Here is a 60,704-nt window from a genome sequence, read left to right on the forward strand (position 1 = left end):
ACTGTTGATTCATTATCTTTGTCCACTAGATGGCAGTGTTGTTGCTTATCTGCAATCCTGACTGCTGATATATTCAAGGAGTAGCTGAAGTTTATCTTCAAATCACTGTTTGCCTTTCCCTATCTTCTTAAGTATTGGATCTCATATGATGTAGATGAGGGATTCATAAAACATCTGCTTTAAGGTCAATTACAAGTTCTGTTGCTATTGAAACGTTCATTCCAAGTCATTCCAATGAGTCTAGATGTGTTACTGGAGGATTGTGGCAATGTAGCTGTTTGAATATTTCCCCATCAGCTTCATATTTCTAGCTGAGATCTGGCCCTTGCATCCACTTGTGTAAAATCAGACACTGCAGAAACCTCAGTGTTGTGTTTTGGGGGCAGAGGGTTGTTTTGCTCTCTGACACCTAGTAACCCTAACCCCCTGGTGCTTCCCTATAGCCTGACTGCCCACGAGACAGACATAGACACAGTCTGGTACAAGATGCAAGACCTATAAAAAAATAATAGTTTAATAGTTTTTTTTGACCTGACTATCAAAAACAGGATGCATAAGTCAGCACAACAGTGAGAAAGACCCAAATAGACCACGGTGTGCTCTGAAATACAAAAGAACATTGTTTGAAGACAAAACCATGGTTTCAGACAAGTTCAAACAAAGCCTTGGGGTAATGTGTGCATGATATTCTGCACCCAGAGTGTGCAGTAGTTACGTGACGTCTGAGAGAATTGTGTTATGAAACCCAGCTTTGAAGGCTTAGGCCTAAAGACGCCTGCCTGCTGCCAGGCAGAAACAGAGGCTCAGTGCGCGGCTGATTAATGGGAGAAACAGGCGGTAAGGCCTCGTCCTCTCATACGGTGTAGGCGACGGGCACACCCCAGGCACTTTTCATGTTCATAGTCAGTAGAGTAAAGCTGGCTCTTGACTATTCATTCATGATCACACAAACCACACCTTTATAGAATGTGTAAAACATCATTTATGTCAAACATATTTCAGAGGTTCTTTAGGACAGTCCCCCTTCAAAGCTTCTGAAGATGGTCCAACACAGCATCTCATTCTCTTTAGTCTGCCTCCTGCTTTTCTTCCTTTTCATTTCTTCACTGTCCACCCGCCATCTTTGACATGCCGCTGTGGTAAACCGTCTTCACAAGGTGGAATCCTCCGTGTCCTCCACACCCTTCAATGTGTCCATCATCAGGAACATCAGTCTCCCCACCGGGTGGTGGATCTCAGGTAGTTGGAACTCCCTGGCGTCTTAGGTTAGCTGCCCTTGGTGGCATGTCTGGCTGGCTGTCTGTGCGCCATCGCCCAAGTGTTTGTGGAGGAAGAGCCAGCGGTGAGGTCATCGACGACCACCGGCCCCTCCCCCAGCCTGCGGACACATCTGTGGACGGCCGTGAGGACGTGCTGCAGCCGGCGGTCCAACGCCAGGAGGTGTGGCTCCGTCAGGACTGGGCTGACGGGGTCTCCCTGCAGGGACTCTCTCATGACGTCACTCAGCCTGTAGCGCTCCCGGGAGAGCAGCTGGAGCCGCAGCGCCGTGGAACGCTTTATACTGGCGGGGAGAGGGGGGCGAGGGAGAGGACGAGCGGGGGTTGGAGCCACAGAGAGGCGAGGGGCGAGGAAGGCGTTGGAAGGAGAGGGGGGGGTTGGCGAGAGGTTGGTGAGGGTGGCAGACAGTGGAGGGAGAAGGCAGAGATGGGAGGAGGTTGGGGAGGAAGAGGGAAGAGACGTAGGGATAGATGAGGAAGAGAGATAAAACAAGACATGAACCAAGACGAGTCATGTTTGACTGACACGGCTGAGTGCGTCACCGGATCAAAGTCAGCTGGTATATCCTCTGGTACTCACATGCAGCACTGAGACAGTGGGGCCAGGATGGTCATCTCATCATGGGAGTGCTTCCCAAACCTGAAACCCAGGATGGGATGTCATCACAAGGAAAACAAACACATCATCATTTAACGGCAATACAAGTTGCACAGGACCATCACCCACCCCCTGGCGTTGTCCAGGTGGAGAAGAAATCCGTCTCCAAACCCAGTGAAGATCTCGTAGTGATGCCTGTCCATGTTACCTGTAGAGAGCATGATTACAGAAGAGTAACCATGGCCATAGGTTAACGTTACATTGGAAAACTGGATTGTGATTGGTGGAGCAGTGGGTACCTGTGAGGAAGTCAAAGATGGCCATGTCTATGATGTTGAGGAGTCTGCTGCCTGAGTTGTAGGGAGGAATCTTCTTGATTGAATCACAGTACAACGTGTTTACCTCCCACCTGGTAGATAGACACACACACATTTGAGTTACAATGTTGCAGCTACTGGAGTTCTGGAGTCTGACTTCTCTTCTCCTTTGAAGGTATAGGGTAAGATGTGTGAGTGTGTGCGCGCGCGGATTCTCACTCCTGATGGCCAGTGTAGGTGTAGGAGCGTGACCAGGGGTTAGAGATGGAGACCCGGGGGGCCAGACTAAGACTGGGGAGGTAGGCAGACATGGAGCCCTCCAGCAGGTCCGGACCCCCACACACAGCATACTCTGTCTTACACATGTACAGACACTTGGCGAAGAAACAAGTGTTGTTCGCTGTTGGAAAGCAGAACACAGGTATATATATATATATATATATATATATATATATATATATATATATATATATAAATAAATGAGTGAAACCTTTCAATAACAATTTCAGGGTTGTCAAGGTGGCGGATGAAGTTTACCTGGCGATGTGAAGAACACGTTGCGCAGGTCCTCGTTGTGTGTGGTGAGCAGAACCTCCCCCGTCAAGTTCACCAGCCGGCCCACCACCGGCGGAACACGCCGGAAGTCAAGGATTCTACAAGACAGGACGAATCACAAAACATAAATGGACGAGTTATAAATTCCCATTTTATCTGGAACCACTGCAACACTCGGAGCCAAGATAAGATCAAATCCCAGATAAAAGCATGTAACAAGCCCCATATGAAACAGGTCTGTTTCCTCAGTCATGCTGCTTGAACATGGTTCCCAGACATTTAGCTCCAACTTTGGGATAAAAAACAAACTCGCATGAACTCAACTTCAACAATCGGGACACTCAAATCTCCCACCTCAGCACTTACACAAACAGGCAATTAAATCAAGTTAGCTGAGTTTTATCTATGAAGAACATCTAACTCTCTGCTCTGTGTAATTTGCCAGGTGCTGATGTGAAAGTATTTATCTCCCTGTGGGTCTTATCTCAGCCCCAGAACCACTGTCATCTGTAAGCAGAATGAGTGTTATTGAAGTCCTGGAAAATCCCACCTGCTGATGCAGACTAATAATGATAAGGTATTTGACAGAACACACACACACACACACACACACACACACACACACACACACACACACAGAGGCTGTACACAAACACAAATGAACCAGAGATGGACGTCCAAAAGACTAGAAACTACTTCCAAAGGTAGTGGAAGGTAGGTTGTTTGTGTCACAAAGTGGTTAGCAGCTATTCTGACTCATGCTTGTGTGGGATTCTGAAGTTGAACACTGGAACTATAATGAGGCCGCAAACTGATGACTCACTTAAGCTAACGTGCCACAAACAGGAGACAGGGTGTGTACGTGTGTGTGTATGTACATGTATGTGTACAAGTCTGCTTTATGGACAACAGTAATTATAATGGCCTGTTTGGAGGTGCTTGAGAAACGTGTTGGGGGAGGCTCAGTTTGGAAATGTGTTTATCACTGACTGACGTCTCCTGTTCCCCACTGCAGAGAATACCTATTACAGGCTTTCAGCTCTGCTAAAGGGTAACTAGATACAACAGGGAATCATTTCAGGTATGAGTATAAATGCATATCTTCTTACTTGAAGTCTATACTTCAATAGGCTTTTGTCAGATTCTTTCAGATATGCAAACCTTTCTCACTTGGTGGCTTTCTTGTAAAGCTGTGTTACAAGGTGTGTGTGTGTGTGTCCATATGTACCTGTCAAGGTGGAAGGCTGCAATCTCTGCGTTGTGTCTCTGGAGATCGACAAAGTAGAAGACATCCTCAGGAGTCTCCTGGTTCCTCTGCTGCCTGCATGGAGACACACACATGCAGACATACATGCAGACAGACAGACAGGCAGACAGACAGAATTATTAGACTGAGTGAGTAGAGCAAGTATTAAAGACCGAATATGAAGACAGCTGTGGATTAGTTCCACTCAGAAAAGAGGAATTCTTCATCAACACCAATAGCTGGAAGAGCTCACCTCATGGGTTTGTACATGGCTTTGCCAAAGTTCTGCATCTTCAGGGTCAGCTTGAGGTGGTGACCACTTGGCTTGACCACTGAGAGACAACAGAAAAGTAAACAAATGAGCGACATGAACACAGAGTTAAACCATTCCTTAAAGCTCCTTCTGAATAAACATTCCACCTGCACCCTCAGGGACAGAACCAGAGCAAAATCTAGATGCTGTGTAATCTGACCAACATACAGTATATTGCCTTTTAAATCTCTGATGTTTGTTGTGGATAGGGTGATATTTTCTCCTGTCGCCTCAGGACCTGTCCCAGATAAGATAATGAAAGGTTCTGAGCTGGAACCAACCAGAGACCCAGGGAACACCAAGCTAAGACAAGTGATTCCTCAACCTCAGCCTGGCTGTCATGCATGTGCGCACACACACACACACACACACTCAGACCACCATTCCTCCCCTGCCAATCAATCTCCTTTGACTCTTCAAGTTCTTTGAGTCGTTGTCATCTTTCAGTTCACTGCTGTGTTTTATTGGAGAGTTTGGAGCACATTTGTAGCTTTTGGGTCTTTCATGAAGCAAAAAGAAAACTATAAAAAGAAAAGTATAAAATAGTTTTTCAGTTTTGTCGTTCCTGTTGGCAGTGTGGCTGCTGTGGTCGCAGTGTGTGTGGAGAGAGAGCTAGAACCCCTGGAATGCAGGCTTTGACCAGATTGCTGCCTTTGAGTGATGGTGCGCCTGTGTGTGTTTGTGTATGTGTATTTACGTGTCCGTGTGCGTTTGAGTGTGTGCCTGGTATGATTGTGCCGTGTGTGTTTGCGTGTGGACGTCCAACTGTCTGTGGAATCACACACCAGAAGTGTGAAGATATTTGTGTAGCCTGGAAATCTGAGTGGGAAGGTTGCTCTGCTGGGTTTTAGTTCTGGGATCTACCTCCACTGTCTTCTCTGTTCTGGTGGAGGAGATAAAACACAGAGAGAGGAGAGGCTGCCTTTGAACCTACATCCATCTGCTCTCCTGTCTGGCTCCAGCTGACATGGAGACTCAGACTGAGAAATTGCAATCACGGTAATTTGTGTGATTTGGTGCCAGATGAGCAACGCTGTGTTTGTCTTTGACAATACCTCCAGAGAGGAGGAGGAGGGGGAGGAAAGGTGGAGAGAGGAGGGGGAGAAAAAGACAAAAGACACAGGAAGGAGAGAAACAAAAGGGAGAGAGACAAAACAAAATGGTGGTGGGGCTGGAGGGGGGCAGACAAAAGCAGCAGTTATGGAGAAGTGTCAGCAGTGTTAACTGACTCTCTGGCACTCTCGCTCCTGTCTCCCCGTCGCAACAATCCCTGACACAGATAACATGAGCTAGCACCCCAGCTGCCCCGGCCAGCAGGACACACAACACCCCCGAGGACAACACGGCAGGGAAGCGGGCCAGGTATGCAGGCACACACAGGACTGCTCTGAATGAGCCTCACCTTGGGAACAGTCACACGCTCCTTTGAGGGCCTTTTCGTCTTGAGTGTAGTCTGTGGAAGAAAAAAAACCCCACCCCAAAAATGATAAGAGGGACAACAGCGTTTTGTTCATCAACTTCAATGACTGGACAATGATGAGGCTTTGAATGATGAGGCTTTGGTTGATGTGCTTATGGTAAATGTGTGTGTGTAGTAGGTGGTGGGTGGATACACCAGTCATGTGAAGGTACACAGCACTCACAGCTGATCTGAGGTCCAGATGTAAGTGATTATAACAACGTGAAGTGTTCGTACCTGCGTTGATGATGGTGTGGGCTTGCATGTCCTGTAGCAGACGGGGAACAGTGGGGTCATGGCTAGGATCCGCGGGGTCGCGGCTGGGGTTGTGCCAGGGGTCGTGCCGGCGGTACAGGGCATGGCGACTGATGCCCAGGTGGAACTTCAACCAGCTGGCCTTGGGGTCAAAGGTCACCTTTTGTTCGAGAATGGTGAAGTTGGCGGCTGCTGCCACCTCTCTGTAGAACTGCATGTGACTGATGTGGAGGGAGAGAAGGAAGGGAATGAGAGAAAAAATTGGTGAGTTAAGGCGTAAAGTGCCTTGTGTCCTGGAGGTTGTATGGTGATGTCATCTCTCCTCCTCTCAGATATTCATCAGATGATTTCACAACAGAAATGTCAGAATGAGGAATAGAGAAAGGGCTTCTTATTTTCTGGTTTATTATTTGAAGTGGCAGTGTTCCAGACATATACCACATACCCCTTTCCTACCTTGCAAAGTGTAATACTTTACTGGCATCTCCTCTCTTTTCTGTTCTCCTCTACTCTATTGACCAAGGTATATTTAAACACACACATCCGCTCTCCAATCCTACATTTAAAACGTTATCAGGATTCACACAGGAAACCCAAACAAACAATCCCACCCCAATGGTGCTGACAGGGATGCAGTGCTGCTGGAGCACCTTGGAGCCCTGACCACAGAGGGAAGCTCTTCCCCTCACGTCCCCTCAAGCCTGATTACAGTGGTCAGGTACTGTAGAAGCAGTGGTCTGATTACAGTGGTCAGGTACTGTATGAGGAGCACGGTAGTTTGGGGCTGGTTGCTGGATACAGAGTCTTCCTGGCATTGTGTGAGACAGCTGGCTGATGAGATGGACCAATCACCTCGCCACAGACCAGATCCGCAGACCACAGAGAGAAGAGAACAGACCTGAGAGGCGGACGAGGAGAGATGTGGAGCTGGCCGGCGGGCCTTCGAGAGAGGGGGTGGGGCCAGGCTACTCATATCCTGTGTTACGCCTTAATCCGTCTTGTGAAACGGGACGTCTTACTAAGCCCCTCGTCTAAACTTGCGCAGCCTACGCAGACACAACTACTACAGTAGACAGTACTGCATCTAGTACACACAAACACACACAGTGCACACACTGACAAACAACTATTTAGAAAGACAGACCCACAGGGAAAAACAGATACACGACACATACACACTTCTTGTTAAGAGTGTGACTGGGGAGTTAACAGGCCGTAGCCTGAATCTCTGAGGCCCTGGGGCAGCCATTGTTCTGTGTCAGTAAAGAGCCCAGCCAGGGGAGAGATCTCCTCTTCATATTTCTTCTGTTTTTCCAACAGCGGAGCCCAACCTGGGTGTGTGGGTGTGTGTGTGTGGGGGGGAATGTGTGTGTGTATGTGCATGTCTAATTCTCTCTATCTCTTGGTTGGAACTGCTTTGGATAGAGAGATGTGAGGTCACACACGTCAGAACAGCTCCAGACAGACTGAGGAGACTGGATCAGTCTGAATGTCTTGATTGCCTTATAAAGACAGCGTTCCAGACATTGAGCTGTGAAACAATGTGTTTGGGAAGTTTCAGCTCCAGCCCACTCTATGAACTTGAATGACTAAAGAACGTTTACAAGCTTCATGTTCAAATGACATCCCGCCCCTAGAGCAAATGTTTGACATTGTTTACATGTGCTTATGTTTGAGGGGTGTGTGCGAGGCAGGGATCCACAGCCGTAATGTCAGCGACCCAGCCTCTCCACCACAGCACACTGCAACACGTGTCATCTCCTCATCCAAACCAACAAACACACCCCTCCTTGGCACATGTCGTATTCTGGCTTAAATGCGAGTTCTGATCCAAGTCCTTTCCTGCATCTTATTTTATTTTTTAACACTTTACAAAAACCATCCCTCGTGAGCTTTGATAAAAAAAAAAAAGTTGTGATCATTCATGAAAATTGTTTGCAAAGGGTAAATGATCTACAGTAGTTTGTGTTTTTCCAAAACACAAATGAAAGATGAGAAGGGCCGTGAAAGCAGTGTGGTTGTGGAGCAGCTCACCGTTCCCAGCGTGACACCTTCCTCCTGTAGTACTCCAGCAGCTCCTCCTGCTGAAGCAGCCACTCCTCTGGCCCCAGCACCCCCGGGCCCTGGGGCTCATACAGGGGGTGAGCAAACAGCCTACCCAACTTAGAGCTTCTCTCACTGGGCTCCTCGTCCAGGGGCGATGTGGAAGTCCAGTTGGAAAGCCAGGGAGCAATGATGCCGGCGTGCCCAGGGAGGGAGACGTTTCCTGGGCTGCAGAAGCAGCTGGGGTCCCCCGGGTGGGGTTGTCTGTGTCGAAGCTTGGGGAGGAGGATGAAGTAGAGGTCAGCAATGAATATGGTGCTGAGGGTCGCAGCCAGGAGCAGACGGTCTCTCCTCATCATAGCACTAGAAGAGGAGTGTATGAGAGAGAGAGAGATTAAGAGAGAGAGAGAGACTATACAGCGCTGTGTGTTGTGCATGGCATCCCAGGCAGCCTCGGTTGGGTCTCAGAGCCAGAGGTCAGGGGTGGCAGGTTAGATGTGTCAGCTCAGCTGTCAGTTCTCACTCCTTTTTTTATCCGCTTCGAGGTTTCTCTCTTCTCGCTTCGCCTCCCGCCGTCTCCACCAATCAGATCCTCTCACCGTTCTCTTGTTCTTGACTGGCAGGATGGAGATATTGAGTCAGAAAGTAGCACAAAGACTCTGGTCTCGGTTCAGGCTCCGCTCCCTCAGATATTCCAGCCCGGAGCCTGTGTCTGTCACACGGGGCGCGTGTGTCACAGGGAGTGATCCGTCTGGAGGTCTATCCAAAGGTTCTTGGCAGTGTAGAAAAAAAAGGAGATCAGCCCTTTACGAAATGTGCCGTGTATTCCAGCTGGCCGCCCCTCTCCTGTTCTTGCTTTGACAAAATATGAGTATGCGTGTGCCTGTCTGTAAGCCGTAAGTAGGTGTGGGTTTGAGTCCAGAGTGCGAGTGCGTTTTTCTGTTTGTGAGTGTGTGTACCCTGGCTGCTTGGCGTCCTCCTGAAAGCGCTTGTTTTCATCTGGATCTGGTTCTGGCAAGCTCTCTTCTCAGAGAAGAGAGAAGCTCTGTGTGTGTCTGTGTGTGTGTTAAAGAGAGGGAGAGGGGGGGGGAGAGAGAGAGAGAGAGAGAAAAAAGGAGTGTGTGAGAGAGAGAGAGAGAGAGAGAGAGAGAGAGAGAGAGAGAGAGAGAGAGAGGGGAAGAGCGAGTGTGCGGTAGGGAGGGAGAGAGACAGAGTGAGTTTATGAGTGTTTGCTGGTCCCTTTGAATGCACTGCATGAGCATGTGTATTGGTGTAGAATGAGAGAGTGTGCGTGCGTCTGTGTGAGCGTGTCAGAAATGTGAGATTGCCTCGTCTTATGTCATCTGTCGCTTGCCGCTTTCTCTGCTCCTCTCAGGGTGACTCAGCGATGTGGATGCAAAGTCCTCTTCTCCTCTCCTCTCCCTTCTCACTTTCTTCTTCTCTCCACCCCGGTCTTCTCAGCACTCCTCCTCCTCTCTGTGCACCCTCCCCCTGTCATCTCAGCTCCACTCACCTGTTCATCAGCTCCTCCCTTTCTCCTCCCTCTTTCTTTTCTCTTCATTTAAATCTCGTGCCTCTTCTCTCTCCTATCCTCTTCTCCTTTCTCTCCACTCCTCTCTGTCTGATTTCTGCTGCAGGCTGGGTTCTATCCAGCACCTTCCTTCACGCTGTGTTTCCCCGGCATAAACACACCCTCCCACACATCCTCCCACGCTCACAAAAACACACACACGTACACAGTCTGTAATCACTAAAACCTTGGTGTGATTTCTGTTGATGCGACAGACGGGCTTCCATATTCGTCGAACCTTCCTAAAGAGAGCTGGAAGCTGCTGTCCAGCCTGCTGTGAAGGTTAGTCTGGGCTCTGCATACGGCACTAAGTCTCTTCACACTCACCAAGTGGCTCCTAGCCTACATCTGGGTTGTTTTTTTATGTGGTATTTGGTATTTCGGAACATCTGTTGGGTGTAGTTGCGCGTGCGTTTGTGTGTGTGTGTGTGTGTGTGTGTGTCAGCGTGCGTTGCTCGGGTGGAATCAGGTGCCAGCCTTTCTCCAGGGTGTTTTCACTTACACCAGGGAGAACATGTCCCATTAAGATCCTCTGATTGATGCTGGACATTAGCAAAAGGCAATCCAAGCCTGTCACTCAGCTGGTGTGAGGGGAGCCAGCTCCCAGGCAGGGGCAGTGAGGAGGAGGTTCTGGATGGGAGGTGGAGGACCACAGCTATAAAAAGCTAGCTATTGTGGCCGCTATTGTTGTTCTTTCAGCCTGAATGCTTGATGTAAAAATAAGCGGTTTCCAACCGGCGACGACCACGGTTTTGCCTACAACTGAGGGAGCTTTCCATCTCATTTAACATCTGTTTGTGTATGAAGATCCTTAAAATCCCTTGGTTGCCGCATCCAAACTGCCCCAGTCCAATGTCCCTATAATTAATAGAGAATTACACCTCCCTGCCCATAAACCAGAGATGATTATACTGTATCATAAATGAATGTGCTGTATATCATAGATCTGGGGTACTCAATAGGCCGGGGGTACTCAATAGGCAGACTCCGGTCCGCATACGGACCCAGACAAGATACAATTTGGACCGAAGTCAAATTCAACCATCTAATTTAGTCATGATCCAAGCGAGTTTTCGTTGGTGCGTGATTTTGCGCCTATATATTTTTCCTACTAGATGTGGTTTCTATCTTTCGTGTCCAATCCAAAGGTCCAATCAATCAGGAGCTTTAATAACTGTAACCACCATGACAAGTCACTCACGCAACGTTGGCCGAAACCTCTGTGGGTCACGCCGCTTGTGTGTCATATCATTCGCAACAACGCAGGCTAATCGTTTTGCTAACGGTACCCGTTTCTTCCTTAGCGAAAATCATGGCGTGCTCCAAACCCGACAAAAAGCGAAAAATTGATTCCGAAAATCTCAAATTTAAGATAGAGTGGACTGACAAGTGTGCTGCCGGGGGGGAGCACAAAACCGATGTGTTTAATCAGGGGCAATGAGACGGTTGCCCTTGTCAAAGTGGTAACGTGAATATGGAAGCAAATCAGTGACATGTTTTGAATGTTAAGGCATTGAATACTTGATATTGAAATTTAAACAACACCGAATTCACATATGAATATATATTTCAATAAAAAAAAAATTCAAGGCTCGGAAATTAAAAATTCCACAAAATGTTGATCTTAAAAATTTCGAGCACAAAAAAATCGAGTAAAAAAAAATCGAGCCTATCAAATTCGAGCCGAAAAATGCAAGATTTGATCACATCGGACTCACCGAAGCATGGTTGTTTTCCCTGGTAGTCACCATGTGTTTTCTCTTCTCGATTGCTCGAGAAGGGCTCGATTGCTCTACCCAGAGCCATTTAACTGAGAAAGATACCATTTGGACCAAAGCCAAAATCAACATTCTAATTTATCATGATCCAAGCGAGCTTTCATTGGTGCGTGATTTCCCTGTCTCTACCTATTCTTGGTATCCCGGATGATGCAATCGGATTTTTTCGGATTAAATATATATTCATATGTGAATTCGCTGTTGTTTAAATTTCAATATTAAGTATTCAATGCCTTTTAAAATTCAAAACATTATGTCACTTCCATAGAAACGTCACTATGACACAAAGCATAGACAATTTGAACACAATTACCCCCAGAACTCTGAGGTAAGGGCCAGAAAAATAAACCATCACTGTTCCTGACCCTGGATTGAATGGAAATTTGGTGAGTGGACCCTTTGGGTTTCTAATTGAGTACCCCTGTCATAGATGAATGTCCTGTATATCATACACTTTATTGAGAATGAAGAGCAGTCTAAACTATCACAGCTAGCCATCACAGAGCATGACTCAGAAATCGAGAATCACCGATCAACATCATCCAAATTTCGAACCTGACTATGAAACAACCCCAACTGCTTTCGCAGACGTATTTGAATGTGCGTCATTACTTCAGGCAGAGATCTATGCACAGGGCTCGAAGGCTGCCGTTTCTGTGCAGCTCCAGCTGTGTGTCAGTTACGGTTCATCCCTGTGAAACACCCACAGCTCCACGCTGCTCTGCTTCTCCTCCGCTCCTCCTCCGCTCCTTCAGGGAGACAGTTTTGTCCCTCTTCCCCCACAAAAGCCCAAACTAATCTGAACATAACCCCCAGCTTTGAGCACAGGGCATCGTGAGGACAAACACACACCACCAACCCGGAGAAACTGAATAAGACAGAACAACAGAGCCGTGAAGAGTGTGGAACCAGATTTGTCTTACGAGAACAACAAGATTAGAGAAGCAGCGTCGAGTGGTGATAAGGACATGCTTGCAGAGTGACAGGGACGAAGATGACTCGGGAATGAAAAGGTCATGGGTGACATGCATCAGACCAGAGAGCAGCAATGCCATGCAGTGACACAGGGATGGACGGGGGACAAATGTCATCAGATCCCGTCGTTCTGTTTCACTGCCTCTGACTGCTGTCAGTCGGATAACCTGACCCCCGGCAGATACCTGCCTCGCTGTGTTGTCATGTGACACATCGATGTCATGAGAATCAGAACGAGTCAGGCAAGGTGTGAATTACAGACTGGAGAGGAGGGGGGTGGGGGAGAGAAAGAATAGGTGAGAGAGAGAAAAGGGAGACAGCTTGACTGACAAAGACAGCTTGAGTGAGAGAGAAAGAGAATCAGAGAAAGAGAGAGATTAACCCTCGTGCTGCTTTCGGGTCACATGACCCAAAGGTTCATAATGAACCATCGTTGTGTTTACCCAATTTTACCCAATACAAAAACAAATACAAATAATTTTCTTTTAACATTTGCAATGTGGGGGGTCTGAGACAGCCCAACGGTTAAAAGAAAATGCTTCACTTTGTTTTTGTATGCGGTAAAGATGTCGCAATACGACGGTGGGTCACAATGACTGATGGGTCAGAATGACCCGAAGATAACACAAGGGTTAAAGAAGACAAAAAAAGAGAGGAAGAGAAAGATGGACAGAGGGAATAAGAGATAGAAGAGACTAAGCAACACACATTTGTCCTGGGATGATCTGAGAAGGAAGAGAAGCTGCTGCCAACAGTTCAGACCAGTATAGCATTACCACCTGTCACCATGCCAACGCCACAATGGGCCAGGCTGTATCCACCCCCACCCTGGCGTCATAGCAATCGTTTACTGTAGAAAAAAAGCATGCCATTCAGACATCAAAAGTCACACTCCAACACACACACACTCATATACTTACACACGCATGCACACACTTACGAACACACACAAACACACCCACATTCACAATACAAATCGTGTATCCACAGAAAACTTGAGCTATCACTCAAACTGGACATAAGATTTAAAAAAATTACAAACACATCATCTTTATTAAATACCATGGCTGTACAGTTTACAGCACCTACATTTCTAGGCACCTTGGCATGGTGAGCTGTGTGGTAGAGACTAGGGAAATTCCTGCAACATTCCTTCCAAAGCTAGGGACCAGAGAGGAGCAGACATCTAAAAACAGACCTCACAACTGCAAGTGCACACACACACTCCCATACTGCACGCAGAGTCCTCTGTTACGCCCACCCCTACTGGCTGGTCAGGTTGCTGTTTCGGGTTCTTGGTCTGAACTGGTGATTGACAGCTGCAGGGAGCTAAGCCCCGCCTCACTGGGAGACCTGGGACTGTGACACTGCATCCAGGGACTTATGGGTAGATCCTCTGTCAAGGGGACTTCCTGGTAGTCCTGGATAGGGGGGGAGGATGAAGGAGAGGGAGGAGGAACAGAGGATGAGAGGGAGGAGGGTAAAGAAAGAGGAGAAGGCCAGACAGAGAACCAGAGACAGCAACATGAGGTGCAGCAGCTGAAGAATTTCTACCTGACATTTTGACAGACATTTCTGAAATTCTTTCTTCAAATAACTTCCTGAAGACTCTTTCAGTCTCGCCATCCCTCTAATAACTTTCAGGTGCTGTTCACTGTCAAGGTTAGACCCCAAGCCATCAAGACATATCTGAGCAACACATACACACTCGCAGAAACAGAGAAAGAGAGGAAATAAAGGAGAAGAAAGATAAACAGCATTCAGAAAGCATCACTATGGAGATGGGAAATAGTCTGAAAAAAGATTGTTCTCTGATCAAAGCTGCCTGTACGAGAACAGCTAGACTTCTCCTACTTTCCTCCTCTCTTTCATTATCCCTCCATCCATCCCGCTTCCTGGAGGGCCACGGCCTGGCTATGGAATGGAGCTGCTGCCACATTTCCCTGAGAGCCAGTGGAGCCGTGCTGTTCACCTCCTTCAGTGTGGATCCTGTCTTAGTGAGCCATGTTTCTGACTGTTAACGTGTTCAAATGAAAGGGCTGTAGACGGTCCTCAGAACATGACATAAGCATGGCCACAACCCATAAAATATATCGGTCAGAATGTGACCGATATTCTCCTCCATGGGTGACATTCTAACTATTTTGCATACACTTACACTATCTTTAACATGCTATGTGTGTGCTGGAGAATATCTACAGCTCTTTTAATGGTGGCTGTGCCGACACATCACCAGGTCTCTCCTATCAGACAGTTGAGGAACTGCAGGGCAGTTTGTTCCTTTGACAGGATATGGATTGCTGCTAGACAGGAAGCAGTCCCCTCTACAATGGTGTGTCAGTCTGGTTTTGAAAGGCAGGGTGAGGTACACACACACACACAGTATGACCTCACCTGCAGCACAAGAGCTTGGTAGGGTGTGCACACCCCTCCCACCAGGCTGAGTTTGTTGACGTCAATGTCACCAAACACCCGTCTCCTCTCCCAGCGCACGGCCGCCTTCCTCCTGAGGTCCCCATACACACCCCGACACACACACCCCTGGAGAGGGATGGAGGGAGCGATGAAAGAGTGGAGGGAGAGAGCTAGGGAAGGCTGACCTTTCAGGTCATGTTAACCACTGCATGTTCCACACTGAACAAACGTTTGTGCTCTTGCGGTCCGTGTTGACACATTTGGGACAGTGTAAATCAGAGCGAGAGAGAGAGAGAGAGAGAGAGACAGACAGACAGACATACATACAGACAGTGAGTGTCTCTGTTTTGGAGAGAGCCTCACTTTGGTTTTTTGAGTCTGAGCAAGGTTCTCTGAAGTGCTGACAACTCCAGTTAGGTTCCTCTGGTCCAAATCCTCAGGGCTGGAGGCTGGAGGTGGGGAGAGAATGTGTGTTTGTGTTCTTCTGGGTGCGGCTGGAGAAAGAGCATAGCTAATCGCTTATTTTGGAAGGTTCAGAGCATAAGACAGACAGCGAGAGAGGAGAGTAGGAAATGTTCTAAAACACTCACACACACACAGACACCCACACACACACACACTCCTCCACTCTAAGCCTGGCCCATGTATCCTCAGCGGAACATTGCCTGAAGGTTCCAAACCTCTGCTCCAGAGTTCTAGAATGTCAGGAATGTCCAGTCTCCTCTGCATAAAGCTGGGAAATTGAATTATTCAATGGTATTGTATTTAATTAGGTTGGAAGGGTTTGGCCTCTATAGGTTGAACATATCCTCTTCCTTTCTAAATGACCTGCCATTTCCAATTCTCACCAAGACACAGACACACACACACAAACCAGCAGACTCACCTGTCAATGTGTGCGTGTGTGTATTTGTGTGTTTTTAAGAGACTGAGAAGAAGAGAGAGAGAGAGCAAGAAAGTGAGGTAGAGAGAGGGATAGAGAGAGAAAGGGAGAGAAAGAATGTACCAGAACACCTGTTTGTAGCAGTGTACTGTACTAACCTTCCCCTTGATCCTCCTCTTGTGATGTTTGGCCTTGACTGACAAGGTCACCGAGCTGACCTCTGACCTCATTGCTTCCTGATTGGTCCTTTTCACTCTGCACCTCCCCCTCATCCCCCTTCTCCGTCACAGTGGTCTCCTGGTGCCAACTCCTGTGGAGAGGGAGATCTCTAACAACTGTGGACACACAGATGCTCACATTTACCCATTTCACAATTTAAGGCTAGAAAGGGCACACACCCACGTAAGCCACTATTGGTGGAGTTGGCTAACATGGTAGAGTTCCTTGCCCAGCTTGAGTGGTCACTGTGTCCTCACAATATTGATCATCCTCTCATGGTTGTAAGGCATGGGTCACTGTGTGTGTGTCTTGGGTTTTGACATTATGGGAGAAGGAATGAAACAATCTTTACCACATCCTCATCCCCAGGACAAAAATTAGTCGCCATGGGTGATAGCATATACACACACATACACACACATACTGTCTACACCAACTGACAAACTCTTCATACTTTCCAAACCCAACCCATGTGGTTTAACTTAGCTGTGCTTACCGTAAAACCTATCAACAACCGTTCGCCTGAGCAACAATTAAGGTTGATGAATGTTTATAGAGGTGCAGGATATCTTTGTCAACGCTATTTACCAAGTCTAAAAAGCACACACACACATTCTTAAGATGATAGCTTCTACTTCATTTTCTAACCCATGGTAGGTGTCTGGATGCTGGAGGTCCCAATGTGCATCCAATCCAAACGTCCCCAAACACACCCCCTCCCCGGTCCACAGTCGGGCAGAGCCGTCTCCTGATGCCGTGAGCAGAAATAGGGCGTCTGGGTCCTCCTGCAGCAGCTCCAGGCTCACCAGCGCCCCCTGGTGGGCCCTCCAAGACCGCAGCAGAGGGGGGCAGGCCGAGGTGGGCTGCAGAGACAGGCGTAACAGCAGGTATTCCCACACAGTCTATTCACAGCTAGCACATGATATAGAAACTAAGATGACCTTTCATCGTCTCACATCACAGGAGACACCCATGCGTGCCTCCTGAACATTACCGCCAACACGTGGACACATGCTAACACACCTGGAGGGTGATGGCCAGAGCATACTGAGAGATGTCCCACAGCTTCACATAGCCACTCCTGTCTCCAGACACCAGCAGGCTGCTGTCCTGGTCTGACGTCAGACACAACACCTCCCCTGCTGGGGCTGAGGGACGAAACTCCCCTGCAGGGAGAGAGATAGAGAGAGAGGGAGAGGGAGAAAGAGAGAGAGAGAGAGAGAGAGGGACAGAGAGAGGGAGAGAGAGAGACAGAGGTGTGAGAATGACAGATCGACAGATCGACAGACAGACCGGAGGCAAATATTGACAGGTAGAATAAGAGAGAAAGATAGATGGTGGCTAGCAGTGAATAGCACAAAATAGTAAGAGAGATTATACAAAATGTTCCACATAGGCTGAAGGTTTCATATACACTGAGCAGTGTAGCTTGATGTTATTCCAGCAGGTAAGAACAGACATCAGGAATCAGAGATGCAAATAAACGTCTCCCCAGGGGTGTCTGTGAAGCAGTTCCCTAATCTCAGTTTGCTGCCTCGCAGCTGTCATCGTTAGGTCTCAATCAGTACCCACACCACTAATCACACACTCACAGTCAGACACATACGGGCGAGTCACTGACACACACTCCTTCACACACACAAACATGAACACTTTCGCACACTCACACACACACACACACACATACAGATATGGCCTCAGTGCATGCATCCTCCACCACTAAACACAGATGGGGAAGCAGGAGAAATAACTGTGGTTTGTCAGGAATGATGCAGCTGCACATCAGCCAGAACCAGGGCTCCAGCTGCCTCTGGGTCTTCAGGCTGCCATCTCAGAACGTTGCTCTCTGATCCTTTTCAAACATACAGGTGCTGAAAATGTCTGGCTTCTATCCTTACCAGCGTTGGTCTCTATGTTAACCTATTTCTCCGTGCTTTGCATCTTTACCTCACTGTTTTTATCATCTAGATCTCATCTAGATGTTTTTGTCGTCCAACTTCCTGTATTCTTCTACTTTACTTTGTCTCTCTATTCTCCCCGTTTTCTTACCCTGTGGGCATGTGATCTCACCTTGTGTTTGTGTGTGTGTGTGTGTGTGTGTGTGTGTATGTGATCGCACCTTGTGTGTGTGTGATCTCACCCTGTGTGTGAGTGTGTCCTGCAATGCTCCAGAAGCAGATCCAGGCATCCTGAGAGGAAACCAGGACAGCTGTGCTCCTCCACTGTCTGGCTCCAGCCCTGGCCTGCAGGAACAGCAGATTCTCCACAGGGGGCGCCACCCTGGACACATACACACACACACACAATGTACACACATTCCATTTAATTGGCACTTCGTTAATCCCTGTACATGGTCAGCATACACCTTAGAGTTAACATTCACAGAGCATTTTTATTTGATTCACTCACACACACACACACACACACACACACACACACACTCTTCTCACCCAGACTGAGGGTTCCTTCGCAGGCGCACCAGGGGCCTTTGGGTGTCCATCGCCCAGACGATGATCTCTCCATCATGGCTTGCCGTGGCAACAACCCCCAAGGCAGGACAGTGGGCCAAAGCTTGGATGTCTGCTTTGTGGATACGTCCAGACTTCCATGACATGTCTGCCTTCACGCACACATCCTACACATGCATACACACACAGACACACACACACATTCATTTATGCTTGGAGATATACACACACATACAGCCCTGAACTATCTGTGAATTTAAAGAAAGCATTTAAAATGCCTGTGCAATGTTTTCATCCATGTCTGAAACTTTGACCTTACCTTTGCTCCTGTGATGTCATACTGAACTATTTGCTGGCTCCACCCCACAGCGAGTAGCTGGTTGTCATAGAGACAGATGATCCCAGTGACCTCAGAGCTTGTGACAGGCTCCAGTTTATGTAAGTTGTGCCCATTTAGAAGATTCCACACCTGTACAGGAGAGACATTGGTATATCTTACATTTCCTGAGATTACTTAAAAGTCACATGAATGTTTATTTTTAGCCACTATCTGGTTGCCAGTGGAAACCTGAAATCTCTGAGAAAAAGGTGTGAGGGGGCGTGTCTGTACCTTGATGGTGCCGTTGGTTGATGCAGTGATGAGTCGTCTGTGGGAGGAGTCCAACGCCATGCAAGTGACCTCCTCCTCTCCATGGGCGTTGGAAATAGTCATAAGCCACGCCCCAGTTGCCACATCCCACACCAAAACTGTTGAGTCATTGCTCCCGGTTACCACCTGTCTCAGGGTGGGGTTATAGAGGGCGCAGGAAAAGGGGGTGTGCTGGAGTTGTCTCACCCCTCCTGCTTCTCTCCATCCCCCTCCTCCAATTCTCTCCATGTCGCCTCCTTTCCCTCTCTCTCCCAGCCTCAGCAGAGCCAGGAAGTCCTTACAGCTCACCAGCAAATGGGGCGGAGTCAGTGAAGGAAGGGGAGGAGTCACTAAGAGGAAGGGGAAGTTTCCATACTCTGGAGAGTGGCCTGGCTGCAAACAAGGGAACTGCAGGTGCAGGGTCCTGAGACAGCGATGAGAGGAAATGTCCCACACCCTCACCTCCTTCAGAGGAGAGATGGGGGGGGGGGTGAGGGAGGGAATCAAACAGACCGTACGAGTGTCTCATTACAGCGGACCAGCAGGTACAGTAATTCCACTGGAGCAGCTACAGTAATAACAGGCCATGAATCGATGTGTTGACACTGAAGGAGCCTACCGCATCTTTGGAGTAGCTGAGGACCTGAGCCAGCGGCTGGTAGAAGGCAAGGTCCACCACCGTGGTGCCGTGACCCTCCAGCGTGGCAACGGGCCGAGACGGCACGAAGCGGTTCCACAAACGCACCGCCGGGTCCAGCCCACCGGTCACCAACAGACCCAGAGGCCGGCTGTAGTCGAAACACTGCACACCCTGTGGGAGAGGGGAGAGAGAGAGAAAGAGACAGGACAAGGTAGAGGGCAAGGTAGAGTGAAATAATGAAAAGGTTGAGTATGAGTGAGCGAGAGTGAGAAAGACAAGAGGATAAGTGGGGAGAGAATAGAGAGAAGCCCTTAGGAAGAAACAGCTGTCATCCCAGGCCTCTGGTGCCCTTGGTGGATGACAATTGTTTAGCACACAGAGGCCTGACTAACACTCTAAAGATACCCCTACTTTCACTCTGATTATATTAGTCAGCACTGAGGAATTGTGAAGGCCACTATTAAGTTTAAGCTGAACAAAAACACAGTTTATTAGAGCACAAAATGTGCCCTTTCTTCAAGCATAACAGCAGCTCCAAAACACCCCCACCCAGTTTAATCACTGTTTCTGCCCGACTAGACGAATGACACACACTCTCCACATTCATGGTTCTTCTGAGTGAGCTTTCATTATATTGGTTGCAGGTTGGGCCATCCATTGAATATGTGGCTTCATTTATTAAGGAATACAATGGTTATGACTGAGACGACTGGCTCCATTGACGTTTTGTTTTGTCTATAACTGAATCTGTTCACTTGACCTCTTCATGTGAGCTTAAATTACAGACATATTTTTAGACTACATCTGTGTGGACAATCCTGACCACCTGACTGATTGAGAAATACAAGTTTGACCCAAGAGCTCATTGGCTAAAAGCTGACAGGTCAAACCAACCTGGGTCACTGTCAGCTTGATTGTTCCAGAGCAGCCTTGAACCTTGACCTCACTGATTGTCACATAATCTCACAGGACACATAAACTGTGGTCAGTCTCAGCTGTGTGTCCGGAGGGAAGTGATGCACGTCAGTGTACCTCACACCGCATAATTATGGGACAGCAGCAAATACAGCTCTTGACACCAGCTGTCGTCCGCTAATCTTTGCTTTGGTGTTTTGTTTTACCATCCCATCCACCTTAAAGATCTGATTCTGTAGTCTTGATATGTGTGTGCCTACTTTAGTGTGTGTGTGTGTGTGTGTGTGTGTACCTTCATAATGTTCCAAATGTAGGGATTCCTTTTGAGGCTTGCATCCATGATGACCACAGATGACTCGTCACTTCCGGATGATGTCATGATGAGATCTGTGTGGGGATCAAAAAGGACTCTGTTGATTGGTTCCTGGTGGATGGACGGGAGGTGCTGATAAGACACCAGATGGCTGTGGTCACCCAGGTCCTGGTAAAAGGAGAAGGTTGCAATGTGTCAAATGGTATAAACGACAGAGAAATAATTATTGTTGTAACTGCAGGAGTCTATAATGTATAATATAGTGATGGCAGGGGCATGTGGTGCCGTTTTACTGCTTCAGGTGATGGAGATGAGACCAACCTGCATGTAGATCTTCTGTGGTCCGTTCGCCTCGCTGAAGGGGCTTTCAAACAACCCTGAGAGAGGCAGCAGGAACCACAGCAGGTGGACCCCACCCCTCTCATCCCCCCACAGGAGCAGAGAGCGCCGCCCTGGAGCCTGGGAGGGTAACAGCAGGGAGGGGAGACGTTAGATGGACAGCATCAGAGGTTTCAGTCACCCATCACTAAACTCCTGATCACAAGTGATTTGGATTACCTTTTCTCATTATTATTCATGTATTAGCTGTAGAAAATAAGATTGTTGGAAGCAGACAGGGGCATGTGGAAAGTGGTTAAAGTTCCTACCTTGATGTCACACGAGTAGCACAAAGCAGTTGGAACATTCCGGAAACCTGTTGTGATTGGAATGGAGAAATTAGTGGATGATTTAAAGGGACAACAAACTAAAATAGGGGAGTCAGGTGGCTGAGCGGTGAGGGAATCGGGCTAGTAATCCGAAGGTTTCCAGTTCGATTCCCGGCCGTGCCAACTGACGTTGTGTCCTTGGGCAAGGCACTTCACCCTACTTGCCTCGGGGGAATGTCCCTGTACTTACTGTAAGTCGCTCTGGATAAGAGCGTCTGCTAAATGACTAAATGTAAATGTAAAATAAAAATAGCTGTGAGCCATCAAACCTCATCCTTACCAAACAGGTGGACCTCCTCAAAGCAGCTCGCTGTGGAAACGTCAACAAAGTGAATGTCCCTGCTGCTAGTTGCTATGGCGACCTTATGTACATTGGGCATGTGTACGGCGTCGGTGGTCCATCCTCTGAATCGCCTCCTGTTAGCTCCCTCCTCTGTTGGGTCCCCCACAAGCTAGATAGAACAGGTCATTAGTGGGTGTGTGTGTGTGTGTATGTGTGTGCATGTATCCTTGTTTGACACTCACTTCCAGCGTCTTGAGGATGTGTAGGCGGCTGTTCCACACAGTAAGCAGCCCGCCCTTGCTGACACTGATGTAGCGGAAGGGGGGTGGATGGGGGACAGCCACCACACGGGTAGTGGGCTCCTGCTGCAGGAGGAAAACAGAGAGGGGAAGGCGTGAGAAACAGGCAGACAGACAGACAGACACCAAATTATAGAACAGATAGAAAAAGAGAGCTCCAGGGAAGAAATAGAAGGAAAGAGCTCAAATGAAACAGAGACCGAAACAGAGACATCTACTGAGACTGAGAAGGAGACATAGCCAGAGTCAGAGAGCGAGTCGACTCACCTTGTTGTGAGAGCAGTGTGTGATGAGGGGTTCAGTGTCCAACAGGGCCCCTCTGGGGATGGAGGACAGGTCTCTCTCTCTGGCCTGCTGCAGCAGGTAGCCACACAGATCCCCCCAGGCAACACTGCCAACACAGGTGATGTCCACCTGGAGCAAACACACACACCGCAGCTCACAGGATGGGAGGCTAATATATTCTACACAGTAGTTAGGGTTTGATGAAGGGCATATTGAGCCCTTGAAAGCAGTTACTACCTGTGAGTGGTCTGTATTGTGGGGTGATGTACCACACTATGTGACTGAAGTCAGAACGAGGACTCTCCTTACCTCCTTGTAGAACTGTTCTATCCATCCTGCCTGACTGTCTGAACCGATCACAGGGCTCAAAACATCCCGGAACTCCTTCAGAGTCATCCCCTCGTCTCCTTCTGCTCCTCTTCCTCCTCTTCCTCTTCCTCCTCCTCCTTCCTCTCTCTGTACAGTTCTGCTGTGCCCTCCATCCCCTGGCTTCCTGTCTGAGGGTGTGCAGCAGGTAAATGCTTCCTTCAGCACCAGCAGATGGTCCAGACTCAGTTGCTCCTCAGGACTGATGCTCCAGCCTGGGTCACTGTGGAGAAGAGATGGAGGAGTGTGTAGAGATGAACCAATAACATGACAATGAAATAGATGCAACTGTGAGACACAGATGAACACATATTCTAATGCTCAAAAGATTTTTCTCATGCATGGATTTACTTTATGTAAAATGTGTACATGAACTGTGGTTGAGCATGGGTTGCAGTTTAAAAATATGAATACACAGCACTCTCTAGTGACAAGAGAGAAGCAGTGCAACAAGCCTAACACTGTTTCGAGCATCACACCGTCCTAAGTTTATTGTGGTAACTCTGATTACGATTACATGGAAAATCAAACACCAACTCACTGTAAAAGTTTGACAAAGCCTTTTGTTTAGATTTAAAGGCAAGTTATGCGGATTTGGGGGAAGGGCCCAGGGGTGAGGTTCGGGTCAAGGCATGTTTCTGGGGTGACACAATGTCCCCCACTTTGTCCCTCCACACTTGATGAGAACCAGTCCTTGTGTGGCCACGTTGCCAAGGGCAACCAGTAAGTAGAACAATCAGTCACATGACTAGAGATTGTGAGCTGTCTTCTTGTTGAGTCAGAGCGTGCCTGAGCGACTCTTTTACATCTGGCTGGTTCTCGCCATCATCTCCCTCACTAATCATTGATACGGAGCAGCCACTGAGACAATAAGTCTGGGTACACAGGGAAGAGGGTTCACAATGGATTGTGTCTCAAAATATGTTATTGTTGCTCTCCCAGGATAGTCTTTGTCTATGAAGAAACACTTCCATTCACTGTCAGGGAAAACTGTTCCAAATACAACCATATTCAGGTTAGGTTCAGGTCCCACCACGCAAAATGTGCAGTTTGGAATACAAAACTTGTTTTTCAGGAGAAGGGAAAACTTTTTTTGAGAGAATTCCTTTGCAATGGAACAAAAGTTATACTTGGCACTCTTTTCTGAGATGCTTTCTGTGAAATAACTTATTGCATAACCTCATTGGTTAATGCATTACACAAACAACTAACTGAGTGATGATGTGGATTATGAAATTTCAAACAGACAAAAAAATCATTTTAACATACCTTAAAGTATTCTTCTCATGAATCATTGAACATTATTGAAATGGGACTGGTGTTTCTATTGAACATGTGGATAATCCATAACAAAGTCTATCTCGATGAAACTAGTAGAGCAATTGTAAACTCACCAACAACTGCTGCTTGGTAGCTCTGTCTCATACACCTCCCATGGACCCCTGTTGTCTCCCAGGACATCCATACAGACACAGTGGTCTTATCACCAGCCTACAGAGAGCCTACAGCCATTCCCCACAGCCAGCCACTCTGACCCCTCTGGAGTCTTCTCCAGCATCCTCTGGGTTTAAACAGCAAAAGGGTTTGTTCGTCTCCCCTCCTTCCTCCCTCTCTCACTCAGCCGAGACCATCCCAATCTCCTGAAAGCTCTTTGTGGAATGCTTGTGTCCGCAAACCAAGGGCTCATCAGTCACAGGGGTTTGAGCAGACGTACAGAGGGAGAGAGTCAACATGTCTCTGCTGGAGGACCAGAGATAGCAGACCATCCATCATATCAGCTGCTCTGGAAGTCATGCTAGCACAAACACTTGGCATTTTGCTTAGGTTAATGATTTCAAAGTGGGTCCGTGTTGTAGAGACCTAGTATAACAACTGTTCCAAAGTGACCCACAAGGAGCAATGCCTTCTCTAGGGTATTCAATTTTTCCATAATACACCCTGGATCTATGGGCAGGTTCAAATGCTAGACCTAAACCATTGTTCTAAGCAACTTTAATATAAGCCTCATATACATTATATGATTTTGACTTTGACTGTGAGAGAACACAAACACAGAAATGTTCACAAAATCATTAAGAAAAATTATTTTGGATACATCAAAATCGGAATCTTAACTATTTTAATTTGATATATATTAGCAAACGACCCGTTTTTGATTGTATAGCTTACAATGCCAGTTGATTAGTTAAATCTACAGTTACACTCAATTTACCTAATCTTGATAAACTACACTAACCGGCATGCCATAGTGGTATGCTTTACGTAGACATCTCACTTCCTGGTTACGTTTGTGCAAACTGTCAGGGACCAACAGCTGTCATGTCAACAACAACGAAACAACGTTTGATAGTTGTAAAAAAGAAGAATGCTATCGAAATGTGATCTTCACGGTGAGGTTTGCTCTTCATTATATTCCCTAACTTGCAAACACGCTGTGCCAGGTTTAAGCGTATTCAGAATAGAATAGAATACTATTCTAACAAAGTAGTGCAAGGATAGCAACTTGGTAGCTCGGTACACGACTGTAGTGCTAACAAATCCTACTGTTTACAAACAAGTCTATAATTAGTTACACCCAGCTACTCTCCATGTGGACGGTACGTTATAACGTATTGGACAATACCAGTTCATCCAGTCCATTGTAGCGTGTGTGGCAGGGAAGTAGCTTAGACAGTAGCTGTTAAATGTAAAATAACCAGTCTGAATAGCTACTTGCTTCTTGGGCTACTGTGTTTATATTTAACGCAACGATTTTGACGATACATTGCAATATGTACAGGGATATGTACAGGGACTCGGACTGAAGTCCAATCAGCGATATCACTGGCAGTTGCTCAAGGACCATCGTCACTGATTGAAATGTGTGTGAATGAGCATCTGCGTGTCTCTTTCTAATGATGTATTGTATGCCTAATCAGTCCATTCACTGATGATGAGGAAAATCAGACGTTTGGTTGCAATTAGGCTACTCACTGTTGATTACTATTCTGAATCAACAATGGTGGGACTCTCACAGTTACCATATTATTGTGCAGGTTGTAAACTGGGCAAGACAGCAGGACATTTGAAATTTGATTGAATTACTATATTTTATACCATATTTTAGAGGCTGCTGTCGGCTGCCTGTCATGCAAAGCTACTTATCATCCATACTGAAATCAAGTCCTTTGCTGTTGAGAGGACATCAAGGTCACCGATCAGCCATTGTAACTCTTCACTCCCCAGTGCAGTTGGAGGCAGGAGGAGGAGCAGCGTCTGAGAGGAGCGAGGGGGCCAACACGGACGACCCGTGGAGGGAGAGAGTGAGTTAGAGGAGGGACAGGCGGAAGGACGGAAGAAAACACAGAGGAAATTGAAAAAAGGGGGAAGCATATTAAAGGGTATAAGTCCCCCCCCCACCACCACCACCACGACTACCAGCCACAGCAGAGGTGCCAGCTACTGAACTGGAATGGAAGACTTCAGGAGGACCTACCTGCGGGTGTGTAAGGAGGGGGGCGTGGAGCCACAGGAGTCCATCCTGGCCCAGCTGCAGGGGTCCAGGGGGGCCTTGGAGAGCTCCAGGCTGGACCTGAGAGGACACAGCCTCTCAGCAGACACCTGTAGTGTCCTGGGCAGAGTCCTCCAGAAGGACACACTCTTTATCGAGCTAGCCCTCAGCGATTGCATGCTCAGCGAGGAAGGTACGTGTTGATAAGCAGTGTGTCACTATCCTTTTTAAGAGTAATTTTTTTTATGGTTCGTGTTTACTGCATATTTAGAGTATAGGTCTTTCAAATCTGTATCTTGAGGTTTGAGAGGCTTTTCTATATCACTAACACTTTAAATACCTTCTTATCTTACTGCCACTTGTCTCTATCATGCCCAGGTGCCAAGCTACTTCTACATGGGCTGTGTGCCAACACCACAGTTAAGGTCCTCGATCTGAAGGTACTGATAAAGACATCACAGACCATTCTGGCACTACCAGTCACTTTCAAGGTCAGGGTGTAGGTAGCTACACACAACAGCTAACGTCTGTTGATGCAGAATGATGTGTGTGTTGCCAGGGTAACAACTTGAGATCAACCGGTGCCGAGGCTTTGGGGAAGCTTCTGGCGAGAAACAAGACGCTGCGCAGGTCAGGCGCTGGCTTGGTGCCAGAACACACACCTTGTTGACCGAGCAGTCCCCATAAGCTGCCATATGACTATTTTAACTGTGTGTGTGTCTTGGTGCAGGCTGGTTCTGGAGTGGAATGCATTGGGGATGTGGGATGAGGCCTTCTCCATTTTCTGCGAGGGCCTTGCCTCCAACACCAATCTGTCACAGCTGGACCTGCGCAATAACCAGATAAACCACCAGGGAGCCTCAGAGCTCTCACTGGCTCTGAAGAGGAACAGCACTCTGCAGGAGCTAGGTGAGACTGGAGGCCAACACTGCACACCCTGTCTCAATCCCTCCTCATGTCCTTCTCCACCCTCAAACCCCGTAGCAGGAGAAGGTCTTCACTGTGTTCTCAGGAGGGTTGGGTTGTGATGGTTCTCTCTGGTGGGTTCTGTTCTCCGCCTGGTTCTAGATCTGCGCTGGAACAACATCGGTCTACTGGGTGGTCGCTCGGTTCTGGAGGCTCTGCAGCACAACCGGACCCTGGTCCAGCTGGAGATGGCTGGGAACAACATCCCAAGCGACACACTCAAAGCCCTCGGTAAGAGCTGTATCCCTCCCCCCTCCATGCCTTATTTCTCTCCCCGTCCAGGGTCTGATTCCCCCCTGTCTCCGCCCTCCAGAACAGGCCATGGAGCACAACTCAGACAGACAGTCCACTCTGAGAGAGAGCCGTAGCAGAACCCAGGTCCTCAGCAAGGAAATCCAGATCCTGAAGGAGGAGAAGGGCCGACAGGTAAACTCGTTTACAAACCACTCTGGTCTCCCAGTTGCTGTTTGGAATACTAACTGAGCGCTGATGTCACTGTAGTTCCTGAGTCTAATGGAGACCATCGACAAGCAGAGGGATGAGATGGGCCGCAGCAGCAGGTCAGCGTGAGTGGATGTCTAACTGGGTCTGGGTGGGGGGCTTGGAGGACTGGATGTCTAAGAGGGTTGGGGGAGAGACAGGCAGTCTGTCTCTGTAACTTTCGCCATGTGCCCTCCTCCATCCTGCCCTCCTACAGGTCCACCTCCATCCATGTGGGCCAGCTACAGGAAGCCCTGAATGACAGGAAGTCGGTCGTTAACTCCCTCACCGCCAAGTAAGCAGCCAGTTCGTCTGTGTCAGACCCCACCACCCTCACCCACCACCTCCACCCCCACCCCACCCCTTCAGCCTCCCAAGGCTGCTCTGCATTCTGTTCTACACACCTCCCAACACTCAACGTTTATTTTTTTTATATTATAAGAATATTAGGTATCTCATTTGTATCCTGTCCCGGGTCTGCCACTATTATTAACTCAGTTCTCAGGTAGAGCAGCAGAGAGGAGGGGACTCTATGGACCCCGGGTGACCCACTTATGGTGGGCTCAATGTTACAGAGGACACTTACACATTTAGTATTACAATTGTAATAGCAAGTGGACCTGCCTATAAAATTCATTTTAGGAGTCCTCCTCACTAACTCACGCACAGACTGAATAACCATTGTGTGTGTGCGTGTGTGTGTGTGCAGGCTGCAGATGACCGAGGCGGCGTTGACTCTGTCGGAGCAGAAGAACCACAACCTGCAGGAGCTGCTGGGGCGTCTGAAGAGTGAGAAGGACGACCAGAGGGAACGACAGAGCAGGGAGAGAAAGAAGGAGCAGGAGGTAGGGAGAGAGGGAGAGAGAGGACCACAGAGAGAGAAGAGGGAATGGAAGTTATTGACTGGTGTATAACAGTGTGTGTGTGTGTGTGTGTGTGTGTGTGTGTGTGTCACAGGACAGCGTGCTGCGGGAGGGGAAGCTTCTCAGAGAGATGAACAACATGTCAGAGACCAGCCTGCAGCTCAAGAACAAGGTGGGATTTGTGTATCAAAGTGGGCATCTTAAATGTGTGTGACAAATGTCAGTATAAGCCTTATAGAAATGAAGTTATGAACTGTGTGTGCGTGTGCCAGGTGGATGAGATGGAGCGGAGGTGTAAGACACAGCAGGATGTGATCTTTGAGCTGAAGCAGGAGCTCACCAACAGCACAGCAGAGCTGAAGCTGAGGCTCGCGCAGGCAGAAGGTAACGCCCCCTCTCACACACACACACACACACACACACACACACACACACACACACACACACACACAGATACAACCTCCTCGCCTCTCTCTCTCTCTAACTCTCTCTCTCTCTCTAACTCTCTCTCTCTCTCTAACTCTCTCTCTCTAACTCTCTCTCTCTCTCTAACTCTCTCTCTCTAACTCTCTCTCTCTCTCTCTCTAACTCTCTCTCTCTAACTCTCTCTCTCTCTCTAACTCTCTCTCTCTAACTCTCTCTCTCTCTCTAACTCTCTCTCTCTAACTCTCTCTCTCTAACTCACTTGCCGTCTGTCCCTCCCCCAGAGCGTCTGGACCTAGAGAGAAAGAGGTCCAAGCAGGCTGTGGAGGACATAGACGGCCTACGGCAGAAAGAGGTAGAGAGATGGACCGACCACAGGTCTGCTGATAGTGTCCTCTTAATGATGAGTGGTTAAGTGATAAGTGGTAAGTCTCACTACTCGTGGGATTGTGTGCGCGTGCGTGTGTGACCCAGGTGGACCATGTGAATCGTCACCTGGAGGAGAGTGAGAGAGGCCTGCAGGAGAGGATCCTCAAGCTGGAGGGACAGCGCATTCACCTGGAGGAGGTTCATAAGCACACACGCATGCATGCACACGCAAACATCCCTAATGTTAGCGGTACAGCTTGTACTTACATTAACTTTGTGTGTGTGTGTGTGTGTGTGTGTGTGCGCACGTGTGTTTATATGTGTTTGTGTATTGCTCCCGTACAGGAGCTGAGCAGGGCCAAGGCAGCGTGTGTGACTGAGAGGGCCCAAGCAGAGGAGGAAATGGGGAAGTTGCGCTCCCAAATCCGCCTGGAGGAGGTAGGCCATACACACCTGGAAGTGAACATATTCTGTGTGTGTGTGTGAGAGACAGGGATATACAAATGAAAATAGTCTATTTTCCAATATACTACACCATTCATTCAACACAATACTATCTCACCCTTCACTCTCTCTCTCTCTCTCTCTCTCTCTCTCTCTCTCTCTCTCTCTCTCTCTCTCTCTCTCTCTCTCTCTCTCTCTCTCGCTCGCTCGCTCGCTCTCGCGCTCTCTCTCTCTCTCTCTCTCGCTCTCGCTCTCGCTCTCGCTCTCTCTGTGTGTGTCTTCCCCCTGAGCAGCAGCAGAATGTGAGTGCTCTGGAGGACAAGTTGCGAGCGTTGCGTCAGTCCAGGGATGAGTCCCAGTCCCACTGCACCCAGCAGAAGCAGAGCATCGCTGAGCTGCAGGCGCGCAACAGCCAGCAGAGCCTGGAGATGGACGGCCTGCGCCGTCGGATAGACGAGCTGCAGCAGGTCACACACACACTTTCTTAAGAAGGATGTCCTAGCTGGCAGTTTGTTCTCAGTAATGATGTTACCTGTCCTCCTGTATATATGATACACACACAAGACCAGTCACAGAGAGAGCAGGGTTTAACTTCAATGTGTGTGTGTGTGCGTGCGCGTGTGTGTGTGTTGCAGGAGCTGTCGGGTAAGGACCAGGAGCGCGTGGCGGAGGTGAACAGGGTGAGGGTGGAGCTTCAGGAGCACATGGGTCACCTGCAGGCCGAGAGGACAGCTCAGGGCGGACTGAAGGAGAAGATCGCCGCCCTGGAGAGAGAGATGAAAGGTACGCGTCAGCGACCTCTCTGTCAGCCTCTCTCCTTTCCCTCCCCCTTCCATGTTCTGTCCTGTAAAGGTTTGCCTTTTCGTGAAATATCCGGAGTGGATTCAATTGATGACGTCGTTTCCTGTCCTCTCTCCTGCGCCGCAGGTCTGTCCAGTAGCCACCGGGAGGCGCTGCTCGACAGGGAGAGTGAGATTGCGTCGCTGTGTGAGAAGCTGCGCCTGAGAGACGCTGAGATCCAGAGGATGAGGGAGGACGAGGCCCAGAGGGCCAGCTTCCTCCAGAGCGCCATCCTCACCTACGTACAGGGCTCCCCACTGCACTACAGTCCCAAGAAATGAACCCTGGCCCTTGAACTATGACCTACACACCATACCTGTATCTCTATGCTTGTTTACAAACATCTCAGGTCTGCACTCACTGGGGTCACTGATATCCATAACTGGCTCAAAATACTATTTGAAATATTTTCGGAAATACTGAGGTGTTATTGATTCTGCCTGGTGTTTCAGGTGGATGATGCTCATTTGTTTACATTTTGCCAGACAAAAAAGCACAGATAAATCATTTCAAAGTATTCCTAATAGTATTTTGACAGCAGTCTGCTGATGTATTGGCAATGCTGGCCTACATTTTACCCATCTGTTTAGGTCACACCTCAACATCTTTACAAGCACATTTTTATTTAGTTCATCCACTTGCCTTCGTCTGTTTCGGGTGCTCAGCCTGTGTACGTACGGACACCTCATAATCAGGCGCTTCACCACTCTGAATCATCCCTGAGGATCCACAGCACTGGAACATTCTCTCAGACTCTGACTGAGCTCAGTCTGTCTGTAAGTTTCAAAACAGCCTGTTTACCAAGAGCCCACAGTCTGTTTGTGTTTTAACATGAAGCCACTGTTACACATATCAGTGACTGGTGTGAGTTGTGTGTTTTCAATTCGATTTTATATTGAGTATAATGAACGTTGTTTTCTATTGTGTTTTTACTATTTTCTATTGGTACGATTGGATCAGTTTTTTCTATCAATAAAACGTGTTGAATAAAAAAAATATGCAGTTTGTTTATTTGGTTATAAAAAAGTGACGCAAACCATAGGAGTAAGTTCGGATGAGGGCACTGGGCCATACAAGGTATATGCCTTTGTACTGTCCCTTTAAATATGCTCGTGTTTTTCCGTTTACTTCCGAACAATCTCGTCATCGACCCCTTTCACTGCGGCTGGAACGCTGAGCGGACTGGCCCGCTTCTCTCATCCGAATCTCGGCGCTCATTGTGAGACATAACCACTACTATTGGCTTTTAGTTACCACCGGATCTTTTGCAAATGCAGGCGATTAAATGCGTGGTGGTCGGCGACGGGTAAGACCCTAATTCTGAAATGCACGGTTATTTTCCCTTGTGTGATTCACTGATGCGTCCGTAGATGGGAGGATGCTGGCAGAAAAGGGGCTGGGGCGCTCCTATTTGACGGGTGGTCTTCCTTCTCTACTCGTTTGTAGACATCCAGCAATGTGTTGTTTCATATTATTTGTTAACGAAATGTCCGTTATTTCACTGGGGTTTTTGACTTGGGTTATTTGGATTGAATTGGTGTTTTATTTGGTGGCGAGGCGAGCGAACGCTTAGGGATGATATGAGGAAACACCTATGCTGCTCATAGGCCATCAGGCGGGGGTGCTGAGGCACGAGAAATCTAAGCATTACGTCTTCTTCTCCTCCCGTTTACTGAAGAGACACAGTGCATGTTTGGTGTTATGGCCATTTGGGCGAACTGTCTGTATGGCCGTTTCCGTCCGTGATTTAAACCGATTTCTCTTAAATGCTTGGAGGCCAATTTGGATTTATTCTTTTGTGCCAAATTCATTGGCATATTACCGATAAATATGTGTATTTATATGGCCGTCTGTGACTGGGGTCATTAATCAATGAACGCCAGTGAGGACATTAGCATAATGTATTAAAGTTGCATTGGCTCATCTGTCTCTCCTGTGGAGAATGATAGCGGGATTCACCCAGTACAAACCCAGTAACCCCAAATCACTCTCATGCTCACCCTGGCACTGTCTCAACCCTCTCTCTCCATCGACACACACATACACAAGCACACACACACACACACACACACACACACACAACATACAGCCAATAGTATACCCTCTCACATTCTGCTTTCCATCCCTGTGGCAAACATCCTGCATGCTACCCTTCATGTTGTACTGTATCATTTGTGTCAATACCAGTTGAGATGGGGGTTTTTACTAGTGGGGCAGTCAGTAGTTGGGTACAAGGGAGGGGGTGAAAATGACCCCCGGGCAAAGTAAATGTAGGCCATTTTACAGTGTATGACACAGAGAGAGAAAAGGAGGGAGGATAGTTTGTCACACACACGCACCACACACATGTAAGCACACACACTCATGCAGTACTGAGCTCATGTTCAGCAGTTTGGGGTGTTGTTTCATAGTGACACACAATGTTTCATACTGTAGTGTGTGAAGATGTTTCTTTGTCCCTCCCCAGGGCCGTGGGTAAGACCTGTCTGCTGATCAGCTACACCACCAATGCCTTCCCTGGAGAGTACATCCCCACTGTGTGAGTCCCCACACACACTCACTCGCACACACACGCACACACTCGCACACGCACACACCTCACATGTCTTCAAAGTGAAATTGGCTTCAGGGTTTTTGACTATCAGATCATTCTACTTGATAAAGTATCTTTTGTCTCTCTCCCTTGTTCTCTCTACCTCTCCTCCCAGCTTTGACAACTATTCTGCCAATGTGATGGTGGATGGTAAACCAGTGAACCTGGGTCTCTGGGATACAGCAGGACAAGAAGACTACGACAGGCTCAGACCACTGTCTTACCCACAGACGGTATCTACACACACACACATGCACACACACACCACTGTCATAATCACAGATGGTGTACACACGCGCACATGCCTCAAACTAGCGTCATGTTCACACATACACACACACACACGTAGGAAACGCACTCTCTCCCTCATCCGTTAACTGAGGGCTCTGGTCTCAAAGCGCTCTCTCTGGTTCTCCCCAGGATGTGTTCTTGATATGCTTCTCCCTGGTCAGCCCGGCTTCCTTTGAGAACGTCCGAGCTAAGGTCAGTGGCCACGCCCACACTTCCTCCCCCCAGAGGAAGGGCCGAGTCTGACCTAAGGAGGCACATCTATCTCCGCCTGGAAGCAAAAGCACACACGACGCCACACACACTCTGTACACAGAGAGCCTGCTCGCGGCGGTGTCAGCCCAAAAGCACGCCTTCGCTTTTTGATGACATCGCACCCGTTTCTGAAGTAAACTCTCTTTGTATAAAGTATGATGCTGGTTCAAGGATCACGCCCCTGGTCAACGTAGATCCTATAAACTGGATTTAGTGGTTTTCATCTTCAGCCTTTCACATCGTTGCGTCGCTCTGGTCTGTTCTGCACTACATGGTAGCACAGTACAGATCAAGTTGGCACAATTGTATGAAAGCAATTTTTGCCAGTTGATTTCTGCAGCCATGCCACTGTTGTCTATCTAACTTTATTTCTTCTTTTGCTGACTTTGTTTTGCCTCCCCTGGGTGCTTTGTGTACATGTGTACACGCTGGACGTGTACTTGTGTGGTGCGCCAGTGGTACCCTGAGGTGCGTCACCACTGCCCCAACACGCCCATCATCCTGGTGGGCACCAAGCTGGACCTGAGGGACGACAAGGACACCATCGAGAGGCTGAGGGACAAGAAGCTGTCCCCCATCACCTACCCCCAGGGCCTGGCCATGGCCAGGGAGATAGGTTGGTTGGACAAGGTTGCTAGATGTTTGTGTGTGTGGGTGGCTGGTTGGCAGTCTGTGGGCAGGCATGTGTGGGAAGGTGAAGGTGTGTTAGATGGTGCGTACCTCCTGTGTGTTTTTGTTGTATCTGTGCGTGTTCGAATCCTTGTTCCCTGTGCGGGTCAGGTGCTGTGAAGTACCTGGAGTGCTCTGCGCTGACTCAGCGAGGGCTGAAGACGGTGTTTGACGAGGCCATCCGTGCCGTGCTCTGCCCCCCGCCCGTCAAGAAGAGGGGAAAGCGATGCACCGTCTTCTGAACAGCCCCTGTCGTCCCAAGACCTCCAGACCCCTCCCCCCCCGCCCCCCCCCCCAGCCGTAAGGAGCTTCGAACGGTCAACCGATAGTTAGTATTACAAAACATAACCATGACAACAACCACTACTTCTCTGAGAGATGAAAGAAGAGAGATGTGAGAGATAGAAAGCGAGTGACACAGAGAGAGAGATACTGCACTGCTGAGCTTTTTTCTAAGTGAAATCTTTGTTTCTTCTAAGATGTTGCTACAGTACAGATATAACAAAGATAACTGGACAGTTTTTCTTTTCTTTATTTTTTACAGTATTGAATATGTTACATTTTTCACCTTGAGAAATTGATCAAATCACTTTTGAATCATCATTCAGTTTTTATATGAGGGGGAAACTCAAATGAACAACCGCACCTGTGGACTGTAGCACAGTCCATCCTCATCCACCTCCCTCCCCACCCCACCACCCTCAACCTCACCCTGCCAACCTCATCCCACCCCTGCCTCTACCCCCACCCTAACCCCACCACAGCCTCACACCCACCTCCCAACAGTCCTGCTACTCTGAGCTGATGCTGAGTTTAAACACCGTGTTTCAAACAGCCTGGAAAGTCAACTGTGAATAGGGCTCCTGGTACAAGTTGTCCCGAGCCACATATCTGGGGTCAGTTTACAGGCTCCAGGCCTGAACCAAGGCTGTCAGACTCATCAAGACCAATCTGACCCCAGATCTGTGTGTAGGGGCAACTACTAGGTCTTAGTGTGACAGACTTGCATGCCCAACAAGGAGCTGTCTAACATGGCCTGCCTAAGGAGCCTGCATGGGTATGACCGATCTTAGTCTTAAAGTACCCCATCGTTTATGTTTGTGTGCGGAAGAGTGCGTGTGTGTGAGTGTGTGTGCTTGCAGGCGTGAGTGAGCATGGATATGTGTGTGAAGGACAGTATTGTTTCAAGCAAGTTTTTTAGTGTCAAGTTTTTGGTACTATTTCATATTGTATTGTAGTTCTACACCAGCCTTTTCAATGAGCTGTCCACATAGATGGGAGGGGTTTTAATGCTGAGTCTAGTGATGTACAGGTTAACCTTAGAGAGGGAATGCATTATGGATATATCTATATGTACCTGAATATTTAGCTCTTTAATCCTAAACAAGTTAAACTAAAAGGATAATAATAGTCACTCACGCTGAATTTAGAGATGTTGCTAAACAGTAAGTAAGTAAATAAAGGGGCAATCCATGGAACATTTGTCCCTCGTGGCGAATAAGTGGATTGCACCTTTTACAAATGCATTTCTGTGTGGTCATAGATCTGAAGTGTTTTGTCTCCCTCTTCTGGTGTGACAGAGCACGACAGTCTTCTGTCATGCTGTCATTGGTTGGCATAGCAACTGTGTGGTTGAATTATGTGTCTGGTCCTGCCTAAGGTGTCAGTTATATGGTAGCTCAAAAACGCTACAGAGTACAATCTACTATTGCATGGATATGAACAGGTGAAATTGACCCATTGTAACTTTTAGGACGGTTATATGAGATGCATTGACGATGTATGTACTGTAAGATGACTTGTAAACTTGTTTAACTGTTTTGTCTTATTTTTTATGACTTCACATGTCAGTGTTGTGAAATATTTCAATTTTGTATAATAAATACAAATGTATATGTAAGGGGATTAATTTGTGAATGGATTCAATTTTCATCAAAAAGTACCAAAGTAATATAAGAGAACACACAACAAGATAACTGAAAGAATCTGGAAATGTATTTTTCATTAGGTATCTATTTAATCAGTAACATAAGAAACTCAGGTTACAGAATGATTTAGGTATGTTGTACATGTGAGGTGAGACTAGCCAATGCAAGAATAAGGAGGTCAGAGGAAAGATTCAGCTAATAGGGATCCAGAGTAAGGAGGTCAGGGGTCAACAGGCCAGGAAGCCGCCATCCACTGGCAGCGTGACCCCATTAGTCATGGAGCTCTTATCACTCAGCAGGAACAGAACGGAGTTCACCACATCCTCTACCTCTGCAGAGACACACACACCACATCCAACACACAACCACCAACACACACATAACCACATGCAAGCGCACAAACACCACACCAAACGCAATCAAGGACATGAAAGCCACCAGAGCACATACACACAAACAACACAACCACATGTAACAGACGTGGTCTTGCAAGCTCCGTCAGAGGTATCGGGCAAATCGTCCCGCACTGGGTTCGAACTTACCACCTCTGGCTTCCCAAGCGCCACCACTACCAACTACGCCAACGAAAAGATAGCTATTCGTTGATGCGGGTGGCCTGTTACATACCTGAGGAGTGAGTTTCACCGATACACACCGGCTACATTCACCCCTCAAACTCACTCCGGCCGGTTAGCTGATGCTAACCTAGCGATCCGGGTCACGGCACCAGTGTAACAGACGTGGTCTTGCAAGCTCCGTCAGAGGTATCGGGCAAATCGTCCCGCACTGGGTTCGAACTTACCACCTCTGGCTTCCCAAGCGCCACCACTACCAACTACGCCAACGAAAAGCTAGCTATTCGTTGATGCGGGTGGCCTGTTACATACCTGAGGAGTGAGTTTCACCGATACACACCGGCTACACACACACAGTACTCATGACAGCAATACACACAGTTAGTCCTGTAAGTTGAGAGTCAGCACCAAGTCAGACCTTGGTGCATTTCTCCTCAACATGGCTGACCTGCTAATCTGCAGTATCATACCTGGGTTCCGTAAGTACCAACATGGCTGATTGCTAATCTGCAGTGTCATACCTGGGTTCCGTAAATACCAACATGGCTGATCGCTAATCTGCAGTATCATACCTGGGTTCCGTAAGTACCAACATGGCTGATTGCTAATCTGCAGTGTCATACCTGGGTTCCGTAAGTACCAACATGGCTGATTGCTAATCTGCAGTGTCATACCTGGGTTCCGTAAGTACCAACATGGCTGATTGCTAATCTGCAGTATCATACCTGGGTTCCGTAAGTACCAACATGGCTGATTGCTAATCTGCAGTGTCATACCTGGGTTCCTTAAGTACCAACATGGCTGATTGTGTCATACCTGGGTTCCGTTAGTACCAACATGGCTGACCTGACACTGCCCACAAACCCTCCAGATGAGGACTGACCTGCGAAGCGGCCCAGTGGGATGCGTGAGGTCATGGCTCTGGCCTTTTCAGCGTCGCTCCAGCCCAGCCGGCCCATCTCGGTCATCACCACGGTGGGGTTCACGCTGTTCACCCGGATCTGAGCCGAGACACAGAGAGGCATGGCTCCACACTCACACTCTACACACTTGTTTCCTGTCCTCATCGAATGGCTACTACTCCAAACACTGTGTATCCTGATTGGTATGGATGAAACATGAGAGGAGAGGATGGGAGCCTATTGAGACCCCCCCCCCCTCACGCCTCAGGACAGAAGATGCAACACTACTGGGAGTCAGGTGAGGATGAGCTACCTGGTGAGGCCCCAGCTCCAGGGCCATCACCTTGGTCAGCATGTCCAGAGCTCCCTTTGTGGCACCTGTAGAGACAGAGAGAGAGAGAGAGAGAGAGAGAGAGAGAGAGAGAGAGAGAGAGAGAGAGAGAGAGAGAGAGAGAGAGAGAGAGAGAGAGAGAGAGAGAGAGAGAGAGAGAGAGAGAGAGAGAGAGAGAGAGAGAGAGAGAGAGAGAGAGAGAGAGAGAGAGAGAGAGAGAGAGAGAGAGAGAGAGAGGGTGGTATATTAATGAGGGTTTTCCCAATACTCTAAATCTACCATGCAAATACTGAAGTCTGCAGTTAATGTTGTACTAATACAGTACTTTGTCGGTTTTACCAGTCTACAATGTGACTGCATCTTATGAGTAGCCCTGTTAGTTTTACACTATAGATAGTGTGGTCCCTCATAGGCTGAATGAAAGGGAGGGCATGTGTGTGTGTGTCTCACAATAGACAGCATGGTCCCTGAGGGCACACTGGGACGCCTGACTGGAGATGTTGACGATGGAGCCTCCTGTCCCTCTGGCCTTCATACCCCGAGACACCAGCTAAAAACACACACACACACACACACACACACACACACACACAGGAGGGAGGGAGATAGTGTGGTGAGTAGGATCACAAAACACTGTTGTTCGACCTTACGAAAGAGAAGTTAACCCTGATTGTGGATATTTGTTATGGTTACCCGATGTAGTCAACCACTAATGCAGAATCTCAGTTACCTGGGAAATGTGGAGCACAGCTTTCACATTGATGTTGAAGGACCTGAAATACAAACGCCATCATCATCATCTCTGAACTTCTGACTACAGAAATGTCGAGACTAAGATGTGAATTAAACATCATGTCACAGGTTTTATTATTTAAACTACATTAAATATCTACTTTGGAGATGAAACACGAGGCTCTCCTTTACTTGTCAAACTGCTCCGGAGTGACGTCCAAAAAGGGCTGCAGTATGGCGCAGGCGGCATTGTTTACCAGGAGATCCACGGGACCTGCCCCAGCCAGAGCCGCCTCTGTGGCCTCCCAGTCCGCCAGGTCCACGCACACCGGCCTGATGGACGGACACTGCAGGAGCAAGCCACACCAGACACCAGAACCAATCACTGGGTGGGTCTGTGCCATCGTCTCCCGTCACGGTGGGGAGAAGAGACAATGAGGAGAGAGATGAAAGGAACAGGGAGGGGGGTGACTGGGAGAGTGGTGGAGGACTGGGGTGGGAACAAAGGCGTCACTGACAGGAGTGGGGTGGGGGGCAGAGGTCGAGGCCCTGGGATGGGGCATGGGAGTGCTCAGGAGGGGGGATGAGAAGGGTGTTGGGGGTGGGTACCTCCAGCAGGAGGCTGTCCAGGTCGGCGCTCGTCCGTGTGACTGCCGTGACCTCCGCCCCGCAGCGCACCAGAGCCAGGGCAGTGGCCCTCCCGATCCCTGAGAGGGGGAAGAAAGGAATTCATGAACACAAAAGCTATTATGCACTTGAGTCATCAGTGTGACACCAGGGCTGACACTCACATTCCGATCATGTTTCAGGCTTTACGACACATAATGACAGGCTGCAAGTCTCTCAGGACCCATCTAGTGGAATTTAGTTAGTGTTCAGGACAGGAATATGAAACTTGTTTTACTTTTCACTTGAGCACTTTGAATGCACCTTTATATAAAAACCTGGTGGTGTCACTGTGTGCCTTAAAACGTACCCATATCTGACGTAGGCTTAGCCTTAGCCTTTTTTTTATATTTACCTTTTCCTGCTCCAGTGACCATGGCCCGTTTGCCAGCGAAATAAATCTCCATGACTGTTTGAAAACTAGTTTTTCCGGCTAAACAATAAGGGAACAACAGATATGCATTTGAAAAACACTCGAACTGTACACCCTCGGTTAAAGGCCCACACACGCCACTAGAAATCCCAGTCACGCTGTTTTGTTTCCAATTATCTGTGAAGAAATTGCAGTCGTCATTCGATTGTGTGAAATAAATGCGATCGAATAAACTCTAGCTACCTACCAGTAAGACTCTTTATGCCAACACGTTATCTCCCTAAATTATGCAGAAATAACTACGTTTAGATACGTTTGCGGTAGCAAACGTAGGGGGCAAAGTTGCAACTAAAGTTAATGGACAAAAATGTCAACCCTCCTCGTTGACCCCCTTAGGTGGAACAGGAATCAAACAGAAAACAAATGTAATGCTGACTCTGCACATTCTTTTTTATTTGTTAATCAAATGTTGAAAATAGGAGCATTCAGTTTATTTTATGATTTCTTACATATTTTTTTCAGATACAGAAGTTCAGATAAAGCCTGTAATAGAACAATTGTAAAAAATACTTTAAGAAACCAGTTATTTGGTAATGCAACACACATGCTTTATTCAGATAACAACAAACAACAGAAGAAGTTAAGGAAAACAAATCCTGACAGGCAAGAGTAGGAGTGTTGCTCTGTCTGCCTCCCCCACTGGCCTGCAGTAGGGGCAGATGGAGGGATGGACACATGCAGGCTATGTTTTTGGATTCTAGTGTTTTTGTGCAAAAGATTGAGCGGGAGATCAAACGTACTATTCCAACTCACAAAACAATACTGGAAGGGCCACAGAACAGAGCAGGCAGGAAGTAAGATGATCTGAGGGAACAGTTCTCGAACAGTGCAAACGTCATAGGAAGGCCAATCGTCTTTCAGAAAAGAATACAACAGTTGTGTTAAAGGGCATTATTCCGTACACAATTATGATGGCTTTGTTGACACACATACACACAAATAGATCCTGGTTGGAGAATTACAAAAAATAAAAAAAATAATCTTACATTGTTTAAAGGCATGCGACTTGACCCACATTCTCTCATCGTTAACACTGTCTGGTCAAATTTGGTAAACTAAACCAGCCCTTAAATGAAAGAAAACTCAGATATTAATAAATAAACACTTCACCCTGTTCAGTAACTATAAGCTTTTATATCAGTTCTGTACCTCAGCACTCATTCAAACACACGTACAGTTTACCAGTTGGAATTCAGACATGGAAGAGAAAAAAAAATTACAACAGGAAGTGGTGAGAAGGATCGCTGTGGCGACGGTTGACGGGAGCATTATGCATAGGGGTGCATAAATGTAGACAAAAAACAGCAAGTCACTTTGGATAGAGGCTCCTGCAGAGTGACTATTAAGGCGGGAGAGTAATCAGACTGGTGGATGTTGGGGTAGAGTGGTGGTCTTTAGTGGTGTTGATTCTTACTGGGGCACCAGTCCGTGTCTGGGTACAGGAGGCAGTGGACTGTCTTAAACCTGGAGAGAAAGATGAGAGAGGGAAGAGATAAAGGGGAGGGAATAATTTTCACACTGCACAAAGACCAACTCAATAAATTCTCTGTGTCTGAGCTGTGCATGGCTGGGTACCGTGAAGGGTCTTCAACCAGAGGGAAGGCTCCTCCAATGCTGACCACGTTCCTGCGGTTTTCAAAGCCTCCATAGCTCAGAGTGACCTGAGACACACACGGACACACACAGACACACGATTCGTTTGATTTCCCAGAACAATTAGTGGCTATTGTATGCTACGCAGACAGTAAGACAAAGAGAGGTTGTTTCTCTCTCCCCGTCCGTCTAACCCCTCCCCCCTTCTCTCCCCCTGGCCCCTCTCTCTCTCCCCCTCTCCTTCCCTACCTGCTGCAGCAGAGTGTTGGAGGGTAGGCGGGTCAGGTTCTCCAGGTGGGAGTGGAACAGGCGCGTGTGGGTCAGCGACACCTCCAGCAGAGCCTCGATGATGTAGCCCACCGTGCAGTCGTCAGGGAGACGGATCCTCTCCGCCGTGCTGATGAAGTTCCCCAGACTGGAGGAGGAAGTACCCCCATGGAAGAGAACAGACGCACCGAGGAAGGACGGGAGAGAAGAAAGTAGTAGAGAAGGCCACTTTAATGTTGCTGAATGATGAAGCTACGGACCTCAAATGACATACAGACTCCAGGACCGAGACCAGAACCAGGATCATAGGGCCGTGACCAGCACTATGCATGGGACCGGGTGTGACTGACCTGGCCCACGGACTCATCTTCAGCGCCAGGCCCCGGCTGATGCAGAACCCAGCTCCCCCTGTGGCAAACCAGAACTTCACCGACGCCTGAGGTACACAACACACACATACACCCACAACCTCAGAGGCCAACATCTACTTAGTCCAGGAACCAGTCCACATTGAGACAACAAGCTACTAAATGAGTGACAGAGTAGGACGTAGATGGGTAGCAGTGAGAGAGAGAGAAGGGGGGAGAAGAAAAAGGAGAGAAAAACAACAGCGAGTGGGCGCGGCAGAGGAAACGAGGAACATACAGATCCATCAGCCTTGACCCTCTCTGCAGCCTCTATAGGGTGGTCCAGACTGGGCCGGCCCAGGTACACGTCCTGGCTGTGGTGATAGGACGACAGCAGGACCAGCAGGCTGGGGAGGACTACGTAGTTATCGTCATCCAAGTGACAGAACCACCTGGAGGGAGGGGAGGAGAGGTTACGAAGCCCATCAATCAACAAACCCATCAGTCATTTATGTTCTAGTCGGTTTCTGACAGACTGGTGTGAGATATGCAACTATATCGATACAGTGTCAAAAAACACACGCACACACGTGGGACCTCCAGAACCCATATGGGCATATATAGTCTATTACTGGCAGAGACCTGAGAGACCACAACACTGTTCTGACCATCTGCTGACCTCCATAGTCAAACACAGCAAGCACAGCTCTTCAGACTGTAGTGGGAGCCTGCTTTCTCTACTCTACTCCTACCAGTTTGAACTATCAGAGCCGTTAGTACAATGTTAGCAACTTCTTAGGCTGGGACTAAGTTAGATTTAGGTTCGGGATAAGGAGAGGAGCAGACATACTTTTTCTGTGACTCAATGAACTTGTCGTACTCCACCGACATCTTACAGCAGAGCGCCTGACGTGTGTGAGCTGCTGAACAGTTGGTGTTGATGATGTTTGCTCCTGGGGGGGGGGGGAGTAGATGATAGAGGGGGAAATGGCACATTACAGTCTTCATGAACCCTTTAACAATTTAAAATCATGTATATCTATAAAGGCTGTCATATTTGAACCTCTATTTGAGTGTGTGTGTGTGTGTGTATATATATATATATACCTGTTTTCCTTAGCTCCTTGTCCTCCCCATCAGTGAATATAAAGGTCTGCAAGAGACAAAGACACAGTGTTACCAGAGCACTCACACACTCACACACACACACATACACAGCAGCCCAAGTTACAATAAAGCAGTCCATTGTTCAAAAGGTACAGGCGTGAGGTTGTGATGAACAAATGTACTGACCGAAAGGTGGAGGGGAAAAGAGAGAGAGACAGAGAAAGAGAGAATTTTTGTTTGCGCAAACTAGTCCATCAAGTCTATGGACAGGATTCAGGAAAGTTGGCAGAGGAACGATAAGTAGAATCTTTCAGATGATCAGAGAGCAGTCAGGCTTGACTCCGTGCTGCTCACTCCTCCTCCCCTCTCTCCACACACTGCTGGTCCTCTCCTCCCCTCTCTCCACACACTGCTGGTCCTCTCCTCCCCTCTCTCCACACACTGCTGGTCCTCTCCTCCCCTCTCTCCACACACTGCTGGTCCTCTCCTCCCCTCTCTCCACACACTGCTGGTCCTCTCCTCCCCTCTCTCCACACACTGCTGGTCCTCTCCTCCCCTCTATCCACACACTGCTGGTCCTCTCCTCCCCTCTATCCACACACTGCTGGTCCTCTCCTCCCCTCTCTCCACACACTGCTGGTCCTCTCCTCCCCTCTCTCCACACACTGCTGGTCCTCTCCTCCCCTCTCTCCACACACTGCTAATCCTCTCCTCCCCTCTCTCCACACACTGCTGGTCCTCTCCTTCCCTCTCTCCACACACTGCTAATCCTCTCCTCCCCTCTCTCCACACACTGCTAGTCATGTCCTCCCCTCTATCCACACACTGCTGGTCCTCTCCTCCCCTCTCTCCACACACTGCTAATCCTCTCCTCCCCTCTCTCCACACACTGCTAGTCATGTCCTCCCCTCTATCCACACACTGCTGGTCCTCTCCTCCCCTCTCTCCACACACTGCTGGTCCTCTCCTTCCCTCTCTCCACACACTGCTAATCCTCTCCTCCCCTCTCTCCACACACTGCTAGTCATGTCCTCCCCTCTCTCCACACACTGCTGGTCCTCTCCTTCCCTCTCTCCACACACTGCTAATCCTCTCCTCCCCTCTCTCCACACACTGCTAGTCATGTCCTCCCCTCTCTCCACACACTGCTGGTCCTCTCCTCCCCTCTCTCCACACACTGCTAATCCTCTCCTCCCCTCTCTCCACACACTGCTAGTCATGTCCTCCCCTCTCTCCACACACTGCTAATCCTCTCCTCCCCTCTCTCCACACACTGCTAATCCTCTCCTCCCCTCTCTCCACACACTGCTAATCCTCTCCTCCCCTCTCTCCACACACTGCTGGTCCTCTCCTCCCCTCTCTCCACACACTGCTAATCCTCTCCTCCCCTCTCTCCACACACTGCTAGTCATGTCCTCCCCTCTCTCCACACACTGCTAGTCCTCTCCTCTCCTCTCTCCACACACTGCTAATCCTCTCCTCCCCTCTCTCCACACACTGCTAGTCATGTCCTCCCCTCTCTCCACACACTGCTAGTCCTCTCCTCTCCTCTCTCCACACACTGCTAATCCTCTCCTCCCCTCTCTCCACACACTGCTAGTCATGTCCTCCCCTCTCTCCACACACTGCTAGTCCTCTCCTCTCCTCTCTCCACACACTGCTAATCCTCTCCTCCCCTCTCTCCACACACTGCTAGTCATGTCCTCCCCTCTCTCCACACACTGCTAGTCCTCTCCTCTCCTCTCTCCACACACTGCTAGTCCTCTCCTGCCCTCTCTCCACACACTGCTAGTCCTCTCCTCTCCTCTCTCCACACACTGCCAGTCCTCTTCTCCCCTCTCTCCACACACTGCTGGTCCTCTCCTCCCCTCTCTCCACACACTGCTAATCCTCTCCTCCCCTCTCTCCACACACTGCTGGTCCTCTCCTTCCCTCTCTCCACACACTGCTAATCCTCTCCTCCCCTCTCTCCACACACTGCTAGTCATGTCCTCCCCTCTATCCACACACTGCTGGTCCTCTCCTCCCCTCTCTCCACACACTGCTAATCCTCTCCTCCCCTCTCTCCACACACTGCTAGTCATGTCCTCCCCTCTATCCACACACTGCTGGTCCTCTCCTCCCCTCTCTCCACACACTGCTGGTCCTCTCCTTCCCTCTCTCCACACACTGCTAATCCTCTCCTCCCCTCTCTCCACACACTGCTAGTCATGTCCTCCCCTCTCTCCACACACTGCTGGTCCTCTCCTTCCCTCTCTCCACACACTGCTAATCCTCTCCTCCCCTCTCTCCACACACTGCTAGTCATGTCCTCCCCTCTCTCCACACACTGCTGGTCCTCTCCTCCCCTCTCTCCACACACTGCTAATCCTCTCCTCCCCTCTCTCCACACACTGCTAGTCATGTCCTCCCCTCTCTCCACACACTGCTAATCCTCTCCTCCCCTCTCTCCACACACTGCTAATCCTCTCCTCCCCTCTCTCCACACACTGCTAATCCTCTCCTCCCCTCTCTCCACACACTGCTGGTCCTCTCCTCTCCTCTCTCCACACACTGCTAATCCTCTCCTCCCCTCTCTCCACACACTGCTAGTCATGTCCTCCCCTCTCTCCACACACTGCTAGTCCTCTCCTCTCCTCTCTCCACACACTGCTAATCCTCTCCTCCCCTCTCTCCACACACTGCTAGTCATGTCCTCCCCTCTCTCCACACACTGCTAGTCCTCTCCTCTCCTCTCTCCACACACTGCTAATCCTCTCCTCCCCTCTCTCCACACACCGCTAGTCATGTCCTCCCCTCTCTCCACACACTGCTAGTCCTCTCCTCTCCTCTCTCCACACACTGCTAATCCTCTCCTCCCCTCTCTCCACACACTGCTAGTCATGTCCTCCCCTCTCTCCACACACTGCTAGTCCTCTCCTCTCCTCTCTCCACACACTGCTAGTCCTCTCCTGCCCTCTCTCCACACACTGCTAGTCCTCTCCTCTCCTCTCTCCACACACTGCCAGTCCTCTTCTCCCCTCTCTCCACACACTGCCAGTCCTCTTCTCCCCTCTCTCCACACACTGCTAGACCTCTCCTCTCCTCTCTCCACACACTGCTAGTCCTCTCCTCCCCTCTCCCCCCCAATCTCTACCTAATCTCTCCCTCTCCTCTTTTCCATATAACAGCCCCCCTCCTCGCTCCCCCCCGCCCGCCCGCCCGCCGGCCTCGTGCGCAGTGGCATGCCCTCTTTGTTTTCCTCCATATCCTTCCATTGCTTTTCCTTCCTCTCCGTCTGCCTCACGCCTGGTGGTGTGTCGTGTTTTTCATCTATATTATTTCCTCCCTCCATTCCTCTCCCTTTCGCTTACCCGTGCCCGGTGGCATGCCCTCTTTCCTGTGGGCAGAGAGAGACGCCTGGCTGTCTTTGCTTGGCTTGGCAGAGGACACCACAAGCATGAGTTGCTAACACACACACACACGTGCCCAGCCCAGTTAACAGAGCAAATAGCAACTTGGACCCCTTCGTTGTCCAAACACCTCAGGAAGGGATACCTTGAAGAGCCAGGAAGAGGGCAGAGATGCCAGCGCTGGTAGACCTGGGCCCTCAAAGGCCCCCAGAGCCCTAGAACGAGGCCCACAGTCATTCTTACTGCGCTGCGTCAGCCTGGGGCTACTCTGGCATAGCAGAGTGGGAGGACTTAGCTGTTTGCTGCAAAGCTATGGTGTTTTGTTTTGACAGTCTGATACTAAAACACAGATTACACAAGAAACTGAACTATGATAAGCCTGCTATTAACCTTCCCAAAGCGACAGTATTTTAGACCAAGTTGCATGTTAGGTATGCTGGGTTTGGAGCGTTTCTCCAATACTTGTATGTGTACTGCTGGATTCCAAGAATAGTTTACACACTGGGAAGATAGGGGGGTTAATATATGACTCATTGGTTCCATTATTTAGAGAAACCTCCCTTCTATGAGTGGCTGGAGTAGAAGAGTAGAACATGGTAGAGTAGAGTCTGCCTAGAGCTAAGTCCTTGGTAAAGATAGACAGATGTTTGGGGATTTAAGAGGGCTGTATAACACCAAGAGGTCTGCTGTTAACCACTCAGAGCACAGAGAGGTCTAAAGACCTGGAACCCATATTGCACATCTCAATACCTGTCATCAATGATCCTGTCCACTCCATCTGGAGATGAACAACTGATGAGACGGCTTCTATTAAGATCGGTGAAAATACTCTTTTTGTTGACAGATGCTTCTGGAAGATGGCCGCCGACCCAGCTGGACCTGGTTGACCTCGTGCCACCACTGAGAGGTTAGAGCTCAACCAGGTTTAGTGGTCACAGCCTCCTCTAGGCTGAGGCACCGTGTGTGTGTTCTCACTGTCTAGTACAGCATACCTCACACAGTGTACAGGATATCTCAGGTGTTAGTGTTAACTCTGCTCTTCCTTCGCCTGGGGGATCTCGTAGAATCTTGGTGAATAAACACAAATGGAGTTGGTTAGAGGTACGACGGTGGACCACAGTGTGTGATGTCACCACAGGAGCACAGACGCTGCAGCAGGGGCTGACTAGTGGTTGTTCCAAAGGCATCGTGGCATGTAGGGTAACTTTGTCACATACTGCGTGTCGATGTCATCGCATGGAGAACAGTCACCCTGATTACCTCAAATGGTTGGTTATTTGTGTAGCTGTACATACACTCAGTCTTCTCCTTTCCTCATCTTGTATTAGCCGCTGTTCTAGGACTGTGAGCAAGCCGGGTTAACAAAACACACCGATTTAGGCTTATACCCTGGAACACAATATTCCACAAAGGCGACATGATTTATCCAGACTATTGACCATAGGGCCCGACACCCTCTCCTCCTCTCCTTTGTGCTTGCCCTAGCTCCAGTCTGTACTCTTGTGGCTCCCAGCCACCCCTAGTCCCCCAGCGAGCCTCTCTGTTTGCCTGTCGGCTCCCCCACCCATTTCCCTCTGGCTCCCACCCTGTCTTGCATCCACCCCCCTTTCCTTCCATCCAGCCTCCTCCCATTCTGCACCCCCCCGGGCCCATCCCATCCCTCTAATAGTAAACCCCTTTCTCTTCCCTGTTAGGCTCTACCCTTCCCATTCTTCTGCTCTCCCCCACCTCCCAGATTCTTGGTATATTCATCTAAAATCCATCTACAGGGTGGGGGTTCGGGGTGAAGGGTACACGGCAGTGTGGGGGGGGGGGGGGGGCGGAGATTCCAGAATCTGGCAGTGAGGGAGAGCAAACACCCCAGTGTTCCAGCACACATGTGTCTCAGTCTCAGGTTGCTGAGGAACTTCCTCCAGGGGCCTGCTTGCTCACACACACACGTGCGCACTTCCCCACCAACCACATACCCGGGAACATGTAGAGCAGCTGCCATGACTTTCCCCCTGGCTCTCTCTCGCTCCCTATTAAACACAGTCATGTAGCAATCTCTCATGTCCCTGAGCACAGAGGACCCAGCACCAACCACACACTAACGCACGCACACTCACACACACAACCTGCAAGTCTGTCCAATACTCAGGCTGTAGTCCTATCTATCTAAGCACAAGAGAGGACATAATGTTCTCCAGCATGGCAAAGCACACAACCGGGTACCACGCATTAATCAACCTGGTAATCAGCCCCATGGACTGATTAGATTTACATTTAGTCATTTAGCAGACGCTCTTATCCAGAGCGACTTACAGTAAGTACAGGGACATTCCCCCGAGGCAAGTAGGGTGAAGTGCCTTGCCCAAGGACACAACGTCATTTTTGCATGGCCGGGAATCAAACCAGCGACCTTCTGATTACTAGCCCGAATCCCTAACCACTCAGCCACCTGACTCCCTGACTCGATGAGGGGGAGATGTGCATGAGCACACTGGGCTAGGGTTAATGAGCACACTGGGCTAGGGTTAATGAGGACACTGGGCTAGGGTTAATGAGTACACTGGGCTAGGGTTAATGAGGACACTGGGCTAGGGTTAATGAGGACACTGGGCTAGGGTTAATGAGGACACTGGGCTAGGGTTAATGAGGACACTGGGCTAGGGTTAATGAGGACACTGGGCTAGGGTTAATGAGGACACTGGGCTAGGGTTATTGAGGAGACGGGAGAGTGGGAGTGGAGCTGGAAGGGTAGACAGGGAGAGAGAAGTAGAGATAAATCTATAAATCAGTCATATAAGATATGAGTTTCTGGTTACATATTAACGTTGGAATTTCAGAGTGGAGAAGAGCCTGGGAAACACCCAGCTCTGGTACACAAACAACACAGCAACAAACAGAGATTGTGAGTTAGTATTTTAACAGGCCTGATTTGATTGTTGTGTTGGTTCCTTACTGTGTGTTTTCGAGCACTGAACTGTGTTGGATTAGACAGGAGTTAGTTCAATCACACAAACATGGACTACACCAGCTATGGGAACTACTACTACTACTACTACCTGCTCTCACAAGGCCTTGTGCTCTTACCTGTTCTCTGGCCCTGGACACCCAGGTCTGCAGCAGCAGCTCCAGGCGGGATTTGTGGTACTTCCTGGTGGTCTTCACTGCCAGGAAGATGTCCTTCGGCTCCAGAGGTTCCCTAGACCTGAAACCTACTCCCCTCACCCCAGGTAGGGAGCCCTCCGCTGGGCCTCTATGTGAGTCTGTCCTCCTCCTTGTGTTCGGGAGATCCCTTTGCCCTGCTATAGGTGCACGGCCACCCTCCCTGTTGGTTTGAGTGTCTCTGGGTCTTCCCTGCCCCACAGAGCTCACATTATGCCCAAGGGTCAGCCCTTCTTCCTGGAGAGGGACTACCAGACCTCCAGGATTGCGGGGGGTGTTGGCAGGCCGTTTGCCCACACGGGCAGGCCTGGGGTGGGGACGAGGCGGGGGCAGGTCAGCCTGGTGTGGGGTGGGCTGAAAGGCTGGGATGAGGAGCAGCAGGAGGCCGCAGAATGCCAGTGACAACAGAAAGCACAGCTTGCTGGAGCCCACTGAAGCAAGGTGCATCCTGATTGGCCAGTGGAGGGCCTATCAGCCGCCGGCGCCGGCTTCGCTCTCCGCACTGCAGCGTCCCATCTTCATGACATCAGACAGAAAGTGGAAATGACACAACCTGAAAGACATAATATATTACTAACATGTCCACATTGTAACAGTACTAAAGCACTGGTTTAGGCCCTAAACTCTAGTTTAGGCCCTAAACACAACCTTTACAGCACATCTTCAGTTTGTGATTAGCCATCTGGATATCACCCACCACCCCCTTTTATTTGCAAGTGAGCTGCAGAGCAAGGGTTCCACAACGCTCAAAGTAGGTCTAGTCCTCTGCAAGTGGAAGGCACTTCAGCGTTCTTTCTTGTGTTGAATGCATAAAAGCTGGAACGATATTGAGGCTCTAAAATCTTGGCCCTTTATCACTTATAGCTCGCAATTTGCCAGCGAGTTTATGAGTCACATTTAATATCCAGACTTACCTTCAGAGTGTTAGAAATGTCCTGTTTGTTGCTATTTTCAGAGGGGCATGACACCTCAGCCAGAAACAGATGTCAGTGTAGGAAGCAGAGACGGATGAAATGAATCCTCTTCTTTACTAAAATTAGCTACCGATTAAAAAAATACTTCTCAGCATAATAGGCTACATATAGAAGATATGCTAAAATATGTGTTGAGTTACTTCTTTTTAGAAGGTAAACATCCATACCAGGCAATAGTTTATATATTAATGATAGGAAGATAGTATGTTATTGTGTTTCAAAGTTGAAACATAAAAGTTGAGATCCTGCCAATAGAAACAGGTCAGACCGTTTGTGCATACAATTACATAGACTCGTGACTATTTGAATGAGGCATTTCTACAACATTCAATGCAACGTTTAAATGCCGTTTAAAGTTCCGCCGTGCCCGAGTGAAAGTATCGTGCACATGCCGGACGACCCCCATTGTAAACAAAAGAGGGGCGCAAGATGCTTGTCTTCAGTCAAATTCTTTTGAATCAAATAAACATAAATAGCTTGTTTTGAAAACAATACACAGCAGATCATATCGACAATGTCAGTGATTGTGCAATAGTAATGTACACAACGTTCCTGGTATAATAAAGGAATTAAATGATCATTCTTACCATAAAACACAAAACACACATGGTTGTGGATGCTTCACATCTTGTCCTCAGATCTCCCCGAAATTGTGAATCAGCAGACACAAACAACTCAAAACTTTTGAGCCAAAAACTTAAGTTTCTATTGCCCGGACCTTGATCTATATCTAATATAATAAAGATATAGTTTGATAACTTGATCCCTCTAAAACGTCCCTTTTAGTTCCTTGCGTCTTGACTTTGATACAGCCTCGAACTTTGATCATCCCAGTCTCCCTTCTAGCCCCTTCTCTCTCCCTTGCCTCTCTCAATGGCGAGAAAGATTATAAACTGGCTAGCTGACTAGACGCTCGCCAGGAAAGTGCATTGGAGTCAAACATCGTTTGTTTCCAATGAGATTACAAACGAGCTCTTGTTCCACGGATTCTTCTCAAACCTCCACTGTATTAACCCCGTGATTGTTTCCCTAATGTGAAGGGGCCCTGCCCTCGCACTCTGGAACTTAGCGCCCTCTGTCTGTCTGATGAAACTGTCGACTGTGGCAAACAAGTAAAACTCCTCAATCATGTGCGGTGATCATTCGTTTTGAAATGTTCTGATTGTGCTACGGTATTATTTGTCAGGGTTGTTTATAAAGTTGTTAAATAAATATATACAGAATAAATTGAAGATAGACAAACCTCATCCTAATCTTATTATCAGCCTGGCCTGTTTGCAGCCGCAGCGAACCACATTCTGATTGATTCACTAGCACTCTGCGGATTTTAGTTGTCGTAGAAACTAAGAAGATAATTTTTTTAAATGTCAAAAGTAATTTCTCTGACAGAAAAATATTTTTGAAGAACTAAATCAAAGAAACCACGATCACATCTGGAGCAAGGGAAGTCAGGAAATGCTGTTTGTCAGTCGGTGAACCGGAAGTAATCGAACGTCGCTGTTTGTTGCTGCAGCGCGCGTCAGAAACGGGAAAGATGCCTTTGCCCGTGCAAGTCTTCAACTTTCAGGTAATAATTAGTCATTTATTAAGCATATTCGTGCTGCAAAATGTGTAGCAGAGGAAAATCTAGCAACTGGATTTGTTCGCGCTTTATTGGTGGTGGGTTCATAGATCAGTTTAAGATCCCCCTGGCAGAAAGCGCTAGGGCCGTCGCCGCTTGGCTTGCAGTGCTGTTAAAGCTAAGTAGCTTGCTAGGCTAACTTTTACAAGTTAGCTTGGCCTATCAGATAACTAGAATATAAATGTAGCATCATAAGTATATGTACTTGCTAGTTTGAACCAGTGTGATATGTTGCCACAATTATTGCTGACAAAGACATTCAGGCTGTTGTTTTACTTGAAAATTGTCTTGTGAAATTCAGGTTGCTAACGTTAGCTAGTTGGCTACTGCCTTGCGTGCCTAGCTGTGACTGACTTTGACAGTCATGCATGGTATTATATTGTTAGCCAGCTAGCTTGTCTGTCATTTTTAGCATCTTAAATTTAAAGTTCCGATGTTGTAATGTTGACTTAGCCTTTCACATGCCAGCACGTAATCTATGCCTAATTAGGTAGGCATGTAAACACTGTCTCTGCCAGTGACAAATATTCGCCAGCCCTTACAGCTAAACTAGCTATCATTGTCTATTAGCTAACTTTGCTAGCTGCGGTCACTAACCAGATGAGCGGGTGTGGTCTCTCCCAGGGGGCCGTTGAGCCCATGCAGATAGATGCAGACCCGCAGGAAGACCAGCAGAACGCCCCAGACGCCAACTACGTGGTGGAGAATCCAACATTGGTATGAACTCTGATACTAGTAACTCAGGAAAACTCAATAAGTTTCATGGTGTGCTGGTCACACTGCTGTCTGTTTTAAAGCCTACCAAGCACACCTTGTACCAATACACCATTAAAGTTTTGATTTGTGTAATCCCAAAATAAGATGTAAATTTTGTTTAAAAAAAAAAAACACTTTACGACTACTGACACAAGTTAACACAATCAGGATGAAAGCTATCTGTGTGGGAAATGAACATGCAGTGTGTATGTGCGTGTAGGACCTGGAGCAGTATGCATCCAGCTACAGCGGCCTGATGAGGATCGAGAGGCTGCAGTTCATCGCGGAGCACTGTCCCCAGCTGAGGGCCGAGGCCCTGAAGATGGCACTGTCCTTTGTCCAGAGGACCTTCAACGTGGACGTGTACGAGGAGATCCACCGCAAGCTCTCCGAGGCCACACGGTACGGACGCGTGTCAGAGACGCCTAGGAAACCTCACCCGCTGGAGCCGAAGAGAGAGCTGAAAGTCAGTGCTTGAAGGTGCCTGTAATAATGTGTCTTTGATGAAAAGGTGTTTGTGTGTCCACCCAGAGAGGTCCCGGGGCCCCCGGATGCTGTGGCAGAGGCAGGGGGGGCAGACCCCCCTCCCTTGGACACCGCATGGGCAGAGTCTACGAGGAAAAAGGCCCTGCTCAAACTTGAGAAGCTTGACACAGACCTCAAGAACTACAAAGGCAACTCCATCAAAGAGAGCATCAGGTAGGAGAGTCTGGGTTAGTTTGTTATTGGCTGGGCCGGTGGAGTTGAGGCACACATCCTGACCTTTGCCCTCCATTCCCCAGACGGGGTCATGATGACCTGGGAGACCACTACCTAGACTGTGGTGACCTCAGCAACGCCCTCAAGTGCTACTCCCGCGCCCGAGACTACTGTACCAGCGCCAAGCATGTCATCAACATGTGTCTTAATGTCATCAAGGTAGGAGCGTCTAGGCAGTTGGTCTAGCTCTTCTCTTAAGCATCATTAAAAGCTCAAAGTCTGATGGAAGTCTGATTATGGTCTGATTTTCGGCCAAGTGACTTCAGGTTGAACCGTCAAATCTGATGGTTATTGGTCCTGTTAGTTTATCACTCCCAATGTGACACTGTCATTGCATTGGCACATTCCTGTCAGTTAAGGACTATAGTCTGAATGCGTAGAAATAACATTGAAACATAAATCAGCTGGCAGTATTACAAAACAGCTTGAGCATTAAGGCAACGTGAGTAGGTAATGGACCTGATCTACATATACTCCTCTATTATTAGAACCTGACGTTAATGTATTGCTCTAGTGTATGTGCCCCCTCCCCGCGCTCCCTGTTGTTCCCTCATCTCCTCTTGGCTCTTGCGGCAGATTATTCCCAACCATTGACACTAGAGGGCAGTGTTTATTAACATTGCTGTGCCTGCACCTCTTCCAGTCTCAAAGCCCCATTCTGTCTCCCTGCCGTTCTCCTACTGAGCCTGTGTGTGTCTCCTCTGCACACCTGTGTGCCTGCAGGTCAGTGTCTACCTCCAGAACTGGTCCCATGTCCTCAGTTACGTCAGTAAAGCAGAGTCCACTCCAGAGATAGCAGAGGTATGTGTGAGAGTGCACTGTTGGAGAACGTTCTGTCATCTATCTGAACCCCCCCCCTGTGTTCTGTGGTATGAATGACCGTCTCTTGTGTTGCAGCAACGAGGGGAGAGGGATTGTCAGAGTCAAGCCGTCCTCACTAAATTAAAATGTGCAGCAGGTAACACGCTTCTCATCTTCTATACACCAGCGGAACAAAGCGTATGCACCTGTTTTTGTTTGTCAAAAGGTCTGTGAAGTATCCGGTCCTTTGGTCTGCCTGATTGTTCAGGCTGATCAGGGTTGCTGGAGGCAGTGAACAGATGCGTGCATTTATTATAATTAGCGCTTTGAATAGAGCTCCATTTTTGTTCTGTTTTGATTGTGTGCAATCGCTACTGAAATGTAAAAATGTGTTGAATCACTTGAATATAGTTAACCTCGCTCCCGCGCCGCTCACCCCTCTCTTTCCTGCAACCCTCCCTCTCCAAACCCCTGGATTTATCTCTCCTTCCCTGAACACCTCTCACCACTCATCCTCTCCCTCCCCAACATATCTCTTTCCCCTCACTCATCCTGCTCTCTCTCCACAAAATGTATTCTTCTCTGGTCACTCATCCCTCCCCTACCTTTTATCCTTCTTCCCTCACATTCCTCCTTCCCTCCCCATTTTCCTCACTGCTTCCTGAACCCCCCCTCCCCCCTTCAGGTCTAGCTGAACTGGCCTCCAGGAAGTATAAACAAGCAGCCAAGTGTTTCCTGCTGGCGTCCTTCGACCACTGTGACTTCCCAGAGGTGAGAAACACCACACCCAGGGTAGGGCAGAAACACCACACCCAGGGTAGGGCAGAAACACCACACTCAGGGTAGGGCAGAAACACCACACTCAGGGTAGGGCAGAAACACCACACCCAGGGTAGGGCAGAAACACCACACCCAGGGTAGGGCAGAAACACCACACCCAGGGTAGGGCAGAAACAACACACCCAGGGTAGGGCAGAAACGGCACACCCAGGGTAGGGCAGAAACGACACACCCAGGGTAGGGCAGAAACGACACACCCAGGGTAGGGCAGAAACGACACACCCAGGATAGGGCAGAAACGACACACCCAGGTAAACTAGTAAGTCACAATAGTCTCTATTACCAGGTATAACAATATACTCTTAGAGTATTTGGAATTCATCCTGTTTCACTAGTGAGACATGGTCTACTTGGGTCAGACTAGTTGGGAGTAGCCCAGTTAGGGTCAGACTAGTTAGGAGTAGCCCAGTTAGGGTCAGACTAGTTAGGAGTAGCCCAGTTAGGGTCAGACTAGTTAGGAGTAGCCCAGTTAGGGTCAGACTAGTTAGGGTCAGACTAGTTGGGTGTCTAGTCATCCTAATCAGGTTCCAGGCTGGTGGTGATGATGTGTGCGTCTAATCATACTAGTCAGGTTCCAGGCTGGTTGTGATGATGTGTGCGTCTAGTCATACTAGTCAGGTTCCAGGCTGGTTGTGATGATGTGTGCGTCTCCAGCTCTTGTCCCCCAGTAACGTAGCTGTGTATGGAGGGATGTGTGCCCTAGCCACCTTCGACAGGCAGGAGCTACAGAAGAATGTCATCTCCAGCAGGTAGGTGTGTGTGTGTGTGTGTGTAACTCTGCCTATTTGTATTATAGCGATAGGAATAGACTGTGTGTGTTTGTGTGTAACTGTGTGCCAGTTTAGTGAAAGAGAAATTTGAATGTGTGCATGCGAGAGAATTGATTGAGTTGTCTGTACGTGATTGGATGCATGGGTGGGCTTCTGCATACTTCCAGTAATTATATTATTGTTATGAAATGCAATTTAAACTCTCTCCTCTCTGGACGCTCTCCTCTCAGCTCCTTCAAACTCTTCCTAGAGTTGGAACCCCAGGTTAGGGACATCATCTTCAAGTTCTATGAGTCTAAGTACGCTTCCTGTCTCAAAATGCTGGACGAAATCAAAGTAAGATACTCCAACAATCACTGATTAGAATGCACTCTATCAGTAGATTGATTTTGGTGTTCATCACAGACATGAGTCTTGACGTGGTGTGTGTGTGTCCGTCTCCAGGACAACCTGCTGTTGGATATGTACTTGGCCCCTCATGTACGGACCCTCTACACACAGATTAGAAACAGAGCCCTCATACAGGTGAGTCATTCTCAGTCACTCTGTCACACACAGGCCACATCCAGTTCTCAAACAGAGACTGGGGAGGGTTGTGCGTGGGCTGGTGTCAAACAGGGGAACATGTGCTAATCACACGTATGTTCCTTAAGCTCCATTAGCGGCTGTCAAACCGTGCGGAACACCTCCTGGCTGATCGACCGACTCAGTAACGACATTAGGATTGCCAGGCCGGTGGAAATGGGGTTGTTTTTTACATCAATCTCCCGGGAGCATTTAAACAGCCGCCAGGGCCCAGTTCCCTATCGATTCCCCAGGCCCTCCTCTCCAAGTGGAGACAGTCAGAGCAGAAGAGCTTGCTTATTTTACAAATACAAGTCCCCTGGTGTTGACTTGGATGGACCCAGTGGCCTGTAATTAGAACTGCTCTACTACTACGACTTCATCAATATGCTGTTAGAGCTTGTCAACAGCAACCAGCCCTTTCATTCATTCGTGTAAACAAATCCATTTCCAGCCATCAATATAGATCAATATGGAATATTGGAGTGGAGATGTGTGGTTAACTACAGGTTGGTTCTTCTGAACTGACCTTGTTAGGAATATTTCTGCCACTTTGATGGACAGTGTCCCTCTGGTCGACCCTGGCTTAAATAGCATGTTTACTGCAGCAAAATCTGTGTCGTTGTAAAGGTGTTGGATACACTGGCATTTGATGTATACGAGGTTGTATGAGACTGTCATCCAGCAGAAGTCCATCCAGAGTCTTTCTGTCATAAATCCAAGCTTGATGGGATGTGTGGTGTAACCCTGTGTGTGTGTGTGTGTGTGTGTGTCAGTATTTCAGCCCATACGTGTCAGCAGACATGACCAAGATGGCCCAGGCGTTCAACACCAGCGTGGCAGCCCTGGAGGACGAGCTCACCCAGCTCATACTGGAGGGGCTCATCAACGCACGCATCGACTCCCACAGCAAGGTAGGACACACACATCTGTCTCAGCAGCAGGTCCTACATTAAGGTGCTAAACAACAACAACAAACATCTGTGCTGCAGCTCCTACAGCAAGTCAACCTTCTCTTGGCCCCCTCTGCGTCTTATCAGAAGGGTTTTACCCAGTCTCTGTCACAGGCAGGGGCAGCTGTGTTGGGTATTATGCCTCACAGCCTTCCCTCGTCTCCCTGTCAGATCCTGTATGCGCGTGATGTGGACCAGAGGAGCACCACGTTTGAGAAGTCCATCCACATGGGCAAGGAGTTCCAGAGACGAGCCAAAGCCATGATCCTGCGTGCCGCCGTGCTGAGAAACCAGATACACGTCAAGGTAGCCTGAGGGGTCGCCCAGGGACAGGCGCAGGGGTGGTGGTGGGGGCCGCACTGAGATTAGACTGGGGTTTGTTTTTCTTCTTGCTTATCTTTCCAGCTACCGTCTCGAGGGTGCGATATCTCATAGCGGATCCTTCATTTGTGGTCTCCCCGCCTGCCCCTGTGCATCCTACTGGAGCCCGCTGGGCACTCACGTTTCCTCTCTTCCTCACCTCGCTACCTGCCTCTTCTTCTCTCCTCTCTCTGTCTGTCATCCTGTCATTCTTGATATCTGGCTCCATCAGAGGGTTGTCAGTCTTTTCCCTAGAACTCCTCCTTCCCTCTCTCTGTTCCAGCTTGTTCTCTCACTCCTTAGACCTTCCCAGTTTTGACCTTGTGAAATGAGTCACAGTGGAATGCCTAAGTAGTTTCCTAACGCCAGTCCTCTACTGATCTAACATCCCATAATGAGCCTGGAGACGGGCAGATCCTCCTTCCACAAATGCTAATTCAGCTTCTTCTGTCCTTGTGCTGATCTGTCTCGCACGTAGCATGACGTTTGTACCACTCTAATTATGCCAGAATTGTGAGTTTGAACTAAGGGTGCTTCGATCGGTCGCCGATCATTATCGGCCGATAATCATTTTAAATACTCAGATCGGTACTCACTATAAAGGCCGATCAAAAGAGCCGATTTTTTTGGGCTGTACACTTTATTGCCCATGGTCCTTTATCTCCTACCTAAAGAAAAAAATGTGAAACAATATTTTGGCTATGGCCTTTTATGTTGCAGATGTCATAGTCTAAAGTAAAAATGTATAAAGACTGTTTATTCCGTTTTTTTGTAATTTATTATTCGGCAGGATAGTTACATTTGTTTATTTATAAGTGATTATCAATATCCCAGCATAGGCTGGTTTATGTTGCGTCTCCAAGAAAGAGAGAATATGGTAAACATGTTTCCTGCCACTAAATAAACAGCTGTTGTTAATTCATGATATTTTATCATCTCTTCATTGTAATACTTAATATACATTGTTGTTAAGAATAGTTAAATAGATAATGCTACATGGTAAATAGAAGGCTTCAAATAGACCCATTAATCAGAATCAGAAAGGGGTTTAATCGCCATGAAAGTTTGCACAGACAAGGAATTTACTTTAGCAGGAAGGTGCATACATTCAACAGGGATCTTGAATAGTGGTGCACAAGTCTAACTATACTAACTACTAACGGTACAAGGTCTAACTAATACTAAGAGGCTGTAAGAATTTAAGATTTAAAAAATTAAATAAAAAGATTGTTACTCGGTATCGGACGATACTGCTTCTAGCGATCGGTCCCAAAACTCCTGATCGGAGCACCCCTAGTTTGAACTGATATTCCACACAGTTCCCAAGTTGCTTGTTTGAAACGAGTTATTTGAATATAAAGGGATGCTTTTCAGTGGAAGTGTCGTTAAACTAACTCTCTCTCTCACTGTTCTGCCGCACCTCTCCAGTCACCCCCCAGAGAGGGCAGCCAAGGGGAGCTCAACTCAGCCAACAGCCAATCACGAATGAGCACCAACATGTGAACCCATCATGCCTCAGCCAGGAAGTGACACGTCTGCTCGACAGTCCCAAGGGGACAGAATACCCCCCCACACACACACACACACCTTCTCTAACCAATCCAACCATCAAGGAGGATCACCTTCCGCCGCATAAACTACCCCCACCCCTACCCTTCCCTGCTGAAAATGTCATGAAGAGAGGAGAAGAAAGCAGAGGCATTCACACCATTAGGACCTATAGGGAAGACATGGTGGCAGTCTGTGTGTAGACTAAAGACTTCGTTTAAAGATCTGATTGTGTTGCTGTAATTGGGGAGTGTGTTGTTTGTTTGTTTTGTGTGTGTGTGCGTGGGTGTGTGGTTGTGCATGTGTAAAGATCAGCGCTCGGGTTGTGTTGCTGTAATCGGGGAATGATGTGTGAGTGTGCGTGCGTGTGTGTGTATAAAGAGCAGCGCTCAGGCGCTTCACAGTACTGTCCTCCTCTTTGTATAAGATGCACTTTTCTTTCTCTTACTGTGTCTCACTCTCTCGCTCGCCCTCTCCTTCTCTTGATGACAGACTTTGAATGCACCCATTGAGGAGTCTGCTGAGCCTCAGTACCGATGTCCACAAGATCTGATTTTAAAATAAATGTGTATGAAAATCAGACTTGTTCAGGACCATATTCCTTTGTTAATCCTCTGCAGTTTCTGCATCACTGATGCTGTATACAAAAACTGTCGAACAGAATTAAACGTGTGGTATTGGTCAAAGCACAGGATGACATTAAGAAGGATACATCTTTTTCACATTCGTTGAATCAACAAATAGATTGCCTGTTTTCTGTTATTCTTCCTGACTTATTAAAGTGTACTGATCAGTGACGACAGCAAGTGAAGACTGGATCTGAATTTCTTTGGTCGTGGGGAAAACAA

The 60,704-nt window shown here is 48.3% G+C and overlaps 7 protein-coding genes across 17 annotated transcripts; 3 read left to right on the top strand and 4 right to left on the bottom strand.

The window, feature by feature from the left end:
- Positions 1-597: 597 nt before the first annotated feature.
- fam20a (FAM20A golgi associated secretory pathway pseudokinase) lies at positions 598-11,487 on the bottom strand. 4 transcript variants are annotated; one of them, XM_062475160.1, is made up of 12 exons: positions 11,352-11,487; positions 8,055-8,426; positions 6,003-6,241; positions 5,709-5,759; positions 4,247-4,325; positions 3,976-4,068; positions 2,730-2,845; positions 2,412-2,592; positions 2,175-2,284; positions 2,005-2,083; positions 1,858-1,917; positions 598-1,561 (listed from the first exon to the last, which is right to left on the bottom strand). In XM_062475160.1, exons 1-12 carry the CDS (start codon positions 11,357-11,359, stop codon positions 1,267-1,269), a joined length of 1,683 nt encoding a protein of 560 aa, XP_062331144.1. In that variant the 5' UTR covers positions 11,360-11,487; the 3' UTR covers positions 598-1,266. The 4 variants fall into 4 exon arrangements, with proteins under 4 accessions (XP_062331144.1, XP_062331143.1, XP_062331142.1 ...); XM_062475159.1 differs by lacking the exon at positions 11,352-11,487 and adding an exon at positions 9,577-9,709; XM_062475158.1 differs by lacking the exon at positions 11,352-11,487 and adding an exon at positions 9,023-9,523 and having other exon boundaries at positions 8,055-8,835.
- Positions 11,488-13,436: 1,949 nt separating this feature from the next.
- LOC134031454 (WD repeat-containing protein on Y chromosome) lies at positions 13,437-24,399 on the bottom strand. 2 transcript variants are annotated; one of them, XM_062475077.1, is made up of 19 exons: positions 24,202-24,399; positions 22,751-23,030; positions 22,424-22,570; positions 22,100-22,222; positions 21,855-22,026; positions 21,515-21,561; positions 21,189-21,326; positions 20,847-21,035; positions 19,619-19,810; positions 18,982-19,464; positions 18,691-18,840; positions 18,354-18,538; positions 18,044-18,183; positions 16,927-17,069; positions 16,552-16,766; positions 15,843-15,994; positions 15,165-15,250; positions 14,781-14,927; positions 13,437-13,807 (listed from the first exon to the last, which is right to left on the bottom strand). In XM_062475077.1, the coding sequence occupies exons 1-19, from the start codon at positions 24,270-24,272 to the stop codon at positions 13,661-13,663; spliced, it is 3,207 nt and encodes a 1,068-aa protein (XP_062331061.1). In that variant the 5' UTR covers positions 24,273-24,399; the 3' UTR covers positions 13,437-13,660. The 2 variants fall into 2 exon arrangements, with proteins under 2 accessions (XP_062331061.1, XP_062331060.1); XM_062475076.1 differs by having other exon boundaries at positions 15,165-15,295.
- A 663-nt stretch (positions 24,400-25,062) lies between these two features.
- Positions 25,063-31,669, top strand: lrrc45 (leucine rich repeat containing 45). Of its 3 annotated transcripts, none has more exons than XM_062475079.1 (18): positions 25,063-25,197; positions 26,038-26,490; positions 26,676-26,737; positions 26,857-26,927; positions 27,028-27,206; positions 27,366-27,494; positions 27,577-27,689; positions 27,765-27,829; positions 27,961-28,038; positions 28,453-28,588; positions 28,701-28,778; positions 28,879-28,990; positions 29,314-29,384; positions 29,504-29,596; positions 29,744-29,836; positions 30,136-30,309; positions 30,478-30,625; positions 30,770-31,669. In XM_062475079.1, the coding sequence occupies exons 2-18, from the start codon at positions 26,259-26,261 to the stop codon at positions 30,961-30,963; spliced, it is 2,028 nt and encodes a 675-aa protein (XP_062331063.1). In that variant the 5' UTR covers positions 25,063-25,197; positions 26,038-26,258; the 3' UTR covers positions 30,964-31,669. The 3 variants fall into 3 exon arrangements, with proteins under 3 accessions (XP_062331063.1, XP_062331062.1, XP_062331064.1); XM_062475078.1 differs by having other exon boundaries at positions 25,094-25,197; positions 26,033-26,490; XM_062475080.1 differs by having other exon boundaries at positions 25,094-25,197; positions 26,033-26,490; positions 27,765-27,823.
- A 158-nt stretch (positions 31,670-31,827) lies between these two features.
- rac3b (Rac family small GTPase 3b) lies at positions 31,828-36,392 on the top strand. Of its 2 annotated transcripts, none has more exons than XM_062475686.1 (6): positions 31,828-31,988; positions 33,150-33,221; positions 33,391-33,508; positions 33,696-33,758; positions 34,275-34,434; positions 34,599-36,392. In XM_062475686.1, exons 1-6 carry the CDS (start codon positions 31,954-31,956, stop codon positions 34,727-34,729), a joined length of 579 nt encoding a protein of 192 aa, XP_062331670.1. In that variant the 5' UTR covers positions 31,828-31,953; the 3' UTR covers positions 34,730-36,392. The 2 variants fall into 2 exon arrangements, with proteins under 2 accessions (XP_062331670.1, XP_062331671.1); XM_062475687.1 differs by having other exon boundaries at positions 34,275-34,346; positions 34,601-36,392.
- A 108-nt stretch (positions 36,393-36,500) lies between these two features.
- dcxr (dicarbonyl/L-xylulose reductase) lies at positions 36,501-40,375 on the bottom strand. Of its 3 annotated transcripts, none has more exons than XM_062474811.1 (9): positions 40,242-40,375; positions 39,977-40,054; positions 39,565-39,662; positions 39,148-39,302; positions 38,954-38,996; positions 38,674-38,773; positions 38,206-38,270; positions 37,874-37,991; positions 36,501-36,746 (listed from the first exon to the last, which is right to left on the bottom strand). In XM_062474811.1, the coding sequence occupies exons 2-9, from the start codon at positions 40,026-40,028 to the stop codon at positions 36,643-36,645; spliced, it is 735 nt and encodes a 244-aa protein (XP_062330795.1). In that variant the 5' UTR covers positions 40,029-40,054; positions 40,242-40,375; the 3' UTR covers positions 36,501-36,642. The 3 variants fall into 3 exon arrangements, with proteins under 3 accessions (XP_062330795.1, XP_062330797.1, XP_062330796.1); XM_062474813.1 differs by lacking the exon at positions 36,501-36,746 and adding an exon at positions 37,726-37,791 and having other exon boundaries at positions 37,828-37,991; XM_062474812.1 differs by lacking the exon at positions 36,501-36,746 and adding an exon at positions 37,726-37,766 and having other exon boundaries at positions 37,807-37,991.
- A 54-nt stretch (positions 40,376-40,429) lies between these two features.
- On the bottom strand, positions 40,430-52,347 carry rfng (RFNG O-fucosylpeptide 3-beta-N-acetylglucosaminyltransferase). Of its 2 annotated transcripts, none has more exons than XM_062474053.1 (9): positions 51,472-52,347; positions 49,836-50,463; positions 43,369-43,414; positions 43,112-43,214; positions 42,560-42,713; positions 42,265-42,350; positions 41,897-42,062; positions 41,630-41,715; positions 40,430-41,518 (listed from the first exon to the last, which is right to left on the bottom strand). In XM_062474053.1, exons 2-9 carry the CDS (start codon positions 50,355-50,357, stop codon positions 41,449-41,451), a joined length of 1,233 nt encoding a protein of 410 aa, XP_062330037.1. In that variant the 5' UTR covers positions 50,358-50,463; positions 51,472-52,347; the 3' UTR covers positions 40,430-41,448. The 2 variants fall into 2 exon arrangements, with proteins under 2 accessions (XP_062330037.1, XP_062330038.1); XM_062474054.1 differs by lacking the exon at positions 51,472-52,347 and adding an exon at positions 50,825-51,073.
- LOC134030762 (COP9 signalosome complex subunit 1) lies at positions 52,302-60,436 on the top strand. The gene is made up of 14 exons (XM_062474052.1): positions 52,302-52,451; positions 53,130-53,222; positions 53,482-53,663; positions 53,793-53,960; positions 54,044-54,179; positions 54,744-54,821; positions 54,918-54,978; positions 55,507-55,592; positions 56,316-56,410; positions 56,662-56,767; positions 56,876-56,956; positions 57,772-57,909; positions 58,120-58,254; positions 59,737-60,436. The coding sequence occupies exons 1-14, from the start codon at positions 52,419-52,421 to the stop codon at positions 59,809-59,811; spliced, it is 1,467 nt and encodes a 488-aa protein (XP_062330036.1). The 5' UTR covers positions 52,302-52,418; the 3' UTR covers positions 59,812-60,436.
- Positions 60,437-60,704: the final 268 nt, after the last annotated feature.

The sequence above is a fragment of the Osmerus eperlanus genome, chromosome 12, assembly GCF_963692335.1.
Source record: "Osmerus eperlanus chromosome 12, fOsmEpe2.1, whole genome shotgun sequence".
Lineage (NCBI taxonomy): Eukaryota > Metazoa > Chordata > Actinopteri > Osmeriformes > Osmeridae > Osmerus > Osmerus eperlanus.

Bases quoted from the DNA above. Each gene is read 5' to 3' on its own strand.
- dcxr (XM_062474811.1), bottom strand. From the start codon at position 40,028: ATGGAGATTTATTTCGCTGGCAAACGGGCCATGGTCACTGGAGCAGGA. The intron at 39,663-39,976 runs GTAAATATAAAA...TCCCCCTCTCAG, and splicing joins GGTCACTGGAGCAGGAAAAG to GGATCGGGAGGGCCACTGCC. The intron at 36,747-37,873 runs GTCAGTCCTCAT...GTGTCTCTGCAG, and splicing joins CCCACTGGGCCGCTTCGCAG to AGGTAGAGGATGTGGTGAAC.
- lrrc45 (XM_062475079.1), top strand. From the start codon at position 26,259: ATGGAAGACTTCAGGAGGACCTACCTGCGGGTGTGTAAGGAGGGGGGC. The intron at 26,491-26,675 runs GTACGTGTTGAT...TATCATGCCCAG, and splicing joins TTGCATGCTCAGCGAGGAAG to GTGCCAAGCTACTTCTACAT. The intron at 26,928-27,027 runs GTCAGGCGCTGG...GTCTTGGTGCAG, and splicing joins AGAAACAAGACGCTGCGCAG to GCTGGTTCTGGAGTGGAATG.
- rac3b (XM_062475686.1), top strand. From the start codon at position 31,954: ATGCAGGCGATTAAATGCGTGGTGGTCGGCGACGG. The intron at 33,509-33,695 runs GTATCTACACAC...GGTTCTCCCCAG, and splicing joins CACTGTCTTACCCACAGACG to GATGTGTTCTTGATATGCTT. The intron at 33,759-34,274 runs GTCAGTGGCCAC...GTGGTGCGCCAG, and splicing joins TTGAGAACGTCCGAGCTAAG to TGGTACCCTGAGGTGCGTCA.
- LOC134030762 (XM_062474052.1), top strand. From the start codon at position 52,419: ATGCCTTTGCCCGTGCAAGTCTTCAACTTTCAG. The intron at 54,822-54,917 runs GTATGTGTGAGA...CTTGTGTTGCAG, and splicing joins CCACTCCAGAGATAGCAGAG to CAACGAGGGGAGAGGGATTG. The intron at 56,768-56,875 runs GTAAGATACTCC...GTCCGTCTCCAG, and splicing joins AAATGCTGGACGAAATCAAA to GACAACCTGCTGTTGGATAT.
- rfng (XM_062474053.1), bottom strand. From the start codon at position 50,357: ATGCACCTTGCTTCAGTGGGCTCCAGCAAGCTGTGCTTTCTGTTGTCA. The intron at 43,415-49,835 runs GTAAGAGCACAA...TGTCTCTTGCAG, and splicing joins TGTCCAGGGCCAGAGAACAG to ACCTTTATATTCACTGATGG. The intron at 41,519-41,629 runs GTACCCAGCCAT...CTTTCTCTCCAG, and splicing joins CTGGTTGAAGACCCTTCACG to GTTTAAGACAGTCCACTGCC.
- fam20a (XM_062475158.1), bottom strand. From the start codon at position 8,500: ATGCACAACACACAGCGCTGTATAGTCTCTCTCTCTCTCTTAATCTCT. The intron at 2,593-2,729 runs GTAAACTTCATC...GCTTTCCAACAG, and splicing joins CGTGTTCTTCACATCGCCAG to CGAACAACACTTGTTTCTTC. The intron at 2,285-2,411 runs GTGAGAATCCGC...TCTATCTACCAG, and splicing joins ACCTACACTGGCCATCAGGA to GTGGGAGGTAAACACGTTGT.
- LOC134031454 (XM_062475076.1), bottom strand. From the start codon at position 24,272: ATGGATGTCCTGGGAGACAACAGGGGTCCATGGGAGGTGTATGAGACA. The intron at 21,562-21,854 runs GTAAGGATGAGG...CAATCACAACAG, and splicing joins TGAGGAGGTCCACCTGTTTG to GTTTCCGGAATGTTCCAACT. The intron at 19,465-19,618 runs GTAGGCTCCTTC...TCTCCTCTGAAG, and splicing joins TCAGCTACTCCAAAGATGCG to GAGGTGAGGGTGTGGGACAT.